The sequence below is a fragment of the Salmo salar genome, chromosome ssa18 (assembly GCF_905237065.1).
Source record: "Salmo salar chromosome ssa18, Ssal_v3.1, whole genome shotgun sequence".
Taxonomy (NCBI): domain Eukaryota; kingdom Metazoa; phylum Chordata; class Actinopteri; order Salmoniformes; family Salmonidae; genus Salmo; species Salmo salar.
The window spans coordinates 13,113,835-13,180,166 of NC_059459.1; the positions used below are offsets into that span (position 1 = coordinate 13,113,835).

At 42.6% G+C, this 66,332-nt stretch overlaps 1 protein-coding gene across 1 annotated transcript; it reads left to right on the top strand.

The window, feature by feature from the left end:
* The first annotated feature begins 335 nt into the window (after positions 1–335).
* Positions 336–52,043, top strand: LOC106576724 (synapse differentiation-inducing gene protein 1). The gene is made up of 4 exons (XM_014154069.2): positions 336–1,141; positions 15,921–16,578; positions 18,513–18,650; positions 50,247–52,043. The coding sequence occupies exons 2-4, from the start codon at positions 16,027–16,029 to the stop codon at positions 50,403–50,405; spliced, it is 849 nt and encodes a 282-aa protein (XP_014009544.1). The 5' UTR covers positions 336–1,141; positions 15,921–16,026; the 3' UTR covers positions 50,406–52,043.
* The last annotated feature ends 14,289 nt before the right edge of the window (positions 52,044–66,332 follow it).

Below are 66,332 nucleotides of genomic sequence, written 5' to 3' on the forward strand. Positions count from 1 at the left end.
TGACCAATAAAATTTGATTTGATGTGCACAAATAGAGCAAGCGAAAGCACTGTCCTCATAGTCCTGAATAACTTGCGTACACAAAATGTTCTTCATGTTTTCAGTGGTTATGTGGTGGTACTTCGTGCCTACAGATTTCTTCTCCCTCACTATGCTGCTGCACACACAGGGCTCCAGGCTGTGCTCGGCTGGGCTCCAGTGCTAGTGCACATGTATTCATGGCTCCTGAAACCGGAAATAGCAAGATGTCAGCCCCCACAAATTGGTGTATGCAACCATGAGTAGATTCAATTGATAACAATGGTCGGCCATCTTGGAGGCTGTCTCTAGTTCTTATTAAAGCTCAATATTCCAAACCTAGGACTTGCAGTACATCAACCCTTATTATTTGTTTGACGTGTAGCCTACACCTGGGGGCAGCATTGGATTATTTGATAAGACAAACAACAGCGAGGTAGAGACCGAGGTCAATAATTCTTCAACATTCACAACATTAAATTGTCATATTTGTGAGTCAATATACAATTCAGTATAGGATTTACCTATTGTACCAGATGGGTTACTAAACCATAGTTTATTGTAAACCTTTGATATTGTAATCCCTTTGAAATATGGCATAAAATCCCTATTTCAGCACAAACATATGTTGAAATAACCGCATTCTTTAGGACCATGGGGTGAACTGTTCCATTTGATTGGTACCTTCACACTCACCCAGCACTAGATTGATAGCTAGTAAGGTCTGAAATGCTGCTATTTGACACTTTTACATACAAAGCACAGTGCAGCTGCCTTCACTTCACAAGTAAGAACTGTGGTAGCTATAGCCGGTGGTGTGTTCCCCGCTGTATTCATCCCATCTGAGCAGAAGACAAACTGCAACACCCCCATTGCAGGCACACAAAATACAAATGTCATTGATGTTTTTCTTCAGGGTGGACATCGGACTATTGAGGCTTTGGTTTAACACTTTTTGTTAGATTAGGTGGAGACGGAGTCCTGGATAGATTTATATGGGATAGCCTGAAGAGAATTCCTACTGGAAGGGAAGGAGGGCTGACGGATTGTTAACTCTTCGGTCCACTTATGTTTCCGACGGGATCTCGTCTACTCGCCGCAGAACGCGCTTTCACGTTGGAAGGTAAGTTTGTGTGATCACGAACTTGCAGGTTACAGCAACAATTGATTGCACCAAGATGACACCAGCGCATAACCGAATAACACTGTCGTCGTAAATTATTCGCCATGCAAATAGGATATCGTACATTTGTCAAGTTTTATAGAAGAGACTGCGGAGAACACAAGCAAGCTAATAAATGTTATTTTCGTTGATTCGTTTTGGGTGATGCTGGTGAATTCTAAAACGATAAAGGGTATGCATGTAGACTACTAGTTTAAAAAAAAGTGTATATATATATATATATATATATGTGTGTCAATGTTTCACTAACAAACATTGCCGCATCTCCGCGTGGGCCATTGGGCCATAGCCTATAAGGCAATTTTTTTTTCCTTTTTCTAGAGTGAGCTGTTTGGGAACCGTTCCGTGCTCATTACTAACACGGTAAATAAAGGACCTTGAATGACAGCTCCATGGACAACTCCTCCGTTCACCAGACTTCGTGCAACTATTTTGATCCGCCGCTGACCACGTTTTAGCCTACTCTTTTTACATTGTCATAGCCTACACTTGGGCTCTTCGACCCTGTTCTTGGAGAGTTACCACCCTGTAGGTTTTTGCTCAAACCCGAATCTAGCACACTTGAATCAGGTTAGTTCAGCGTTTTCCAAACTCTGTGCTGGAGACCCCAAGGGGTGTACGTTTGGGGTTTTGCCCAAGTACTACAGTTGATTCAAAAAATAAAAGCTTGATGATTATTTGAATCAGCTTAGTAGTGCTACGGCAAAACAAAATGCGCACCAAGTTTGGGTAACGTTGGGTTAATTAAGTCTGGGATTGGATTGAAAACCTACAGGAGGGTAACTCTTCAGGAACAGGGTTGAAGAGCCCTGCCCTACACTGTAATTCATTAAACTGAACTGGATTCCTTTACTTTACCAGAATTGCAATCCAGTGCATGCACGATTCATTGAATTCAAATTCTAGGAAATTGGGCTACCCGTAGGGGTGTTATCAGGGGCGAAAATCTGATATCAACTTTGGAGGGGACAATTACATGACATTTTCTCAAGAGCAATTCCTGAGGGGGACACCAAAAGTAGTGCTGTAACACATAGCCTACATTGTAATATGGTAAATGTATATTGAGGAACCAAAGAAATAAGGTGTTTGCCGTACTCCTAACTACCGGTACCCAAAACTACACAACTAATCACAACAGCAATACCATTGCCTTTAACAAATCTTAGTTCAGTCACCAGTTTAAGTTGAGAGTGGGGGTATCCATGGCATTTTCCAATTATGTTCCTATTTTACAAGTCAAAAAAATTGAGAACCTTTCATAATGTTGCCAAACAAAGACTCAACAAACTTACCTGAGACTCCCTGTCTCTGCCAGTCTGTCCCTGCATATCTGTCCCCAACTCTGCTGTCTGTGTGCCATCTGTTGCCTGCTCTGCCTAATGACATCATTGTGAAACATTTCCATTAGAATTCCATTTCTTTCTTATGAACATTTTATCAACTAGTCTTTGAGATATTAGGCTACTAGGGTTCTTACTATGCGTTTTGGTGTATTGAAAAATACTCTGATGTCCGTCTTATTTTTCTGCCATTTTTCTACCTGGCTGGCTGGCTGGCTACACACACAGTGTGTAGGTTATTTACAGTAGGAGATGGGCTTCTATCATCTTCTATCATTCTATTTGGGCTTCGATCTAAAAGGTAGCTAGCAAATGTGAAACAGATTAAAATGACAAGAGTTGACAGCTGTATGAGTTCACCATTTACACAACATATGCTGCAACCTTTTGTAATTTTAATAGTTTGTTTCATATTGGCTGGCTTCCAACAATAGCTGAATTTGCAAAGCTAGCGAGCACCAATTCCGTTTCAGTTTGCTATAATCTTTGCTACCCGGGTTAAATAAAGGTGAAATAAAATAAATAAATAAAAGTTCCCTTGCGACAATTTAGCTTTTGCAACGAGACCATTAAATATATTTAAGACAATGGTAGAAGAGAGTGTAGTTCTGTTCAGTTTGGATTTCAGTTTATCGCTAACCTTATCACAGGGACTTTGAAGCACTAACTTACATCATCTGCATGCTGATCTTGGAATAAATTGACGATAGAAAAGATTCCATCTTTGACGACGCCACATAAATGGAATAGGTGCTAGCTTAATAGTTAATATTTGCGCACTAGCTCTGCATATTCAGCTAGTGTGTGCGCGATTGACTGGATTAACCTCACGTCAGTTACGTGCATTGAGTGCCTTTCAGACAGTAGATACGACCTCTCTGTTACATAGCAAGCTAAGGAACTGGCAGTGGATCAAACCATTGTGAGGCAAAGGGTGGGGGAGTCGCAATCTTTTGAAACTTAAAAACGCGCTATTGAAAGTGTCTATAATCAGCACAATTGCTTTCATTGCGTATTATTAATATTATTTAAATTACATAGTTATGTTTCAGTGATATATTGGGGGGGACAAATCATATTTTTCCCAGGATGGGGGGGTCGTGTCCCCCCCCGTCCCCCCCGGGATTTCCGCCCCTGGGTGTTATGTTACCCGTTGCACACAACCCACAAACTTAGAGTGCATTCGGAAAGTGTTCAGACTGCTTTCCTTTTTCCTTTTTTTTAACATTACAGCCTTATTCTAAATGGATTCAATTATTTTCTTCCCTCAATCTACTACACACAGTACCCCATAACGACAGCGAAAACAGGTTTTTATAAATTTTAGCGAATGTATTTCAGTTTTAATTTTGAATACCTTATTTACGTAAGTATTCAGACCCATTGCAATGAGACTCGAAATTGAGCTCAGGTGCATCCTGTTTACACTGATAATCCTTTAGACGTGTCTACAACTTGATTGGAGTCCACCTGTGGTAATTTCAATTGATTGGACATGATTTAGAAAGGCACACACCTATCTATATAAGGTCCCACTGTTGACAGTGCATGTCAGAGCAAAAACCAAATCATGGAGTTGAAAGAATTGTCCGTAGAGCTCCAAGACAGGATTGTGTCGAGGTACAGATCAGGGGAAGGGTACCAAAACATTTCTGCAGCATTGAAAGTCCCCAAGAACACAGTATCCCCCATAATTCTTAAATGGAAGAAGTTTGGAACCGCCAAGACTCTTCCTAGAGTTGGCCGCTGGGCCAAACTGAGCAATCGAGGGAGAAGGGCCTTAGTCAGGGAGGTGACCAAGAACCCAATGGTCACTCATACAGAGCTCCAGAGTTTCTCTGTGGAGATGAGAACTTTCCAGAAGGACAACCATCTCTGCAGCACTCCAACAATCAGGCCTTTATGGTAGAGTGGCCAGCCCGCTTGGCGTTTGCCACGAGGCACCTAATTCTCTGGTCTGATGAAACCAAGATTAAGCTATTTGGCCTGAATGTCAGGTGTCACGTCTGGAGGAAACCTGGCACCATCCCTACAGTGAAGTGTGGTGGTGGCAGCGTCATGCTGTGGGGAGGTTTTTCAGTCGCAGGGACAGGGAGACTAGTAAGGATCGAGGGAAAGATGAATGGAGCAAACTACAGAGAGATCCTTGATGGAAAACCTGCTCAGGAACTCTGACTGGGGTGAAGGTTCACCATCCAACATGACAACGACCCTAAGAATACAGCCAAGACAACGCAGGAGTGACTTTGGGACAAGTCTCTGAATGTCCTTGAGTGGCCCAGCCAGAGCCCGGACTTGAACCTGATCGAACATCTCTGGAGAGACCTGAAAATAGCTGTGCAGCAACGCTCCCCATCCAACCTGACAGAGCTTGAGTGGATCTGCAGAGAAGAATGGGAGAGACTTCCCAAATATGGGTGTGCAAAGCTTGTAGTGTCATATCAAAGAAGACAGTTCTGAGTAAAGGGTCTGAATACTTACACAACAGTTCAAAAGTTTGGGGTCACTTAGATATTTCCTTGTTTTTGAAAGAAAAGCCATTTTTTTTGTCCATTTAAAATAACATCAAATTGATAAGAAATACAGTGTAGACATTGTTAATAATGTAAATGATTATTGTGGCTGGACACTGCAGATCTTTTATGGAATATCTACATAGGCGTACAGAGGACCATTATCAGCAACCATCACTCCTGTGTTCCAATGGCACGTTGTGTTAGCTGATCCAAGTTTATCATTTTAAAAGGCTAATTGATCATTAGAAAATCCTTTTGCAATTATGTTAGCACAGATAAAAACTGTTGTGCTCATTAAAGAAGAAATAAAACTGGCCTTTAGACTAGTTGAGTATCTGGAGCATCAGTGTTTGTGGGTTCGATTACAGTCTCAAAATGGCCAGAAACGAAGACCTTTCTTCTGAAACTCGTCAGTCTATTCTTGTTCTGAGAAATGAAGGCTTTTCCATGTGAGAAATTGCCAAGAAACTGAAGATCTTGTACAACGCTGTACTACTCGCTTCACAGAACAGCGCAAACTGGCCCTAACCAGAATAGAAAAAAAGAGTGGGAGGCCCCAGTGCACAACTGAGCAAGAGGACAAGTACATTAGTGTCTATTTTGATAAACAGACGCCTCAAGTCCTCAACTGGCAGCTTCATTATATCGTGCCTGCAATTCCCATCCAACCTGACAGCTTGGGAGGATCAGCAAATACAGGTGTGCCAAGCTTGTAGGGTCGTAACCCAAGAAGACTCAATGCTGTAATCGCTGCCAAACGGGCTTCAACAAAGTACTGAGTAAAGGGTCTGAATACTTATGTAAATGTGCTATTTCATTTTTTAAATGTTTTATAATTTAGCAAACATTTCTAAACCTGTTATTGTGTGTAGATTGATTGGGGGGGACAATTTAATCAATTTTAGAATAAGGCTGTAACGTAACAAAATGTGGAAAAAGTCAAGTGGTCTGAATACTTTCCCGAATGCACTGTGTATTGCTTTCATGGGAAGTTAGGATAGCCTACCAGTCGACAACATAAGTTTACGTTTTAAATTGAGTGTTATCTGGCCTGATTGATTACTTCCGTCCCATTGTCATCGCTTGTAACCAATATGTGATACCGTTGTGTTAGGTGACGTTGTAACCGTTCAGATTTACGGGCTATAGCCCCCAATTCCCACTGCATTTTTCTTCCATTGTTCCCCTCTAATCAGGGACTGAAAAGTGCAGTAAGAGCTGGCAGACACAACACCTGCGAAAAAGCCATGCGAAAATGTGATTAACATGACATGGCAGGACTATAGCCTAACAACTGACAATAATGATTTCTATTAAACAACTTCATCTTCTTTACATGGAATCTGACCTCCAACAAAACTGTCATTGGACTTTAGGGGAAATAATATTTTAAAAGAAATAACTGTTTACATTGTATTTTAGTGTTGAGAGGTGGGACTGATTGTCACTTTACATTCTCACTTCATTGATTTAGCTTCTTGTCAAGATGGAGCTATAGTCCCTTTCAAAGTGGCCCATCTACACCGAACAAAAATATAACACAAATAAATAAATGATGCCCTAATCTATGGATTTCGCCTGACTGGGAATACATGTATGCATCTGTTGGTCACAGATGCCTTTAAAAAACAGAGAGGTGTGGATCAGAAAACCAGTCCGTATCTGGTATGATATGACCACCATTTGCCTCATGCAGCGCGATACATCTCCATTGCATAGAGTTGATTGTGGAATGTTGTCCCACTCTTCTTCAATGGCTGTGCGAAGTTGCTAGATATTGGCGGAAACTGGAACACGCTGTCGTACACGTCAGTCAAGAGCATCCCATATATGCTCAATGGGTGACATGTCTGGTGAGTATGCAGGCCATGGAAGAACTGGGACATTTTCAGCTTCCAGGAGTTGTGTACAAATCCTTTCGGGAATGAGGGGCTGTGCATTATCATGCCGAAACATGAGGTGATGGAGGCGGATAAATTGCACAACAATGGGCCTCAGGATCTTGTCACGGTATCTCCGTGCATTCAAATTGTGACCACCCTCCCACTCTGTCCGCTGTATTCTTTCTCTTTGCTCTTGTTTTCCTTATTAGGATGTTTCTGTGGGCGGCGCTGGGTGGGTTGTCAGTGACATGGGGACACACCTGGGCCCGGGTGTGTCCCGGGATAAATACACCTCTTCCCCATTCATTGAGGAGACTCTCTCCATGCAGACAGACACACTGTTAGATTTTGGTTATGGCATTTTTGTGGCTGTTTTGTTTGTTTACTTTGGCACCTTTCAACACCTATCATAATCACATTTTATGTACGGAACCACCCACTTACACTACTGATTACAGACTACACACACCATTGTTAATTGTTTTTGTTATTCCTAATCTCCATATTGTCTCCCTTTTTGTTACGGACTTCGATCCGGTTCGTGACAAGTGGGGGCTCATCCGGGATCTTGAAGGTATTGTGTTTGGGAGAAAACGTGGAGTTTATGTTTGAAATCCCTGTAGGTGCTTTGTTTGCATCTTTTGTTACAGCTTTTTTGAGTTGTAATGTTTGGTGCCCAGTATTGGTTGCCTTTGTTTGTTTGGTAAACTTGCCATTGTGGTGGATAGTTGGTTGTGTGTTGCATTGGAGAGAGTACATTGGTTAGTTTCCAGGCCCCTGCCCAGGCTGGAGACTCTTACTCTACTCGCTGTTGGGACATCAGTCTGAGGAAGTGAGTACAATCAGCTGTGTACCTCAGTGGGAGATTTGGGTAGGGTAGTGACACTTACTACCTTGGAGCTATAGTCTTTCTTTTTCCCCTGTTAGGCTTAGCGGCGTGTTTCACTTTGGAATACGTTGGGCATGGTTATTTTGTTTGTTATTTTTGTGTGGTGTCCGTGGACTGAGCAGTTGTCTCAGGGGCACATCCGTGGCTTGGAGGGAATCTGCCAGCGTGCTGGGTGTTTTTTTTTTTTAACCTTGCCAGCGGGCTACAGTGCGTAATTACCCACCGCAAATCCGCACGAAGACTAGGGTTGAGTTATTGTGGGGTTTGGGAAATTTCCATATATATCTCAACTCTCTTCTGTGGTGCCCAGTGTGATTGTCATTTCTCTTGTTGTGGTCCGGTCTGGTGTGCTCAGCAGAGGGGAAGAGCGAGAATTATTATTGTTTGTTGTTGTATTTACTTGTGACTATGGCGTCTAATGTGGACAAGTTCATTCGCTTTCCACCAGTGGAACTGTTAGAATTATGTACTAAAGAACAGCTCTTGAAGATCGCTGAACACTACAAGATTGAATTTAGTGATAAATGTAAAAAAAAAAATTATGTTGATATTGAAAGCCAATCTGATTGAGAGTGGTATTCTAGAAGTTAACACTGGGGCAGCCTCTGCCGAGGACTCGCCACCTCCCCAGCCGTCTCCCCGTTTCATTACAATGGCCGCCCCCATCTGTTAGATCTAGTGGTCTGCCTTTTGAACAACAGAAGTAACTGCTTCTGTTAAAACTAGAGCATGATCGTGTAATGTATGAAAAGGAATCGGCATTTACACAGGATTTGGAGCATGCAAAAATCAAGTTGCAACAAGAGCGGCTACAGTTGGTTAGGGAAGGAAAGCTCTCAGGGGAGAGTTTCCTCTTGGAAGGTGACCCAGATTTACCTAGAGGTCGCTCCTCTCGGTCATTCCCTGACTCATTTGATATTGTTGGAAACTTAAGGTTGTTGCCAAAATTTAATGAGAAGGACCCTGAGACGTTCTTTTCCTTGGATCTTGTTGCTGACGCTCTCTCTCGTGCGCCCTGTTCCTGAATGTCTACGTGACTGACCATAGTTTATTTTGTTTGGTATTGTCCTGTTCTGTCGCTCTTGTCTGTCCTCTTCTGGTCTCATTTTCTTCTTTCCTCTTAAAGGTTCCTTCCTGTGCGCAAAGGTTGCTGAGGTCTGGGGAGGACGAGGTTGGCTGGGGCAAGTGGAAGTGTGAACACATGGATTTGGGACGCTGGCTGGGTCAATTTTGGATGCAGGCTGGGTCTTCTGCTAGTATACAGGGCAGTATTTTGTTTGTGTGACGACCCCCCCCCGCTCTGTCTGCCGTATTCTTTCTCTTTGCTCTTGTTTTCCTTATTAGGATGTTCGGCGGGAGGAGCTGGGAGGGTTGTCAGCGACATGGGACACACCTGGGCCCGGGTGTGTCTCGGGATAAATACGAATCTTCCCCATTCCTTGAGGAGACTCTCTCCATGCAGACACACTTAGATTTTGGTTATGGCATTTTTGTTTGCTATTGCACCTTTCAACACCCATCATTATCACATTTATGCATGCAACCACTCAATTACACTACTGATTACTGACTACACACACCATTGTTAGTTGTATTTACGTTACCTCAGTTAATAAATATATTTTTGTTATTCCTAATCTCCACGTTGTCTCCCTTTTTGTTACGGACTTTGAGCCGGTTCGTGACAAAATTGGCATATATAAAATGCAATTGTGCTCGTTGTCCATAGCTGATGCCTGCCCATACCATAACCCCACCGCCACCATTGGGCACTCTGTTCTCAACGTTGACGTCAGTAAACCGCTCGCCTGACACAATGCCATACACGCTGTCTACCAGCTGCCCGGTGAAGTCGAAACCGGGATTCATCCGTGAAGGCCTCCTCCCTATAGGCTGTCTCATCGTTGTCAGTGATCAGGACCGAGCAGGCCAGTGGCCGTCGAATTTGAGCATTTGTCCACTGAAGTCGGCTACGACGCCAAACTGCAGTCAGGTCAAGACCCTGGTGAGGACGACGAGCACGCAGAGGAGCTTTCCTGAGACTGTTTCTGACAGTTTGTGTTGAAATTCTTCTGTTGTGCAAACCCACAGTTTCATCAGCTGTCCGGATGGCTGGTCTCAGACGGTCCCGCAGGTGAAGAAGACTGATGTGGAGGTCCTAGGCTGGCGTGGTTACTTGTGGTTAGGGCTGGGCGACATGACGATATACAGTTGAAGTCGGCAGTTTACATACACTTATGTTGGAGTCATTAAAATTAGTTTTTCAACACCTCCACAAATTTCTTGTTAACAAACTATAGTTTTGGCAAGTCGGTTAGGACATCTACTTTGTGCATGACACAAGTAATTTTTCCAACAATTGTTTACAGATTATTTCACTTATAATTCACTGTATCACAATTCCAGTGGGTCAGAAGTTTACATACACTAAGTTGACTGTGCCTTTAAACAGCTCGGAAAATTCCAGAAAATGATGTCATGGCTTTAGAAGCTTCTGATAGGCTAATTGACATAATTTGAGTCAATTGGAGGTGTACCTGTGGATGTATTTCAAGGCCTACCTTCCAACTCAGAGCCTCTTGGGAAAATCAAAAGAAATCGGCCAAGACTTCAGAAAGATAATTGTAGACCTCCACAAGTCTGGTCCATCCTTGGGAGCAATTTCCAAATGCCTGAAGGTACGACATTCATCTGTACAAACAATAGTACGCAAGTATAAACACCATGGGACCACGCAGCCGTCATACCACTCAGGAAGGAGACGCATTCTGTCTCCTAGAGTTGAACGTACTTTGGTGCGAAAAGTGCAAATCGATCCCAGAACAACAGCAAAGGACCTTGTGAAGATGCTGGAGGAAACGGGTACAAAAGTATCTATATCCACAGTAAAACGAGTCCTTTATCACCTTAATAAATCAAATCAAATTTATTTATATAGCCCTTCGTACATCAGCTGATATCTCAAAGTGCTGTACAGAAACCCAGCCTAAAACCCCAAACAGCAAGTAATGCATGTGAAAGAAGCACGGTGGCTAGGAAAAACTCCCTAGGAAAAACTCCCTAGAAAGGCCAAAAACCTAGGAAGAAACCTAGAGAGGAACCAGGCTATGAGGGGTGGCCAGTCCTCTTCTGGCTGTGCAGGGTGGATATTATAACAGAACATGGTCAAGATGTTAAAATGTTCATAAATGACCAGCATGGTCAAATAATAATAATCATAGTAGTTGTCGAGGGTGCAACAAGCACGTCCGGTGAACAGGTCAGGGTTCCATAGCCGCAGGCAGAACAGTTGAAACTGGAGCAGCAGCACGGCCAGGTGGACTGGGGACAGCAAGGACTCATCATACCAGGTAGTCCTGAGGCATGGTCCTAGGGCTCAGGTCCTCCGAGAGAAAGACAGAAAGAGAGAATTAGAGAGAGCATATTTAAATTCACACAGGACACCGGATAAGACAAGAGAAATACTCCAGATGTAACAGACTGACCCTAGCCCCCCGACACATAAACTACTGCAGCATAAATACTGGAGGCTGAGACAGGAGGGATCAGAAGACACTGTGGCCCCATCCGATGATACCCCGGACAGGGCCAAACAGGCAGGATAACCTAAAAGGCCGCTCAGCAAGGAAGAAGCCACTGCTCCAAAACCGCCATAAAAAAGCCAGGTGACAGTTTGCAACTGCACATGGGGACAAAGACCGTACTTTTTGGAGAAATGTCCTCTGGTCTGATGAAACAAAAACAACTGTTTGGCCATAATGACCATTGTTATGTTTGGAAGAAAAAGGGGGAGTCTTGCAAGCTGAAGAACACCATCCCAACCGTGAAGCACGGGGGTGGCAGCATCATGTTGTGGGGGTGCTTTGCTGCAGGAGGGACTGGTGCACTTCACAAATAGATGGCATCACGAGGAAGGAAAATGATGTGGATATATTGAAGCAACATCTCAAGACATCAGTCAGGAAGTTAAAGCTTGGTCGCAAATGGGTCTTCCAAATGGACAATGACCCCAAGCCTACTTCCAAAGTTGTGGCAAAATGGCTTCAGGACAACAAAGTCAAGGTATTGGAGTGTACATCACAAAGCCCTGACCTCCATCCTATAGAAAATTTGTGGGCAGAACTGAAAAAGCGTGTGCGAGCAAGGAGACCTACGAACCTGACTCAGTTACACCAGCTCTGTCAGGAGGAATGGGCCAAAATTCACCCAACTTATTATGGGAAGCTTGTGGAAGGCTACCCAAAATGTTTGACTCAAGTTAAACAATTTTTAAAGGCAATGCTACCAAATACTAATTGAGTGTATGTAAACTTCTGACCCACTGAGAATGCGATGAAAGAAATAAAAGCTTAAATAAATAAATCATTCTCTCTTATTATTCTGACATTTCACATTCTTAAAATAAAGTGGTGATCTTAACTGACCTAAAGGAATTTTTACTAGGATTAAATGTCAGGAATTGTGAAACTGAGTTTAAATGTATTTGGCTAAGGTGTATGTAAACTTCCGACTTCAACTGTGTATGTATGTATGTATGTATGTATGTATGTATGTATGTATGTGTATGTATGTACTAAATTAAATGAGAGGTTGACTGTGTGATATTAGGTTGCTTCTTGTGTAAATATTTTCTGTCTGGACTATAATGATTTAAAGATTTAACACTTTTTTAAAGGGAGTGTTCCTAATCTCAGTTTGTTACCTGTATAAAAGACACCTGCCCACAGAAGCAATCAATCAATCAGATTCCGAACTCTCCACCATGGCCAAGACCAAAGAGCTGCCCAAGGATGTCAGGAACAAGATTGTAGACCTACACAAGGCTGGAATGGGCTACAAGACCATCGCCAAGCAGCTTGGTGAGAAGGTGACAACAAGAAACACAAAAGAACTGTCAATCTCCTTCAGCCTGGGGCTCCATGCAAGATCTCACCTCGTGGAGTTGCAATGATGATAAGAACGGTGAGGAATCAGCCCAGAACTACACGGGAGGATCTTGTCAATGATCTCAAGGCAGCTGGGACCATAGTCACCAAGAAAACAATTGGTAACACACTACGCCGTGATGGACTGAAATCCTGCAGCGCCCGCAAGGTGCCCCTGCTCAAGAAAGCACATATACATGCCCGTCTGAAGTTTGCCAATGAACATCTGAATGATTCAGAGGACAACTGGGTGAAAGTGTTGTGGTCAGATGAGACCAAAATGGAGCTCTTTGCCATCAACACAACTCGCCGTGTTTGGAGGAGGAGGAATGCTGCCTATGACCCCAAGAACACCATCCACACTGTCAAACATGGAGGTGAAAACATTATGCTTTGGGGGTGTTTTTCTGCTAAGGGAACAGGACAACTTCACCGCATCAAAGGGACGATGGACGGGGCCATGTACCGTCAAATCTTGGGTGAGAACCTCCTTCCCTCAGCCAAGGCATTGAAAATGGGTTGTGGATGGGTATTCCAGCATGACAATGACCCAAAACACACGGCCAAGGCAACAAAGGAGTGGCTCAAGAAGAAGCACATTAAGGTCCTGGAGTGGCCTAGCCAGTCTCCAGACCTTAATCCCATAGAAAATCTGTGGAGGGAGCTGAAGGTTCGAGTTGCCAAACGTCAGCCTCGAAACCTTAATGACTTGGAGAAGATCTGCAAAGAGGAGTGGGACAAAATCCCTCCTGAGATGTGTGCAAACCTGGTGGCCAACTACAAGAAACGTCTGACGTCTGTGATTGCCAACAAGGGTTTTGCCACCAAGTACTAAGTCATGTTTTGCAGAGGGGTCAAATACTTATTTCCCTCATTAAAATGCAAATCCATTTATAAAATTTTTGACATGTGTTTTTCTGGATTGTTTTGTTGTTATTCTGTCTCTCACTGTTCAAATAAACCTACCATTAAAATTATATACTGATCATTTCTTTGTCAGTGGGCAAACGTACAAAATCAGCAGGGGATCAAATACTTTTTCCCCTCACTGTATGTATATATTAGGCCTATATTTATTTTGTTTGCTACTGTAGTTGAAGTGTTTTCTATTTACCTTTTTAGATTTTTTTACATTCATATTTTATATTGTTACATGCTTAATTGAAAATGTGCACAGGTTCTAAATAAAAGGAAATTAAATATGAGTAAGTACCTTTTATTTGTTGAGTATAATTCAAAATGTAATAAGAAATAGGCCTTTACATGTGGTCATTTTATATAAACTATTTATTGAATTTACAGAAAATGTGCTATATCGTGATATGTATCGTTATCGGGATATTAGATTTTGGCCATATCGCCCAGCCCTACTTGTGGTCTGCGGTTGTTAGGCCGGTTGGACGTACTGACGAATTCTCTAAAATGACTTAGGAGGTAGCTTGTGGTATGAAATATTAACATTCAGTTCTCTGGCAACAGCTCTGGTGGACATTCCGACGTCAGCATACCATTTGCACGCTCCCTCAACTTGAGACATCTGTGGCATTGTGTTGTGTGACAAACATTTTAGTGGCCTTCTATTGTCCCCAGCACAAGGTGCACCTGTAATGATCATGTTGTTTAATCAGCTTGTTGCTATGCCACACCTTTCAGGTGGATGAATTATCTAGGGAAATGAGAAATGCTCACTAACAGGGGTGTAAACAAATTTGTGCACAAAATTTGAGTGAAGCTTTTTGTGCGTATGGAACATTTCTGGGATCTTTTATTTCGGCTCATTAATAACATGTGACCAACAGTTTACATGTTGCGTTTTTAATATTTTTGTTCAGTGTAATATATCTTCAGGAAAAGGACTGCCATTATTGTCCTTATTGCAATTAGGCTCAGTTGTGAGTTAAGCCTGTGAAAGCTTGTTCTTGTAATGGCCACTTATGTTCATATGCTCAGAGATAGCACTATGTCATTGAGCCAAAACGTGACCAGCTAGATATTCTCATAATGTAAATAGAGATTTTGTAATGTTGAACAGTTGTCCCTTCTATAGGCTTTAGCTTTGACCTTAGCTTTGATCTTTGAAGGGGATAGAAATGGAATAGTGGCAGTCCATTTTAATTCCACTGGAGCTTTTAATTTGCTAATGAACCATTCATTTGCTAATGTTTTGATATGAGCTTAAAGGCTGTCGGTCTACTGTCCCTGAGGCCATGAATACAAAGCAGCATGTTGAACTCTTTTGCAAAATACAAAATAGCTAACAAATAAAGGGTTTAACTCGAGCCAAGGGAGTCCCAATACCTCCTACATTCAGCGAGGTGTCTAATTAGTCACAGGATGCTGCACAAGAAGCTGCTCTCACTCACTGTGGCAGTACACATAAAAGCTGACTTGGACATGGCATCCGTTAGAGCCTCATCCTGCACACACAGTTTACTGCTGAACCTAGCAAAAAGGGCCTTTCCGTTCCAGGCCTTGGCAAGGTATAGTATGCAGATAGATAATGCAATGGTGGAATCTATGGCTTTGACATGCAACGTTACTGCTTACGCAGGGGCTATATTTGCATGGTTGAGAACCAAAAGCTTGCAGGGCTGAGAGAGGGAATGAGGGGGGTGAGGTGTGTGCACATGCAGTCATGTATGTGTTTGCCAACAAAATGCATTTGTTGGTACACACCACACCAGATGAAATGCAAAGTAATGTAGGCCGGGAGTTAAAGTGCCTTAAGCAGCACCGAACCTCTCAGGATTTAATGCTTGGCAGGGTTGATGTTTTGTAACTGGCAGCTGTGCAATTAAATCGTCATAGAGATAGTGGATGTTAATTGACAAAACACTCTTCACTTTTTGATAACCCCTTTACCTGACCATATTTCTGTCTGTGCTGGATTTACCAAAATAATTCCGCACAATTAAATACATTTACAACTGAGTGCAAGATTACATGAAAATAGGCAGAAAGCCAATCGCTGATAAAACCCCCTCAAAAAACTGTTTTTCTCATCTGAATTACCAATTCAGTAACATGAATAGAGGAAGCATGTACAGGGTTAAAGCTCTGTCTGTGTTTTATACTGCTTTTGATGGAGGAAAAAACAACAATGTAAATCGAATACAAAAGCCCTTTTTTATCTGATAAGCCATTTTAATCTGACCTCCCACAGGAGAGTGCAGCCTACCATCCCATGCCTTCCCCAACCCAAGGCCCCTATGAGAGAGGCCTTTAAAGAGGAGGGGATTTGACCAAACAATCCAGCTCTGTAAGCCGGGATGGAGGGTGGACAGGGAGCAGGGTCGTGCTCCAGCCAGGCTGTGGAGGCTGAGTACCCCACCCAGGGGACAACTTCTCCAGCCAGGGGAGGAGGGGATGCAGGGCTGGGCTCTTGCAAGCACAACGGACTGATCAATACCCACAGCTTGATGGTGGAGACTAAGGAAGGGCTGGTGTCAGTGTACTCGGCCCCCAAATACCAGGGTCACATGGTGGTCAACCTATCCCCCCAGCAGGAGCAGAACGGCCAGGGAGTGGGCGGAGGAGGGGGACACCCACAGCTGCTCAACCCCAGCGCTCTACCCCAGGGCATGGACCCATGCTTCAGGCCCGACCTGATCCTGTACTCTGAGAACACGCTCCGGGCCTGGGGGGATGGAGTGGTCGGGGATTGCTGTGAGACCACCTTCATAGAGGACTTAGCATCCGGTTCCTCTGCCGCCTCCAAGGATACGCTGATGTTTGCCGATGGCAAGTTCCTGGACATGTCTGTGGAGGATGCAAAGATCCAGACCCTGTCCTATGACGATGATGAGTTCCAGGACCTGGAGGTAAGGCTTGGGGCTCTGTCTTTTATCATAACACATTACACTGTAAGGTATGTAAGAAACGCATGAATATATTGCTGTATGGGTTAGACGTTTGTGTTATTGCATTTAGAGCCAAATAATAATGGACCAGATGGATTTCTGAGGTTTTTGTTTGAAGGAGAAAGATCTCTTGGGTCCTTTAAGCTGGCTCACCACCTCTGATTCAGCAGGCATTTCCCTGCTCAATAGGCCTCAGGACAGATCAGGCAGGAAAAGACATGTACATTATGTGGGCTCAGGTGGCTGTCTTGTGTATATAATGTTTCCCTATCCCTGGGTCTATGTGACCTTCAAAGACTAGTTATTTTAATACTAAATGTTTGCAGGAAACATTTGAGTCCACACTAAATTGTTGGTTTCTGGAGTTGCCATGGTTTCTGGTGGTTGTCACTGGAGCAGTCAAGGTATGCAACATTTTTATAGCTCGTTCTTAATTAATATGATCTTTGTTACAGTATGTTGTAATATTCTAGAGAAAGCAAAAAATACCTCTCCTGCTTCATTTGGCCTTTTATTCACTACAAAAGTAGCTCCTTGGATTCTCAATGTGGGTTGTTTGAAATACACAGCAATTTAATAATATGTGAGGTTCCCACAGAATATTTGTAGATGACGACCATCCTTAAAATGTATTGCACATACTGTACCTCATCCTTAGAGATTCTCTGGTAGTTTTGTATACTTAGCCAGTAGCCGGCCTTCACAAGCCAAAAGTGGACCCCGAAAATTGCATACTACGTCATGTGTAGATATGTGCACACCGTTATTGCTCTCTCTTTCACTCTGCTGTGTGTGTGCATCTTGCTAGCTGTCACTCAAATAGCAAGGGGCTAAAGCTCATTGGCTGGAACTCAAATTGCTTGGGGGCTGGCCCACTTGGGGGAACATTTTGGGGAAATGGTGCTGCACAGCTTCCAGTAAACAGTCACTTTCGAACTAGGGATTTTGTGGCTAATTGAGGTAAGACAGGAATTCTGCTTATAGATTAAGCATTTATGAACTACATATTAACACATCCAGCCCAAAGCGGGAGGTTTTAAAAAATACTTACCAGTCGACAAAGTTCCAGAGCATGTTTTAACATAATTCCCCAGGGTTTACAGTATTGGACTGCCCTTCACAATGTTCTTACAGTACTTGTGGAGTAAAACATGTCTGAACCTTCCAAATTTACATAGGCTGTCTAGGTTACTATCTAAGTCCTTTCAATATCTTATAATTTACTGTGCCCTCTGACCTTTTTATTACCGTCAGATTTAGGCACTGTGTGTGGAATGAGATTAGTGAATTATACATTTTTGTCTTGTTCAGTACCCATCTGAAATTAGTCAGCTAGTCTGAGGAGATGCAGTGATTTGTAGTGTCTTACTAATCCATCCTTCAGGCAAATGCCCTCATAATTAGGGCCAAGCTTTTTGGCCTTTTTTAGGGGCATTTTGCTTTTACTGGTATTTTAAGCATGATCCACTAGGTTTGCTCAAGCTGATTGTAGCTAAAAACATTTAGGAGCCGTTAAATGGGAGAGTCAATGAAACCAACCATGGAAGTATAATGTTGTGAATTCGGGGGTAACCCAGACCGGTTTGAGAGACCCTGTGTTGGCTTGGCAGTCGCTGGACCCGGGTTTGAGTTTGCCCATCATTGTCCAGTTGGCATGACTGGTCGTGGCCCTGTCTGGTTCAACGTATGTACAGTGCCCTCTTTGTGCAAGCTCAGTGCCTGAACAAATGTGTTGAGGTGAGGAAAACCAGAGCCATCTGAAGTAAAGAGAATGAACATTTATTTCAACAACACATCAGCAAGACCACCATATGCTGCGATATAGTGCAGTCTTCTGTAAACCTCTCACCTTACTTGACCTGCATCTAAAGTAGTCGCTCTTTGTGCTTTCACAGAGCGAGTACTCGAGCGACTCAGAGAGTGAAGACAACTTTCTCATGATGCCACCGAGGGACCACTTGGGCCTGAGCGTCTTCTCCATGCTGTGTTGCTTCTGGCCCTTGGGGATCGCTGCCTTCTACCTGTCCCATGAGGTAAGAACTACCACACTGTCAATGACACTACACACACCACGGTTGCGTCACCACTAGTAGTTACAGTAAATATCAAGGCAGTCATAGGAGAATGTGTATACCCTCACACAATAAATAACCTAAAGAAGTAAATCATTTATAGATTTAGGTCATCATAGTATTAGGTGCAAGGCTCAAAAGTACAGTGCCTAGTGGAAGTCTACACACCTCTTGCACACATCTTCACATTTTGCTGCCTTAAAATTTAATCTACAAAGGATTACATTTTATTTTTTTATCTACACATTTTCAAAGTGTCCTAATTAATAAATGTCTTGATTGTGTATGTCCTCACACCCCTGAGTTAATACTTGGTGGATGCACCTTTTGGCAGCCATTACAACAGACAGTGCCTGCAGAAAGTATTCATACATTTTGTTGTTACAGCCTGAATATATATTAAAAAAAAGATGTTTACAGATTTATTGAAAATAAAATCAAAGAAATATCTAATTTACATAAGTATTAACGCCATTGAGTTATTACTTTGTAGAAGCACGGTGATTAGAGCTTTGAGTCGTCTTGGGTATGTCTATATCAGCTTTGCACCTTTGGATTTGGGGATTTTCTTCCTTGCAGATATTCTCAACTCATCAGCAATCAGCTTCCATTCAGTCAGCGCATAAAACCTCCTCGCCAGGACAAATATATACAATATTAACAGCCTTTATATCTATTGTAGACATAGGCCTTCAGTTTGTGACAGGTTTGTGATTCTGAAAGGACAGCAACCGTAATACCAGCGCACTCATGTAGGAGAGTGCACTTTCTGTTAAACACAAAGGGCCAATGGTGTAGTGGAGGGAATACGCAGGTATAAACCGTATACCCACTTTTTCAGTGGGCATTGCTTATACTCACTTCTTAATCCCTACTCATGTTTATCAAAATCGTGTAGTGGAGGTATACGACTTATCAATTATGTAGAAGAACAGAGAAATCATGCACAAAGTAACCTACACAATCGCGAAGCACGTGAAATATATTCACATAGCCTAGTTTCAGTGGAATATCATCTGCAGGCAGCAAGAGTGTGCATCTCTCAACTGGTTTTGGCATGGAGCAGCTCACTGAAGAATGACATCGGTAGCCGGTACGGTAGCTAAGACGTTTGAATTTGTATCTACCAGTAAATGCTGACTAAGGCAACAATGGGTATGCAAACCAGGTATGGAAAAAGTTAAGTCCGAAGTGTTGGTTAGTAGGCTATTTGTGATGCGCAACTGTCATGTGCTGTTTGCTTCAGGGTCGTAGTTATGCATCGGCCTGGGTGGACAGGGGAGCCAGGCCCTGACAGGCACACCCAATCAGATTGATGTGGTTTAATCATTGTTGTGGACAGACCATTCCATGCGTTTGTTTTTATTTTATTTAAAAAAGTGTGATTTTGAGAGGGGGGAAAAAAACTCCTTTGGGAATTTTTGGCCAAAATTAGAGTATACCCACTTCTCCAGGCACCACTGCATAGGGCCGATGGAAAGACAGCAGTCACACACAGCATGATGTTAAAGGATAAGCAGTCCATAAACTTGGACATAATAAGCCAGTAGGTCCCAATCAAAAGAATACAAAAACACAACTTAACCAGCTCTGCTACAGTGAGTATAATGGTCAGACTGAGGTGTTCTCCCATTTGTGTCTGGAAGTAGCTAGCTAGCAAACATTAGCCAGTTAGCTTGAGTGATTTGGTTGGGACAAGCATGCATTGGCTGACAAGCTGCAGAAGGACGAGTAGGCTATAATTCCCCATCGTTTATCAGTGCAATTGTGACGGCTAATTAGCTGAAAGTTTCAGAGGGTTTGTCTAATGTTCCTTTGTTAGATTTGAGCTCATCTTGCTCTGGCTAGCATTAGTTGTTGATATGCATAACTGAGGGAGAGCGAGAGCCTACCTTTTCATGGTTGTTTGAGCAATAGAATTGTAAAGTTCCCAAATTTAAGAGGACTCCCATGGTGTTTACATATTTGTAGAAATCCATTCAGGTGTATTTTGTGACTTTTGGCAAATGCGTTCTAATGATCTGAAGTCGTGCTGTTGCAACTGCCTGTAAACACAGTCTAGGTCAAAGTGAATGATGGCAGGCCTGTGTTGCAAATTACTTATTTGTATTAAGGTCTATTGTAGTTCTCATTGGCTATAGCACACCGGTCTGTGTAGACTCCGGTACTGGACGAGACAGATGTTTTTATTTTATTTCTGAGGTTGTATATGAACATATTTCAATAAGATTTAATGTTGATAAAATGCTGTCAGTTCCACTTTAAATGCAACAGTGTTTCACACACAAGTTATTTTCAAAGAAATGGCTAACAGCAAGTGCGTTGCAATAAAACAAAGTTCCACTCACCAGGTGATGATCATTTGAAACTTAACTTCTTGTTGAAAGTTGAAAAGAGAGAAGCTAACAAATTAGCAACAACATCCTCTTTGATAACGCCTGCTACAGCCGCTGCAAACTAGCCGACAACAAAAGCTAGCTAGCTAGACCATGGGAAAACTACTGCTAGCTTTTGCGCAGTAACCTGTTGCCCTTCAAGAAGGCAGAAGTTTCCATACGTTTTAGTAAAAACTCGAGATTAAATCAGAACAACATTGAAAATAATATAATTAACATTATTATAATCATTATTTTATAAATCCATAGCCCTTCTCTGAAGGCATAGAAGGCCCATTGTTCCCCACTGTGTTTGGGGTTAGCAATAATTTGTAGAGTGGCTCTATTTTCTCTCAGCATGCATTTTTTTCACTATTCCGAATGTCTAAAGAATCCATATGTTCTGAAAAATGAATATAGAAATACTGGACATTTTCAACTCTTATGGTGGTGATTTGACAAAATTACAATCATGGTCTTGAATTGGGCTCGCATTTTTCTGGTCTCAGTCTCGCCCCTCCTCCGGTCTTGGTCTTGACTTGGATTCGATTTGCTCTGGCCTTGGTCTTGAATCTGTCTCACTTTAGGTGGTCTCGAACACAACACTGCTTCATGGTAGCGATGGTGTTGGATGGTTGATGAACTGTGATTGGTTTTCTCCAGACATAGCGCTTTGCATTCAGGCAAAATAATCATATTTTCGTCTCATCAGACCACAGAATCTTTTGCCTTATGCGCTCAGTCTTTCACATGTCTTTTTTGTAAACTTCAGGTTTGCTGTCGTGCTTTTTTTCTCAGGTGTGGTTTCTGCCTGGCCGCTCTCCCATAAAGCCCAAATTGGTGAAGTGCTGTAGTGACTGTTGTCCTTCTGGCAGGTTCTCCCATCTCAAACAAGGAACTCTGTAGTTCTGTCAGAGTGGTCATTGGGTTCTTAGTCACCTCCCTGACCAAGGTCCTTCCTGCCCTGTTGCTCAGTTTGGGCGGATGGCCAGCTTTAGGCAGTCTGGGTAGTTCCGTATTTTTTTCAATTTCCACTTTGATAAAGACCACTGTGCTCTTGGAAACTTTCAATACTTTTAGAAATTGTTTTATATCTTTCCCCAGATGTATGCCTCATCACAATTAAATCTATGAGATCTACAGACAGTTCCTTGGACTTTATGGTATAGTTTCTGCTTTGACATGCGCTGTCAACTGTGGGACTTTTTATAGAGAGTGTTTCCAAACAATCATGTCCAAACAATTGAATTGGCCACAGGTGGACTCCAATCAAGTTGTAGTGCCGTCTCAAGGATGATCAAAGGAAATTGGATGCACCTGAGCTCAATTTAAAGTGTCATAGCAAATGAGATATTTCTGTATTTAATTTAATCAATTTGTAAATATTTCTAAAAACATGTTTTCACTTTGTCATTATGGGGTATTGTGTGTGTAGATGGGTGATAAAATGATAATATTTTAAAAATAAATAATTTGGCTATAACACAACGAAATGTGGAATAAGTCAAGGGGTATGAATACTTTCTGAAGGCACAGTGCCTTGCTCAAGCTCAGTAAATTTGGTTGCGAAGCAATGTTCAAACATTTCAGATTTTATAGGAAATTTAATTCAGGACTGAAACTGAACACTCAACCCCTTGTAGAAAGCCTTGCTGGTGTGTCTTTGGCATGAAAATTTGTGTAATTTTCACAATGAAAAATGTAACTATCTGGGGGTAGAGTGGGAGGGTTTTCCTCTAACCTTTTACCTGGGCTTTGCTCCCTATTTCTTTTTATCCTGACAAACTCCCCAGTCCTTGCCGGTTACAAGCATTCCCTTAACATGATGCTGCCACCACAATACTTGAAAATACAGAGGGTTTCACTCTGTGTTGTATTAGATTTGACCCAAACGTGTGTGTGTGTGTGTGTGTGTGTGTGTGTGTGTGTGTGTGTGTGTGTGTGTGTGTGTGTGTGTGTGTGTTTTTGAATTTTGGGCAAAAAGTACATTTCTTTGCCATGTTGTAGGGCTGGGCGGTATAGCGTATTTGACGAAATACTGGTATTGAGGAACGGACCAGTTTGAGTTTTTATGTTACCTTCTATAAGTGTTTGAATATTTGGTTTGTTAAATGTGTTACGCCGTGTGTAACGTCCATTTTTTTCCCCCAAGCGTTCTATAATTACACTTAGTTTGTGTTTCTTACATCTGCAAACAGCTAGTTTGTCTTAGCAAGTTGTGCCTAAATCGTGTTAGCCGCTAATGCTAATCGCTAGTTAACTGGCTAGCTAGCTAATAAATGTACTGAGACAGAACAATCGTAACTGGCTATACAGCCTGATAATACCAGTGATGGGATAGACCTAAATCAGTATGTTGTTTGTGAGACAGTATCTTCTAAATCAAAGAGGAATATGTGAAGCATGAAAATGTTAGCTACATGAAGTAGCTAAGAGAACATTCAATGTAGCCAAATATTATAGGGTCCCTTAGGAAACACTTATTAACACTTTGCTTCTTACCCTGTCACAATAACTCCCCCTGACATTTTCATTCGTTGTCATGTCAAACAACACTGTATTCAGAGTGCCCGCTATTATATTCCAACTATAGAATTGGAACAATCATTCTATTTTCATTATTCCAACAGTTCACCAAATTGTTTTGCTCTAAATCACAAGTCAAATCGCAATTGCAACTTTTGGTTAAAAAATAAGGCCTAGATTGTTTGCCATTGTGCAGCCCTATGAGGCTGTGTGGAAATTACCTCAAATGAGTGTAGTAAATGCAGAAAATTATTTTTGGTTGAATTGAACAGTAAAAAAAACAAAGAATGGAGAAGGACACATTCTATGTGATTTCAATGGATGATTTGCCACCCTAGGGTCACTCACTACTCATAAAGCAAATGTAGAACTTTTGTTATTCAGAAATATAAAATACAGTCAGTCATACCGTGATATAAACTCAGCAAAAAAAGAAACGTCCCTTTTTCAGGACCCTGTCTTTCAAAGATAATTCGTAAAAATCCAAATAACTTCACAGATCTTCATTGTAAAGGGTTTAAACACTGTTTCCCATGCTTGTTCAATGAACCATAAACAATGAATGAACATGCACCTGTGGAACGGTCGTTAAGACACTAACAGCTTACAGATGGTAGGCAATTTTTTAAATTTGACCTTTTATTTAACTAGGGAAGTCAGTTAAGAACAAATTCTTATTTACAATGACGGCCTAGGAACAGTGGGTTAACTGCCTTGTTCAGGGGCCGGACGACAGATTTTTACCTTGTCAGCTCGGGGATTCGATCTAGCAACCTTTCAATTACTAGTCCAACGCTCTAACCACTAGGCTACCTGCCGCAGTTAAGGTCACAGTTATGAAAACTTAGGACACTAAAAAGGCCTTTCTACTGACTCTGAAAACACAAAAAGAAAGATGCCCAGGGTTCCTGCTCATCTGCGTGAACGTGCCTTAGACATGCTGCAAGGATGCATGAGGATTGCAGATGTGTCCAGGGCAATAAATTGCAATGTCCGTACTGTGAGACGCCTAAGACAGCACTACAGGGAGACAGGACGGACAGTTGATCGTCCTCGCAGTGGCAGACCACGTGTAACAACACCTGCATAGGATCGGTACATCCGAACATCACACCTGCGGGACAGGTACAGGATGGCAACAACAACTGCCCGAGTTACACCAGGAATGCACAATCCCTCCATCAGTGCTCAGACTGTCCGCAATAGGCTGAGAGAGGCTGGACTGAGTGCTTGTAGGCCTGTTGTAAGGCAGGTCCTCACCAGACACCACCGGTAACAATGTCGCCTATGGGCACAAACCTACCGTCACTGTACCAGACAGGATTGGCAAAAAGTGCTCTTCACTGATGAGTCGCGGTTTTGTCTCACCAGGGGTGATGGTCGGATTCGCGTTTATCGTTGAAGGAATGAGCATTACACCGAGGCCTGTACTCTTGAGTAGAGGTCGACCGATTTAATCTGCATGGCCGATTTAATTAGGGCCGATTTCAAGTTTTCATAACAATCGGTAATCAGCCTGTTTTGATGCCAATTATTGCCGATTTACATTGCAATCAACGAGGAAACTGCGTGGCGGGCTGACCACCTTTTACGCGAGTGCAGTGTCAAAAGGACCTTGTGGCTGCAAGGAGCCATGGTAAGTTGCTAGCTAGCATTAAACTTATCTTTGATTTTTTTTTTATAATCTTCACATAATCACTAGTTAACTACACATGGTTGATGACATTATTAGGTCAACTAGTTTGTCCTGCGTTGCATATAATCAATGCGGTGCCTGTTAATTTATCATCAAATCACAGCCTACTTGAACTTTGCCAAACAGGTGAGGATTTAACAACAGCGCATTCGCGAAAAAAGCACAATCTTTGCAGAAATGTACCTAACCATAAACATCAATGCCTCTCTTAAAATCAATACACAGAAGTATATATTTTTTAATCCTGCATATTTAGTTAAAATAAAATCATGTTAGCAAGCAATATTAATTAGGGAAATTGTCACTTCTCTTGCGTTCAGTGTAAGCAGAGTCAGGGTATATGCAACAGTTTGGGCCGGCTGGCTCGTTGCGAACTAATTTGCCAGAATTTCACATAATTATGACAACATTGAAGGTTGTGCAATGTAACAGCAATATTTAGACTTATGGTTGCCACCCGTTTGATAAAATACGGAACGGTTCCGTATTTCACTGAAAGAATAAACGTTTTGTTTTCAAAATGATCGTTTCCGGATTTGACCATATTAATGACCAAAGGCTCCTATTTCTGTGTTTATTATATTATAGTTAAGTCTATGGTTTGATAGAGCAGTCTGACTGAGTGGTGATAGGCAGCAGGAGGGTCGTAAGCATTTATGGAAATAGCACTTTTCTGCGTTTGTAAGCAGCTCTTAGGAATGGTTGATTCACAGCGCTGTTTATGAGTTACAGCCCTACACCCCCCAAAATTAGGCTGGCAATACTAAAGTGCCTATAAGAACATCCAATAGTCAAATTTATATGAAATACAAATGGTATAGAGAGAAATAGTCGACGCGTCATAATTTCTATAATAACTACGACCTAAAACTTCTTAACCGTGAATAATTAACCTCCAGCTTTCATATGTTCTCATGTTCTGAGCAAGGAACTTAAACATTAGCTTTTTTACATGGCACATATTGCACTTTTACTTTCTTCTCCAACACTGTGTTTTTGCATTATTTAAACCAAATTGAACATGTTTCATTATTTATTTGAGACTAAATAGATTTGATGTATTATATTAAGTTAAAATAAAAGTGTTCATTGTTGTAATCGGCCGATTAATCAGTATCGGCTTTTTTTGGCCCTCCAATAATCGGTATCAGCGTTGACAAATCAGTATCGGTCGACCTCTACTCTGGAGCGGGATCGATTTGGAGGGTCCGTCATGGTCTGGGACAGTGTCACAGCATCATCGGACTGAGTTTGTTGTCATTGCAGGCAATCTCAAAGCTGTGCGTTACAGGGAAGACATCCTCCTCCCTCATGTGGTACCTTTCCTGCAGGCTCATCCTGACATGACCCTCCAGCATGACAATGCCACCAGCCATACTGCTCGTTTTGTGCGTGATTTCCTGCAAGACAGGAATGTCAGTGTTCTGCCATGGCCAGCGAAGAGCCTGGATCTCAATCCCATTGAGCACATCTGGGAGGGTGAGGGCTAGGGCCATTTCCACCAGAAATGTCCGGGAACTTGCAGGTGCCTTGGTGGAAGAGTGGGGTAACATCTCACAGCAAGAACTGGCAAATCTGGTGCTGCAGTACTTAATGCAGCTGGTGGCCACACCAGATACTGACTTACTTTTGATTTTGACCCCCCCAGGGACACATTATTCAATTTCTTTTAGTCACATGTCTGTGGAACTTGTTCAGTTTATGTCTCAGTTGTTGAATCTTATGTTCATGCAAATATTTACACATGTTAAGTTTGCTGAAAATAAATGAGAGGACGTTTTCTTTTTTGCTGAGTTTATTTGGCCATATTGCCCTACCATGTTTATTACCCTAAGAGTAGTGTAAAGGTGATAGAATCTTTATTCAAAATGATTCACAGCTGTAATGGCTGCCAAAGGTGCTTCCACCAAGTATTAACCCAGGGGTGTGAAGACATACACAATCAAGAAATCTTTATTTTTTTTAATTGAAGGTGCAATATGCAGAAAACGCTCCGCCATTTCCTGGTTTCAAAAATGTTAATTGTTCACCTAATTTCAGTTTGTGACAAAACAAGCAATGCGTAGTGTAGAGAATCATTAAAATTGTACAAACAGCTGTGAAATACCTTTTCAATAACCACAAATATTGTATTTTCAGTTGTTTGAAGCTGGTGTACAAAACTGAAAGTAAAAGATGCAAAAACAAAACTGAAAAACACAAGCATACAAATAGTGCACATAGAACAGATCTAACGCTTCTTGGACTTGCTTTCAATAAAACTGATAAAAACTCTACATTTTATGTGAATTTGGTTGGGTTGCCCAAAAAATGACATATTGCTACTTTAATTTGGAACATTCAAAAAATCTTTCACTTTGAAAATGTGGAGTTTGATGTGTAGATCAGTAGGGGGAAAAAAATCATTTTCATATTTTTTTACATTTTATTTTAAAGCAGCAGAATGTGATGACTGCAGGGTGTGTGTAGACATTCACTTGGCACTTTTTGTCAAGATCTACTGGCAGGAAGGTATTCATTGTTAAAATGGAAATAAAGTCTCCCAATATTCTTTATTCCTTTTCAATGTGCCAGACAGTGGATCTGTTGCCTGTGAGCCTGTTTTTTAGTTAGCTGCATCATGTATTCAATATCAGTATTCAATATTCCTGTGTGTTTCAGTATTTAACATTTTGTAACATAGGACAGCAGAGCTACGGTCCCATGGGGCTGCCTAGTAGGTAGAGAACGGGATGAAATCTCTGCATTAGCTGTTGCTTTTTCTCAGCTCACAGGTCACCAATGGCAGTTAGGAGAAAAAAGGAAGATGCTTTATTTTCATATAAAATAAATCGGGGACCTGATTAAACTTTTTTTCGTTCCATCTAATGTTTTAAAAATAGGACAATTTGTTTACAGCCAAAGCATGCGCCTAGACAATGTTATTTTCTCTGTAATGTAAAACCATGGGTTTGTTATGGCACCATGGGGACCACTAAGGACACCATGAGATTGAATCCTTGCTATTTGCAGGAAGGGCTTAGCTTTAATAACAGTATAACACAAAAATAACATGCCTTTAGAGAAAAGTCCCTGTTGTTTCAGACCATGTACAACATAAATCCCCTATAAAAACATGTAACCTTGTACTTTGTATAGTTTTACCATCTTGATTGCATCTTAGAACCAGGAAAATAAGCAAAAGGACATTGATAGATAAGAGTGGGCTTGATGAAGATGTTAGACAGTTGTTTTCCGTGTGTGTGTAATGATCTCATATCTCTGTGAGCTGCTCGAAGCCTCTGGCAGCAGCCTGCTACCCACACTGAATCACTCTGGTCTGACTGCACGTCACGACTCACACACCTACATCTCTCTCTTTGCTCCAGGTTTTTAGAAAGTCTGCTCGGTTGGCATGGGCAACACAGCCCACGCTAAAATCAATTTCCTAAAATCCAACTACAAAGCCTTGTAGCCACAGGATATAAAATGTTGCAGGCTGAAATTAAAACAGAAAGCCACTTCGCCATGGTGGTAGGTTTTGAAGAGCTTTAGGGCACGTTTCGAACTCAATCCACGGAGGGATTGTCTGCTGGCTTTTTCTCCTCACTTGTACTTGATTGATTAATTAAGGTCACTAATTAGTAAAGAACTCTCCTCACCTGGTTGTCTTAATTGACAGGAAAAAAAACAAAAAACCCACAGACACTAGGCCTTCCCTGGAATGAAATGTACACCCCTGCTTTAGGATATAATCAAAGATAAGCTATTCAAAGCAACCATTATAAGTTCCTGAAAGGAACAGGAAAATGTTTTGAGTCTCAGTGAATAGACAAGCTCCAGAACTTTGGCAACTAGTGTAACCGATGTGAAATGGCTAGTTAGCGGTGGTGCGCGCTAATAGCGTTTCAATCAGTGACGTCACTCGCTCTGAGACTTGAAGTAGGGTTTCCCCTTGCGTTGCAAGGGCCGTGGCTTTTGTGGCGCGATGGGTAACGATGGGTGTCAGTTGTTGATGTGTGCAAGGGTCCCTGGTTCGAGCCCAGGTTGGGGCGAAGAGAGGGACGGAACCTACACTGTTACACTAGCAAGTTTAAAAAAAAAAATGTTTTACCTCCCACTTTGGGCTGGATGTGTCGATTCTGTAGTTCATATTTTATTTATTTAACTAGGCAAGTCAGTTAAGAACAAATTGTTATTGACAATGACAGCCTAGGAACAGTGGGTTAACTGCCTTGTTCAGGGGCAGAAAGACAGATTTTTACCTTGTCAGTTCAGGGATTCGATCTAGCAACCTTTCGGTTACTAGCCCAACTAGGCTACCTGCTGCCCCGTATCTGCATAATCTATGAGCAGAATTACTATCTTACCTCAATTAGCCACGAAGTGACTGTTTTCTGGAAGCTGTGCAGCGCCATTTTCCCTAAATCTTCCCACACTTGGGCCAGCCCCCCCAGAAATTCGAGTTTCAGCCAATGAGCTTCAGTCCCTCGCCATTTGAGTTCCAGTTAGCAAGATGCACACAGAGCAGAGGGAAAGAGAGAGCAATGCACATATGTGACGTAGTACGTCATTTTCTGGGTCCATTTTCAGAACTACTGTCTAAAAAGTATACAAAATTACCAGAGAATCTCTTGGATTAAATATCTGCTGATCCTCCTCCTCCTATGAGTTGTCCACGTTGACTTTTTAGGAAAATTGAAGGTGGTCTGCAAAACATAATGAAAATCAAGGAAAATGCAGCCTTGAGAAAGCCACCTACGTACACACACAAAAGCTGTTGAAATCATGTCTTCAGAAAATGCTATAGACACAACTTCTTGTTTGTGCAGAATGGATCGGCACTGACATGTGTTTATTGGATCAAGAGGTAGAAGCCAGAACATAATTAAGAACATTATTGGTATTTACATTTATGGAAATTGGGTAATGTGATAATTGGATGAAAAACCGTGCATAGATTGACAAAGGAACTGCTTCAGTAATGCTCAACAATTTTCTGCTCCAGCCTGTATTTGTGTAATATAAAGATAATCCATGTTGTCTACAGCTCACACATACAGAGTGTGTTCCATAGCATAGGTTTCCTTTCAACACCTCCCTCGGGAGTTTGTTTCAAATATCAATCACCTTGAGTGCACTTTAATCAAGATCAGGTTATTGCTTATGGGCTCTCTCTGTGAAGATGTACCTCAGTCTCACGCTCAAAGCAGAGCAGAAAGCAGCTTCTGTGTAGAACGTTAATAAGAGCTGTGTTTTGAGTGGTGCACTTGGTTTCTGCATCTCGAGAGCAACTAAAGGCCGTTGCCCCCATTTTAATTGGTTCCCGTTACCTTTTGTACTGCTCAACACTCCAATTAATTTCCTCCTTTTGAGGAGGAACGAAGCAATCAATACACAGCTCTTTGGGGCGACATGGTGTAGGGGGGAAAAGCTTTAATCACAACCAATCTAGATTTCATGGGTGAGATTGCAGGGGACCCCCTCCCCCACCCTTTCTATTAGATAAACAACCCAGTAGCTATACAGTTGCCTGTTAAAAGGTAAACTAATCTGTCAGAATGACTTGGATTTCTGCACAGTATTAGCTGCAGTTTTTGCTCATTTGTCTTTTTCTTCCTCCTGTTCTGTTGTGACGACGTATCAATGTGAAGAACTGATTGGCTTTCCAAAAAGTCATCAACGTAAGAGAATTTTGTCTTTTGTTCACCCAACTTTGAACATAAATGAAATATTATATTTTTTTATTTCAAGTTAATTGACAACTCAAAAATAGACATGAACTGACGTCTGTGCCCAGGGGGATCCTTACTCCTTACTGTTACTGTCTCAAACTCAAAGGAGAAGCATGAATTGGCTTTTATCGAAGCGAAACTCCCAGACTGACTCGGACAGAATTGATGGCAATTAGGCTTAAATGTAAGCCTTTTTTGTATAATAATAATACATTTTAATTTGTATAGCGCTTTATATTAGTTATCTCAAAGCTCTACTGAGGATTTTTATATATAATAGATTTAGAATCAAGGCAGGTAAAATGGCAATAGTGTGCTAGGTGCTAAATGCATTTTAGATTGGGACTAGGACTCAGAAATATAGTCTGTAGTAGTGAGTTTTAAGGCCAGTTTTAAAAGTTCAGAGTGATGGAGTGGCTCTCAGATGGTCAGGGAGACCATTTCATGGGCAAGGGAGCAGAAGGCTCGGTCCCCCATAGACGTGTCTTGGGGACATGAAGCAGTAGGGAGTGGCTGGAGCGGAGAATGCGAGGTGGCTCGCTGATTGAGATGAGGTCGCTGATGTAGGTGGGATCCATTCAAGGCTTTAAATACAAGCATGAGACTTTTGAAGTTGATCCGGTAGTTGACCGGTAGCCAGTGGGGATTGGGCCAGTATTGGGGGGATGCGGTCTGACTTCTTGGTCCTGGTCAGGACACTGACAGCACTGTTCTGGATTGGTTGGAGCCTCTGGGGGTCTCCCAGCCAAATCACTACAAACAGTGCTTTGTCGTAGTCGATCCGAGAGAAGATGAAGGCGTGGATGAGTTTCTCCGCATATGTCCTATCAATAAATACTCAGATCATTGCAGACACAGTGCCCGTTTTTCTTTTCCTGGAAGTGTCCTGGGGTAAGGAATGTTTTGGGGATTTTCAAGTCCCTCAATTGCCTGATTCCCTTTTTTTGTTCAAGCTGGGCTGAAAAGTGTTTGGGTACAGTTTCTTTCCAGTTTCATTACTGTTACCAGCAGTGACACAGTTGAGGATGACTATGTCCCTCTGACTCATCTGGCAGAGTGGAGAGCTCCGTTGATCATGCATATTGCAACCACCACCACGCTACTTCCCATCTCTTCTGGGACTTAGAGGGAACTATCAGAGCGAGTAAATTGTGAAATACATATTCAAGCAGGGGTTGATCTCATCTCTAGTTAGGCACCAACCCAAGGGAAACCTGGAGGAGAACGGGCCAGTTTGGAATGAAATCCTTCCGTTTATCTCTGGGGATGCTATTTGGGGAACATGGATAACTCTTTCAACATTTTAAAGTGCATTTATTTCTATGGGGGTATTTTCCTGGTTTGAATATGCCATTTAGTATTTCATTTTAGAGCTGGGCTGTATACCGAATTAATTTGAGTTTATGTTTTAGCGCGATATTCCAAATGCCTGTATTGTAAGAATCAAGTTTACTTATGTTTTCTTTTAGTTTTTATGAACGCTTATGTCCGCTTGTTCTTATGTCCGCATTGATTCTGGAAACGAATGAATGCAGTTTCTATCGCGCGTGTGTACTGCTGGCAGCATTTTAGCCACAGACTATTATACTGTCTAGTTTGGTTTTAATAAATGTGCATAAGCATAAAATACTATTATATAAGGAATTGGGAACTCGTTCTCATAGTGAAAAACAAGGTAGGCCATATGATTTCAACATCCTGAACAAAGTGGACAGGCTAGCATGCTGTTCAAACAGTTGGAGACGGACAGAAGGGTGTGTTCAGGGTTGCCAGGTCTAGCTAAAATTGAGCGCAAGGACTACTCAAGGACTACTCAACCTGGCCAAGAGAGGAGTTGACATGTTTATATAATAAATCGTTTTTTCCATAACGTTATCGAGCCAATTAAGAAGGAATATCGTAGTAACTTGTAACGTAATTAAAAGAGTAAAAAGTATTATGGTCTGATATACCAGGGCTTCCAACCAATTAGCATTCAGGACTCGATCCAGGTTTATAATTGTAAATAAATCCCCTTTGCACATGTGCATAACTATAGAGAAATCGGCCAGGAGAGTTTGAGTGATGAAAGTTGGACAGACGATCTGAAAATCTCTGAGCAAGAAATAGAGGAAGAACATAAAAAACGGTGGCTATTTTCTGGCAGTTGGGCTGTTATTATGTGTCAGATGTTAAGACTATACACTGTTATAAATGGCCTATTTGCCAGATTGACATTTCAATAGGCACAGACTACAGACTAAAATCTGGGTTTATGATTGTAATTCAACGTTGCCATGGTTTGTTTAGATAAAGGCAGGTAGCCTATAGCCCCTGATAGGCCTACATCTCATTTCAGATAGTCTACAGTAGCCTAGACAAGATGTAGGTAGGCAAGATGTGAACGATTTAGCAGCTTGCTTAGTTCAAATTAACAGACGAATTTATCCAACATGAATAGATTTCGAGGTAAGAAGTGCTTGTGTTTCCCAATAGTCTGCTGGAATAGGCTACTGAGGATGGGGTCATAATTTCAATCACTGAATTAAATATGAATAATATGTATATGAACTGAATATGCTGGTAAACAACAGATTTTATTTTTTAATACCTGTAGTCTAATCTGACTGTTACCATCAATCTAATGCGTTCTAACAACTGATCTGCAATTGCGATAGTTTGATAACTTCCAATTGAATGAACGAAACATGTCCATTAATAATTGCATAACATTATTATTGCATAATAACATAAGGCTACAACAACAATAAACTGAAGTTATAGGCGATTTATTAAATTGGTTTGCCAGCTCCAGGTAGGCTACACAAGTGGCACAAATTGATTTGAAATGACTCCAGTGATATCGTCATTTCAACATTTATTGTATCAAATGGTAGCCTAGAATGGCATATACATTAATAGGCTACTTGATGGCCAACAGAGGCAAATGTATCATTCTCCACATGTAATGTCAGTTTCATTGAGGACCCCCCCCCATAAAAAGAACCAAGCAAGGGAGTTCCATAAATTCCATTTCAAATTTCCACTCGGGCAGCCTAGAGACCCAAGAACTGAGCAAAAAAAGGGTCCGATCTTTAAGAGGTTTTGGAATGCAGTTTAGACTCCCTCCGAGCGAATGTATGTAATGCGCTCTAGTGTGCCCGAAGTCATTATTTCCATTATTTCATGATGTGCATCAGTTCTTGCTAATTAATATGTTTTACGGGAAAAGGGTTGGAAATAGGTGACTCCGTAATAACAATCTAAATAGCTGCCACCACGTTTGCGCATGCTACCCCCGCTCTTCTCACTCACGTGACTAAATAGCTGTAGTGCTCTCTCAACACAGGCACGCACCCCTCCGGCCCTCTCCACCACTCACTCACTCACTCACTCAGCAACAGCCTGACTCACTGCCTAACAGTCAGCAGCAGATCACAGTGAAATATATATGTTTTTAAGAGAGATGCCATAGCGACTGCTTTGCAACTTAGAAATAGCCCAAAAACCCGCCACATGTGACCAATACATTTTCACCCGCGGCATAGTTTTTAAAGTAGCCCAATAGTGGGAAAACAGCGGACATGGCAACACTAGGTGTGTTCATAACAATTTAACTGTTCTATCTTGTTAGCTGGCAAATAGATCCAAGTTAGCTAGACTTGAAATATAAACATTTGCTGGCTACTCACTAGCAGGTGGGCTTGTGCTTGAGAGATTGTTTATGAGACCTATAATACCTGCTACAGGAAGTTTATTACTAGTTAATGTGCATTATGCATGGTTCTGGTTAAATCTGTAACAAAAAGGGCATTTTCATAGACAGTGATTATTGAAACAACAACAAAAAGCCGTTTAAACTTTTGATAAAATAATAAAATGATTAGTGGGTCTTATGGTTATGGAGGGCTTATAGTTAACCTAGGTATACTTTTACAAGTCCTGAATTCATTAGATTATTGCAGACTTTTTGAAATGCAGTGTATTTTACTGTTAATTGTACAACAAAGCTTACTCAGACTTTTTTGGGATATACAGTGACGCCGTAATTATTGGGACAGTGAAGCATTTTGTATTCTTTTGGCTCTATGCTTCACAAGTTTGGATTTGAAATCAAACAATGACTGAGGTTAAAGTGCAGACTGTCAGCTTTAATTTGAGTGTGGTTTGACCTACACTACCGTTCAAAAGTTTGGGGTCACTTAGAAATGTCCTTGTTTTTGAAAGAAAATCACTTTTTTTGTAAATTCAAATTACATCAAATTGATCAGAAATACAGTGTAGACATTGTTCATGTTGTAAATGACTATTGTAGCTGGAAACAGCAGATTTTTTTATGGAATATCCTCATAGGCATACAGAGGCACATTATCAGCAACCATCACTCCTGTGTTCCAATGGCACGTTGTGTTAGCTAATCCAAGAAAAAGTAATATCTCAGAATGGCCAACTAAAAGAAAAGATTAAGATGGGCAAAATAATCAAATCAAATCAAATGTATTTATATAGCCCTTCGTACATCAGCTGATATCTCAAAGTGCTGTACAGAAACCCAGCCTAAAACCCCAAACAGCAAGCAAAGCATGTGAAAGAAGCACGGTGGCTAGGAAAAACTCCCTAGGAAAAACTCCCTAGAAAGGCCAAAAACCTAGGAAGAAACCTAGAGAGGAACCAGGCTATGAGGGGTGGCCAGTCCTCTTCTGGCTGTGCAGGGTGGATATTATAACAGAACATGGTCAAGATGTTAAAATGTTCATAAATGACCAGCATGGTCAAATAATAATAATCATAGTAGTTGTCGAGGGTGCAACAAGCACGTCCGGTGAACAGGTCAGGGTTCCATAGCCGCAGGCAGAACAGTTGACACTGGACAGAGATATGGCTTTTTCTTTGCAACTCTGCCTAGAAGGCCAGCATCCCGGAGTCGCCTCTTCACTGTTGACGTTGAGACTGGTGTTTTACGGGTACTATCTAATGAAGCTACCAGTTGAGGACTTGTGAGGTGCCTGTTTCTCAAACGAGACACTCTAATGTACTTCTCCTCTTGCTCAGTTGTGCACCGGGGCCTCCCTCTCCTTCTATTCTGGTTAGAGCCAGTTTGCGCTGTTCTGTGAAGGGAGTAGTACACAGCGTTGTACAGAAGATCTTCAGTTTCTTGGCAATTTCTCACATGGAATAGCTTTCATTTCTCAGAACAAGAATAGACTGACAAGTTTCAGAAGAAATGTCTTTGTTTCTGGCCATTTTGAGCCTGTAATTGAACCCAAAAATGCTGATGCTCCAGATACTCAACTAGTCGTAAGAAGGCCAGTTGTATTGCTTCGTTAATCATAACAACAGTTTTCAGCTGCGCTAACATAATTGCAAAAGGGTTTTCTAATGATCAATTAGCCTTTTAAAATTATTAAACTTGGATTAGCTAACACAACGTGCCATTGGAACACAGGAGTGATGGTTGCTGATAATGGTCCTCTGTACGCCTATGTAGATATTCCATTAAATAGCAGCAGTTTCCAGCTACAATAGTCATTTACAACATTAACAATGTCTACACTGTATTTATGATAAATTTGATGTTTTAATGGACAAAAAATGTACTTTTCTTTCAAAAACAAGGACATTTCTAAGTGACCCCAAACTTTTGAACTGTAGTGTATATTGGGTTTACTGTTTAGAAATTATAGCACTTTTTGTACGTAGTTCCCCTATTATAGGGGACCAAAACTATTGGGACAAATAACAATAGCATATGCTTCTGAACACTTCTACATTAACGTGGAGGCTACCGTGATCACGGATAATCTTTAATTAATCGTGAATAATGATGAGTGAGAAAGTTAGACGCGCAAATACCATACCCCCAAGACATGCTAACCTCTCACCATTTTTTTTTTAGGGGGAATATGTGTTTCTAAATTTCAAAACCATTATTCACGATTCATTCAGGATTATCCGTAGTCATGGTAGCATCCACATTAATGTAGAAGTGCAGAAGTGTATGGGTCCATTTACTGGCCCACAGATTGATTAAGTTGGGAGCGCACCGTCCAAACAGATTGAGTGGCTAAAACACGAGATCTGCTGGAGATTAAACACCCTGACTGGTCATTTAGCTGCTGTTGTAAGAATAAAGTAAGTAACACCTAATTTAGTTTAGGTTGAGACCAGTATAGTGTGTCTCCACAGGGTTACCATTATCAAAGCCACAGATGCATGGATAAACAAGAATAGTCTTCTAGGATTCAGATTCACTATTTAATAGTCACATGTACAGGGTTGCAGGTGTGATTTGCAGGGTACAGTGAACATCATAGGCTTTGAGCTCCAACATGCAGAACCAGGTAAAATAAAGAAAATGGTCATAAAAAACAACAATAGAACTATATACACAATAACATCTGTAGCAGTGATGACTAAATAAATGTCCCTTGGGGTGGAAGCAGAGTAAAGACTGTTTAGGGGGTGTGGGGGAATGACCATAAGGGGAGAAGCCTGACCATTGAGGGGGTGTGGGGATCAAGTGAAAAAAATCTATAACATTTTTAATAAAAAAGGTTATAATATACATATTAACAAATGCAACAGTGACTAATGTCGTTGGGGTGGGGGCAGAGTAAAAGTCTGTGGGGGTGGACTGTCCGTAGGGGACACATATGTAGCAGGGGGAAGAGCTGCATGAGAAAGACTGCCCATAGGTGGAGCAGCAGGTAAGTGACCGTTGAGGGTGTGAGAGGAAAATGTCCATAGGGGGGAGGTTGGAGCAGGTGGTACCCCTGTACAACACTGTGCAGGCCCTCTGGGACAGGCCACATTTATTCAGCCTCCTGAGGTTGGAGAGTCGCTGTCGTGCCTTCACTACGTTGTCTGTGTGGTTAGATCATTTCATCTTCTCTGAGATGTGTACGGCGGCACTGTTGATGGGGGCGTGTCCAGCCTGGTTCCTCCTGAAGTCCACAATCGGCTCCTTTGCTTTGCTGTTAATGTTGAGGGAGAGGTTGTTTACCTGGCATGTTTACTATCACCTGTAACACTCAACCATTTCTTCTGTCATTGGCTGATTTTGTGGATTCATTGGTGTCATGAAGGAGGATTGTATTGGCATTGTTATAACTACTCTCCTGAGCATGCTTTTTACCAGGTAGTTGTTATTCTTTAAATAAGGTGGTGGTGTATACAAATGGTGAGATGGAAAAACACAGGATTATATGTGCAACTTAATAATGACCTTTTTTTTTTGTCACAAGATATTATTACTGTAGATCTTATTTAAATCAAGCTCCGTCATATCACATGGGCAAAGCTGAATGGGTCCCGACACCCTAAAGAGAGGTCTCAATGTTACGATACCAAACTGCAACAATCTGTTTTTGCCACGCCGGTGTGTTTAATCTGATTCACTGCTTTTAGAACATGCCCCACACAAATTGGGTAAGCTTTTTACATAATATTTTGGCGCGATTGTGTGAGAGTGGGCCTTGTATGGAATAAGCTAGGAACAAAAATCCTCCTTGAGCGATGGTGGACCTATTCCACAAAGCAAAGGTTTTTACCATGTATAAAAATGTTTCACTCGTCGATACAGTGGCAAGAAAAAGTATGTGAACCCTTTGGAATTACCTGGATTTCTGCATAAATTGGTCATCAAATTTGATTTGATCTTCATCTAAGTCACAACAATAGACAAATATAGTGTGCTTAAACTAATAACACACAACTTATTGTATTTTTCTTGTCTATATTGAATACATCATTTAAACATTCACAGTGTAGGTCGGAAAAAGTATGTGAACCCCTAGGCTAATGATTTCTCCAAATGCTAATTGGAGTCAGGAGTCAACTAACCTGGAGTTCAATCAATGAAACGAGATTGGAGATGTTGGTTAGAGCTGCCTTGCCCTATAAAAAACACTCACAAAAATGTTCTTTGCTATTCACAAGAAGCATTGCCTGATGTGAACCATGCCTCGGACAAAAGAGATCTCAGAAGACCTAAGACTAAGAATTGTTGACTTACATAAAGCTGGAAAAGGTTACAAAAGTATCTCTAAAAGCCTTGATGTTCATCAGTCCATGCTAAGACAAATTGTCTATAAATGGAGAAAGTTCAGCACTGTTACTACTCTCCCTAGGAGTGGCCATCCTGCAAAGATGACTGCAAGGGCATAGCGCAGAATGCTCAATGAGGTTAAGAAGAATCCTAGAGTGTCAGCTAAAGACGTACAGAAATCTCTGGAACATGCTGTTGACGAGTCTACAATACTTAAAACACTAAACAAGAATGGTGTTCATGGGAGGACACCACGGAAGAAGCCACTGCTGTCCAAAAAAACCTATTTCTGCACGTCTGAAGTTTGCAAAAGTGCACGTGGATGTTCCACAGTGCTGCTGGCAAAATATTCTGTGGACAGATGAAACTACAGTTGTGTGGAAGGAACACACAACACTATGTGTGGAGAAAAAAAAGCACAGCACACCAACATCAAAACCTCATACCAACTGTAAAGTATGGTGGAGGGAGCAACATGGTTTGGGGCTGCTTTGCTTCCTCAGGGCCTGGACAGCTTGCTATCATTGACGGAAAAATGAATTCCCAGGTTTATCAAGACATTTTGCAGAAGAATGTTAGGCCATCTGTCCGCCAATTGAAGCTCAACAGAAGTTGGGTGATGCAACAGGACAACGACCCAAAACATAGAAGTAAATCAACAACCAAATGGCTTCAACAGAAGAAAATACGCCTTCTGGAGTAGCCCAGTCAGAGTCCTGACCTCAACCCGATTGAGATGCTGTGACATGACCTCGACAGCAGTTCACACCAGACATCCCAAGAATATTGCTGAACTGAAACAGTTTTGTAAAGAGGAATGGCCCAAAATTCCCCCTGATCGTTGTGCAGGTCTAAACTACAGAAAACGTTTGGTTGAGGTTATTGCTGCCAAAGAAGGGTCAACCAGTTATTAAATCCAAGGGTTCACATACTTTTTCCATCCTGCACTGTGAAGGTTTACGCGGTGTGTTCAATAAAGACATGAAAACATATAATCGTTTGTGTGTTATTAGTTTAAGCAGACTGTGTTTGTCTATTGTTGTGAACTAGATGACGTTCAGATCACATTTTATGGTATTTCCAAAGGGTTCACATACATACTTTTTCTTGCCACTGTATATCCACAATGATCTATACTTTCATGTAGTGTATACAGTACATTTATGTCCCTGTGGATGTTTGTGTAGTAGGAGCACTAAGTGTTTTGTTGAAATGTGAAAGGTTATTTTCAGGCAACAACCTCGGATCTCAAGGGTAGAAGATAATTGTCTAATGTGTTTGTAAAACACGTTTTTCATTCTGGAAATTGTGCTTTTCTCTTTCTCCTTACTGCATCTGAGGAACTGCGGTTGCTCCGTGGTTAATTCGTTTTGGTTTTGATTTGATTGTAATTAATTAAGCCAACTTAAATTGAACCAGTAATTGCAAAGAACTGTTTCTCGCCTGTGCAGAACAATAGGGTTGTTAATCATATTTACATACTTAGTATGCTCATTAACTGCTGGGGAGGGCTGGGTGGAAAATGGTAGTGTCTGTAAGACTCAACAACACCCTATGTGGCATCCTCTAGTTAAAACAGAGGATAGTTAGAATAATGAGACAGACTGGGAGCAATGTGGCATTTTGTTACGTTTGTCAGTCATCTGAAACAAACAGTCTGTGTTAATGAATGGCTCATGAGTTACTAATAAATCTTGATCTCAGTATGCTAGCCTCCTCTTATCCTTTAAACAATAACATCGAAGCCATTCTATAGAGATATCTCTCATACGCTGAGTGCACAAAACATTAGGAACACCTGCTCTTTCCATGACAGACTGACCAGGTGAATCCTTTTTGATATCACTTGCCACTTGTTAAATCCACTACAATCAGTGTCGATGAAGGGGAGGAGACAGGTTAAAGAAGGATTTTTAAGCCTTGAGACAATTGAGACGTGGATTGTGTTTACCATTCAGAGGCTGAATAGGCAAGACAAAAGATTTAAGGGTTCCCAAGTGGCGCAGCGGTCTAAGGCACTGCACCTCAGTGCAAGAGGCGTCACTACAGTCCCTGGTTCGAATCTAGGCTGTATCACATCCGGCTGTGGGAGTCACACAAGCCCGGCGCACAATTGGCCCAGCGTCGTCCGGGTTTAGCCGGGGTAGGCCGTCATTGTAAATTAGTATTTGTTCTTAACTGACTTGCCTAGTTAAATAAAGGTTAAATAAATAATAAGTACCTTTTTCAATGGGGTATGGTAGTAGGTGCCAGGCGCACCAGTTTGAGTGTGTCAAGAACTGCAACACTGCTGGGTTTTTCACACTCAACAGTTTCCTGTGTGTGTCAAGAATGGTCCACCACCCAAAGGACATCCAGCCAACTTGACACAACTGTGGGGAGCAGTGGAGTCAACAGTGGCCAGCATTCCTGTGGAATGCTTTTGACACCTTGTAGAGTCCATGCCCCAAGAAATTGAGGCTGTTTGAGGGCAAAATATTAGGAAGGTGTTCCTAATGTTTTGTACACATTCATCAACAGTCATTTTCATGCCCACCTGCATGTTTCATTGTCCTCATTTACAATTCTGCTGGCAGCCTAAACAACTGTGTCCTGCTGACCTTTCCAAGTATGCAGAAATGACTCATATTTTGTTTCGTACACTGTATGTAATGTGATAGACATAACACAGATCTATTATGGTTCATTGTCATGTTAGCAAAGGCCTATATTACCTTCACATAACTCTGTGAATGATTATACTGTGCATGTGTACTCACAACTTGGAGATAGTGAAGGTCATTGTTTGTGTCATGCCCGACTCCCCCTCCCCCCTGCGTAAATGTGTGTTACATCAAACACAGAGACTAGAGGAATAAAAAAAGCTTCAGATTTGAGTTCTTTACTTCAGTTTTCTGCGTTCGACAGCGTTCAACAACAACAAACATACGTCGTGCTCCGGTGACGTAGTGAAATCTTTGACTTCCACTATAACTGTTGTTTTTCGGTTTGGTTTATTTTTTGGTTTATTTTTTGGTTTATTGGTTTATTAGAATCCCCATTTAGCTTTTGCCGAAGCAGCAGCTATTCTTCCTGGGGACCACAAAAAAAAACGAAACATGACAAGTAACAAAACTCTGATACGGTGATAGACAAGGAAAGTCACACAGATGTAAAATACAACGATATACAAAAATAATGGTACAAATAATACAACTAAAACGTGTGTTTGTGTGTCCCCACAGTCCCAGCCGTTCCATAAAATGTTGTTTCATCTTTTTTTAAAGGTAATTTTGCTGTTTGCTTGAGTAATTGGAGATGGGAGTTCCATGCAATCATGGCTCTGTATGTTGGAGGCAGTGGGTGGGAGTTTGATCTCTTCAAATGAAATAATACCATCAAGCCCAGATTAACCATGGATCAGGGATCCCCACGCAGGGGATGATAATCAGCCTTTGGTCCTCATGGTAGCATTGTTTGGAGTTGGACAGAGACTGTGTGCGGATTTGTGTGTGTGTGTTAGGGGTGGGTTGTCCACCCAAACACAGTAAATTTAATCTATTATATACGTAAGAGAGTATATTTGACCTCAATGCGAAGCAGCAGCAAAAACTGAAATTAATTATTTGAATTACCTTGATTACCTTGGTTTCCAAGAATTAAGCTTTTTGGTTGGAGAAATCATTATTCTTCCTTTTTTAAAGATGATGACCTTGTTTTGTACATATCCTTCTCTCTAATGAGTACTAGGTTTAAGTTTATATTACCAATTTTCAAGTAGGATGATTTTTAGTCGATCCGAAAATGAAGGGATTATTGCGTAATATATTATTAGTCTTCTTCTTCTCTCTTGTAAGTGCGTCTTTAGTATATTTGTCATTGAGGGGTGTAGGCAAGAGGGTGAAATCACATCTTCAATACAGTTCGGAGTACCATTAAGTTCTTCAGAGCTAGGGTTAGTCTTGTTGACATAGTAAGTCATTAGGTAATGTCCTCATTGATTCAAGCACATTTTCTCCACGGTGAGTCAAATGAAAAACAAGATAATAGCCTTCCATGAAAGCTTCTAACTGAGGCTGCAGCCAGGGCTGAATCCAAAAACCGAATTCTCTGTTCCTGAGGCCTAGACATACGCCAGTAATATAAATAGAACACAGAACTGCCTGTGCTCAAGGACTGAAATGTATGTCCTGACAGAAACCATTACATACATCTATTTGACTTGAGTTTACATTGCAGGGCCACAGGGGAAAGTGTTCAGAGGAACCTTATGTAGACTAAGGAGGCATCGGCACACACTGTGGACGTGTTTGCTTTATTAACAATGGCACTCCACAATCATGTGTCAGTGGAAAGATATTTGATCACATTGACTGAATTCGATTTTTCTGTATTAAAGAATGACAGCTGTTTCTCTCCTCCAGACTACATTAAAACTGTTATTATATTGATCATTGTAATGGTAAACATTTGTCCTCTTGACAATATTATGTTTTGGCATGGCATGTGCATATTTAATCATTCTAGGCATCATGAGAACTGTATGAGAGAAAATGCATGTTCACTTAACCTATTAGGTTTATCTAGTTTATATGATAGAGAAGAATCCTGGTACTTTTGAACATAAAAAGCCTGGAATTTATGAACGATCCCACAACTTGGGTCACCAGTTACACAGATCCTAACACAGAGGTGGTGTTATCCATCCCTGTGATTCCACATGATTGGTTATGGTCTTTTCACACACTGGTAACACATTTGAATTGAACCATGTGTCAATTATTCCAACACCTCCGTTCTTTGGCACTGTTTGGTGTGAAAATGAAATTGTCATGACAGGACGGACCGGTTCCACCGAATGACATCTCCGCTGCCAGCCTGGTGTTCACAATTTTCAATTAGCCCCAACTCTGTAACCTTGAACAGCATAGGCTGTTACACAGGCAGCCCAATTCTGATCTTTTTACCAATTATTGACGAAAGAGCTGATATGATATGGTACCAATTAGTGAAAAAAAGATCCGAATTGGGCTGACTTGAAAAACACAGCCTTAAATCAAATCAAATTCTATTTGTCACATGCGCCGAATACATGCGCCTTACCATGAAATGCTTACTTACAAGCCCTTAGCCAACAATGCAATTCAAGAAATAGAGTTAAGAAAATATTTACTAAATAAAATAAAAAGTAACACAATAAAATAACAACACCGAGGCTATATACAGGGGGTACCGGTACCGAGTCAATGTGGTAGGGGTAAAGTGGTAGGGGTAAAGTGACTATGCAGTGAGTTGCAGCAGTGTAAAAACAAAAAGGGGGGGTTGTCAATGTAAATAGTCAGGGTGGCCTTTGATTAATTGTTCAGCAGTCTTATGGCTTCGGGGTAGAATCTGTTACCTCTTAAGGATTAGCCCCTTTTTTTCAATTTTCCACAAAAATGACATACCCAAATCTAAATGCATGTAGCTCAGGCCCTGAAGCAAGGATATGCATATTCTTGATACCATTTGAAAGGAAACACTTTGAAGTTTGTGGAAATGTGAAAGGAATGTAGTAGAATATAACACAATAGATCTGGTGAAATATGATACAAAGAAAAAACCAAGTGTACAAAAAAAAATACAAAAGTACAATCTTTGAAATGCAAGAGGAAGGCCATAATGTATTATTCCAGCCCAGGTGCAATTTAGATTTTGACCACTAGATGGCACCGGTGTATGTGCAAAGTTTTAGACTTATCCAATGAACAATTACATTTCTGTTAATTTTGTATCAAGACTGCCCAAATGTGCCTAATTTGTTTATTAATAACTTTTCATGTTCAAAATTGTGCGCACTCAAACAATAGCATGGTATTATTTCACTGTAATAGCTACTGTAAATTGGACAGTGCGGTTGGATTAACAAGAATTTAAGCTTTCTGCCCATATCCGATATGTCTATGTCCTGGGAAATGTTCTTGTTACTTACAATCTCATGCTAATCGCATTAGCTTACGTTAGCTCAACCGTCCCGTGGAAGGGATACCGATCCCAAAGAAGTTTTTTAAGGAGCCTTTTGGCGCTCCGGTACTGCTTGCCTTGTGGTAGCATAGAGAACCATCTATGACTTGAGTGAGTGGAGTCTTTGACAGTTTTTTGGGGCCTTCCTCTGACACCGCCTAGTTTATAGGTCCTGGATGGCAGGAAGCTTGGCCCCAGTGATGTACTGGGTTGTACGCACTACCCTCTGTAGCGCCTTACGGTCGGATGCTGAGAAGTTGCCATACCAGGCAGTGATGCAACCGGTCAGGATGCTCTTGATGTTGCAGCTTTAGAACTTTTTGAGGATCTGGGGACCCATGCCAAATCTTTTCAGTCTCCTGAGGAGGAAAAGGTGTTGTCTTGCCCTCTTCACGACTCTCTTGGTGTGTTTGGACCATGTTAGTTTGTTTGTGATGTGGACACCAAGGAACTTGAAATTCTCGACCCGCTCCACTACAGCCTCGTCGATGTGAATGGGGGTTGTTTGGCCCTTTTTTTCCCCTGTAGTCCACGATCAGCTCCTTTGTCTTGCTCACATTGAGAGAGAGATTGTTGTCCTGGCACCACACTGCCAGGTCTCTGACCTCCTCCCTATAGGCTGTCTCATCATTGTCGGTGATCAAGCCTACCACTGTTGTGTCGTCAGCGAACTTAATGATGGTGCTGGAGTCGTGGTTGGCCACGCAGTCGTGGGTAAACAAGGAATACAAGAAGGGCCTAAGCACGCACCCCTGAGGGCCCCCCATTTTGAGGATCAGCGTGGCAGATGTGTTGTTGCCTATCGTTACCACCTGGGGCGGCCCGTCAGCAAGTCCAGGATGCAGTTGCAGAGGGAGGTGTTTAGTCCCAGGGTCCTTAACTTAGGGATGAGCTTTGTGGGCACTATGGTAAATGAACGCTGAGCTGTAGTCAATTAACCACATTCATTCATTCATTCATTCATTTTGTCCAGGTGGAGAAGGACAGTGTGGAGTGCGATTTGAAATTGCGTCATCAGTGCAGCTCGTGGCTGGGTTTCCCTTTGTAGTCCGTAATAGTTTGCAAGCGCTTCCACATCCGATGAGCATCAGAGCCGATGTGGTAGGATTCAATCTTTGTCCTGTATTGACGCTTGGCCTGTTTTGATGGTTCGTCTGAGGGGCATAGCGGGATTTCTTATAAGCGTCCAGATTAGTGTCCCGCTCTTTGAAAGCGGCAGCTCTAGCCTTTAGCTCAGTGCGGATGTTGCCTGTAATCCATGGCTTCTGGTTGGGATATGTACGTACGGTCACTGGTACTTCCAGCTTTAGTTTTTGCTTGTAAGCAGGAATAAGGAGGATTGAATTATGGCCAGATTTGCCAAATGGAGGGCGAGGGAGAGCTTTATATGTGTCTCTGTGTTTGGAGTAAAGGTGGTCTAGAGTTTTTTTCTCTCTGGTTGCACATGTGACATGCTGGTAGAAATGAGGTAAAATGGATTTACGTTTGCCTGCATTAAAGTCCCCGGCCACTAGGAGCCCCGCTTCTGGATGAGCATTTTCTTCTTTACTTATGGCCTTATACAGATCATTGAGTGCGGTCTTAGTGCCAGCATTGGTTAGTGCTGGTAAATAGATGGCCACACAAAATATATCGATGAAAACTCTCTTGGTAGATAGTGTGGTCTACAGCTTATCATGAGGTACTCTACCTCAGGCTAGCAATACCATGAGACTTCCTTAATATTAGACATTGTGCACCAGCTGTTATTGACAAATGGACACATACCACCACCCCTCATCTTACCATACATAGCTGTTCTATCCTGCCGATGCACGGAAAACCCCAGCCAACTGTATATTATCTGTGTATTCATTCAAAAGTAATCATCCCTCTTGGCGTTTTTCCTATTTAGTTGCATTACAATCTGTAATTTAAAATAGATTTTTATTTGGATTTCATGTAATGGACATACACAAAATAGTCCAAATTGGTGAAGTGAAATGTTTCAAAAAATAAAAAAATATGGAAAAGTGGTGTGTGCATATGTATTCACCCCCTTTGCTATGAAGCCCTTAAATAAGATCTGGTGCAACCAATTACTTTCAGAAGTCACATCATTTGTTAAATAAAGTCCACCTGTGTGTCACATGATCTCAGTATACATACACCTGTTCTGAAAGGCCCCAGAGTCTGCAACACCACTAAGCAAGGGGCACCACAAAGCAAGCGACACCATGAAGACCAAGGAGCTCTCCAAACAGGTCAGGGATACATTTGTGAAGAAGTACAGATCAGGCTTGGGTTATAAAAAAATATCTGAAACTTTGAACATCCCACAAAGCACCATTAAATCCATTATTAAAAAATTGAAAGTATATGGCACCACAACAAACCTGCCAAGAGATGGCCGCCCACCAAAAATCACGGACATGGCAAGGATGGCATTAATCAGAGAGGCATCAAAGTGACCAAAGATAACCCTGAAGGAGCTGCATAGCTCCACAGCGGAGATTGGAGTATCTGTTCAAAGGACCACTTTAAGCCGTATACTCCACAGAACTGGGCTTTGAAGAGTGGCCAGAAAAAAAGCCATTTGCGTAAAGAAAGAAATAAGCAAACACGTTTGGTGTTTGCCAAAAGGCATGTGGGAGACTCCCCAAACATATGGAAGAAGGTACACTGGTCAGATGAGACTAAAATTGAGCTTTTTGTCCATCAAGGAAAACTCTGTCTGGCGCAAACCCAACACCTCTTATCACCCCGAGAACAGCATCCCCACTGTGAAGCATGGTGGTGACAGCATCATGCTGTGGGGATGTTTTTCATCGGCAGGGTCTGGGAAACTGGTCAGAATTGAAGGAATGATGGATGGCGCTAAATACAGGGAAATTCTTGAGGGAAACCTGTTTGTCTTCCAGAGATTTGAGACTGGGACGGAGGTTCACCTTCCAGCAGGACAATGACCCTAAGCTTACTGCTAAAGCAACATGTGAGTGGTTTAAGGGGAAACGTTTAAATGTCTTGAAATGGTTTAGTCAAAGCCCAGACCTCAATCCAATTGAGAATCTGTGGTATGACTTAAAGATTGCTGTACACCAGCAGAACCCATCCAACTTGAAGGAGCTGGAGCAGTTTTGCCTTGAAGAATGGGCAAAAATCCCAGTGGCTAATTGTGCCAAGCTTATAGAGACATACCCCAAGAGACTTGCAGCTGTAATTGCTGCAAAAGGTGGCTCTACAAAGTATTGACTTTGGGGGGGCTGAGTAATTATGCACACTCAAGTTTTCTTTTTTTTTCTTATTTCTTGTTTGTTTCACAATTAAAAAAAATTGCATCTTCAAAGTGGTAGGCATGTTGTGTAAATCAAATGATACAAACCACCCAAAAATCTATTTTAATTCCAGGGTGTAAGGCAACAAAATTGGAAAAATGCCAAGGGGGATGAATATTTTCGCAAGCCACTGTACTCGTGATACATAAGATATTACAGTTGTTAATGTCCCGTTGGTAGGATAGTCTCGAACGGTGCTCATCCATTTTATTCTCCAGTGATTACACGTTGGCCAATAGAACGGATGGTAGAGGCAGGTTACCCACTCGCTGCCGAATTTTCACAAGGCACCCCGATCTCCGCCCCCTGTTTCTCCACCTTTTTCTTCACGTGAATGATGGGGATTTGGGCCTGGTCCCCGGAGAAACAGGATATCCTTCGCGTCGGACTCATTAAAGAAAATAATCTTTGCCCAGTTTGAGGTGAGTAATCACTGTTCTGATATCCAGAATCTCTTTTCGGTCATAAGAGACGGTAGCAGCAACATTACGTACAAAATAAGTTACAAACAATGCGAGGAAACACAGGAGCCCGTAAAATGGCAGCCATCCCCTCCAGCGCCATTCTTGGTCATACGGTTACAACTCTATTATGTGTGGCCTGCAGGAGTACTGCATGGCTGTGAGGCATAACCTTCACAATTGCAATTTGCGTATTAAGTAATCATAGGTTCCTCTAAATGAAAACACATTCGTAGCTACCTTGAGAAGAACGTGAGCTAAGACTGGCAGACGAAGAGTACCTCTTGTATGCTGTAAGTACTATGGTTTAATTGACTACCACAGCACCGCTCTAGTCATTCCTTGTTACGACTACCCTTTCCTTACTCTCCCTCTTTCTTTGTCCTCTCTATCGCTGACGTACTGTGTCTGAGTGATGGTGTAAAGTTGACGTCTCAGCAGGGCTCCCGTGGGACTCTGGGGTCGGCTACATGCATTAATATTTCAGCTACCCTGTCACTGGCCACATTCACACAGGAAAAAAAAACATGGCATCAAATTCCAGTCATTTTAAAAGAAAAAAATCATAATGGAGCTTTCAATAGCCCGCAGGACTCCATCTCCTCTGACGCCCTTCCTCCCTCTGCATCAGTTATTTCGCTGTTACATTGTGTTCACTCTACATTCAAATGTGAAATAGTTTTTTGCGCCAGGGAGCCCTCACATGAGTCCATGTTATGCTCCTGTCTGAACATAGAAAATAACAAGATAAAAACATCACAATCCCTTAATCTCCTGTCTTCACCCTCCATTTACCCAAAGAACAGTTTTTTTTCAACCTTGGGTCAAGCACCAGTAGGGTTATCAACTTTCAGCCGCTACCCACCTCGTGATGAGCTTTGTCTGGAATCTTTAAATGAGGATTGGGTTCATTAATAAATGTTTTGGAATTCAATCTTGCACAATTAACAATGTTAGAGGCGGCCTTTTGATTGCTACCCATAATGCTGAAGATAAAATAACTGCTTGCTAACAAACCAAGAATGGTCCTCAGCAAGGTAATAGGGGAGGTCAGGGGCAGTATGCAGATGACATAATAAGGAATACTTCTAGGGTATTGAGCTATATTAATCAGAATATCCCTCTTTAGTCTTGATAATGTCTCGTGGACTTCAGAAGGATACAGGCCCAGTTGGAGAGTTGAGTCACAAAGGATTTCATTACTTATCCGCTGTGGGTTGCCATGTTTTGCTGAGCGCCTCCACAACATTTCACTGGAAAGGGCCAATTTACTGTTTAATTTCCTCCTATGAATTGGGTAATTTTGTCTCTCTCTCCCCTTTGCCCTCGGTCTTAATTTCTTTCTTTCTTTCTCTTTTTTTCTTTTTTCTTTCTTTCTTTCTTTCTTTCTTTCTTTCTTTCTTTCTTTCTTTCTTTCTTTCTTTCTTTCTTTCTTTCTTTCTTTCTTTCTTTCTTTCTTTCAGACGAACAAGGCGGTGTCTAAGGGGGACTTACACTTGGCCAGCTCCAGCTCCAGACGTGCCCTCTTCCTGGCTGTGCTGTCAATCACCATCGGCACAGGCATATATGTGGGCGTGGCTGTAGCGCTCATCGCATACCTCTCCAAGAACCACCACTTGTAGCCTTGCCCTGCCCCCACTGCACTGTACTGACTGCGCTGGGGGTATGGTTGACTTGGGGGCAATTGAACAATGGAATATGGGCATGATAACTATGGGACTATCAGGATGGACAGAACCTGGCCATATGGTTGACACAATTTGTGAGCTCTAACATGAGGTTCATGATATGGATAATGGTATTGTAACGGTCAAGTTATTCTCTCATTTTGACCAAGAAAAACCGGAGACTGTTAGTCGTTCCATACACGACTGATTTTCTTTTTTAAATGTTTAAAATTGGTTTGAGTTTTACCAAGGCAAAACACAGCCTGTGAGAGGTCAAACCAACATGCATTAAATATTACCTGTACCAAGAGCATATTGTACGTTTACGGGGCATGTTCAATGCTCAGTTAACGGTGAGTTGTAAATGTCCAGCTACATTTACCACACTATCAGTCACATTTGGCTGCTAAAGATGTCACTCATCCATACATTCAACCTGTATACATGTATTCTATGTCACATTGAATTGGTCCGTGGATGTCACATAGTGCAGCTCAACTGGATCGTTTCTCGGTTGAATACTACAAGTCCTATAAAGTAATGTGATGGTTTATATACAGTGCCTACAGAAAGTATTCACACCGCTTGATTACAGCCTGAATTTAAAATGGATTAAATTGAGGTTTTTATTATCACTGGACTACACAAAATAACCCATAATGTCAAAGTGGAATTATGTTTTTAGAAATGTTAACAAATTCATAAAAAAATTTAAAGCTGAAATGTCTTCAGTCAATAAGCATTCTACCCCTTTTGTTATGGCAAGCCTAAATAAGTTAAGGAGTAAAAATGTGCTCCAAAAATAATTGTCATGGACTCTGTGTGCAATAATAGTGTTTAGCATGATTTTTGAATGACTACCTCATCTCAGTACCCCACACTTCAAATTATCTGTCGGGGGGGCTGCTGCAGACATTGAATATCCCTTTGAGCATGATGAAGTTATTAATTACACTCTGGATGGTGTATCAATACGCCCAGTCACTACAAAGATACAGGCCTCCTTCCCCACGCTTGTGGGGTATTGTGTGTAAATGGGTGAGAAAGAAAATCTATTGAATCCATTTTGATTCCAGGCTGTGTAACAACAAAATGTGGAATACTTTCTGAAGGCACTGTACATTAAAGTGCCACTGCACTCCAATACAGTATCTTGGTGGCCCTATTATCTCGAGGGAGAACTGATGTCTCCTCGCAGCACAATGTTTTTTTAACACATGCTTCACACCTGAAATGTGGAGCTTTTGTTGTAACCCTACGTCGACATGCTTTTGTGTTCCGTCAGGGATAGAAAGTGCACAGGCTGCAGCTCTCCAACAGAACCAGCATACACAGAGATACAGTACCTCAATGTTGATGGGCACAAATAAGGGGGGGAAGCAGGCGAGTCCTTGGAGGCAGAAGCCATGCTGTAAATACCTCTATGCTTTTTGTTTATAAACATACTGGAATAGATGTTATCATTTTTTTGCAATATTTGTTTTCCCCTGCTGTATACTGCTACTATGTCAACTGTCAATGTTTTGGAGACTCATTGGAGAGTCAGTGTTTGACATAAAAGTGCTTGCAAATTAAATGTAGTGTTATATCTGACATGCCTGTGGTTTCACAATCTGACTTTGGTTGGTTCAGCTGCAACTTTCTTACAATAATTTTATTTTTTCTTCATGCACAATAGCTTTGCTTATTACAACATATACAGTATTAGCACATGAACTAATCTGGTCAAAATGTTTTACAGGTTAGGCTATTTTGTTGCATATGCTGTACATTATAAAATATGTTTAAAAAAATAATTATATGAACGTAAAGGCTTCTAAAAAAAGTAATATTACTTGAACACACAAAAAAAATGATTGAGTGTTTATTGAAGTCAGCACAGACCTAAATTATGGACACTGCTCAAGCATCAGGTTTCCCCACTCACTCCCCTAATTCCCTATCCTCACATCCACTGCACATACTAGTACAACTCTATTACATTCAGCCTTTCCCCAAGAATGACTAATGACCTGCACGCACTGCATATTTCATGGCAGCAGAAACCTCTCGCTGCCTGTCAAATATTAGCTTGCCAAGCGCCCAGACGATTCATCCATTTTACATGACGTTGAGGGCGCCGTAGTAGTTAGCGCGGCTCTAAGTGCATGCCAAGACTTCCATGTCAGAGAGGTGGGTTGGGAGAGATTTAGTTGTATCATATCTATATGTGACATGAGAGAGACTCAGTGATAAAGGCCTATTGTACTGTATGTAGGATTTTAAGTGCTGAATGCCTTTCATGTCTTTTCTATGAATCCTCAGTGGGTCTGATCCAGGTGCTTTACACTGTGTGTCCTGGGCTAACCACTGGGAGAATAGACACACCTGCTCAGTGAATCCCGGGGACCAGGCTGATTCAGGGGCTGGAAACCCAGCAGAGGCAATAACAACAGCTAGGCTGTAAATGCAAGGATTTTGATGGTAAAGAAGATATCTACCACCTAACGTTTATGGCTATAGACAGGGTTGGGGAGTAACTGATTACATGTAATCTGATTACAAAAAAAAAACATTTACATTAGCAGCACATTTTTTACAAATCAGATTACAGATACTTTTGAAAAACTACAATAAACATAAATATAAACACATGTAAAGTCCCATGTTTCATGAGCTGAAATAAAAGAACCCAGAAGCACAAAAAGCTTATTTCTCTCAAATTTTATGCACACATTTGTTTACATCCCTGTTAGTGAGCGTTTCTCCTTTGCCAAGATAATCCATCCACCTGACAAGTGTGGCATATCAAGAAGCTGATTAAACAGCATGATCATTACACAAGTGCATCTTGTGATGGGGACAATAAAAGGCCACTCTAAAATGTGCAGTTTTGTCACAACACAATGCCACAGATTTCTCAAGTTTTGAGGGAGCGTGCAATTGGCTGTTCATTTCTCTACCATAAGCCGCCTCCAGCGTTGTTTTAGAGAATTTGGCAGTACGTCGTGTGGGCGAGCCGTTTTCTGATGTCAATGTTGTGAACAGAGTGCCCAGTGGTGGCGGTGGGGTTATGGTACGGGCAGGCATAAATTACGAACAATTAACACAATTGCATTTTATTGATGGCTATTTGAATGCACTGTGACGAGATCCGTGCGATACCTTGACAAGATCCTGAGGCCCATTGTCGTGCCATTCATCTGCCACCATCACCTCATGTTTCAGCATGATAATGCACAGCCCCATGTGGGCAAGGATCTATCTGTACACAATTCCTGGAAATTGAAAATGTCCCAGTTATTCCATGGCCTGCATACTCACCAGACATATCAAACGTCACACGTCAGCATTTTTGGGATGCTCTGGATCGACGTGTACAACAGTGTTCCAGTTCCCGACAATATCCAGCAACTCCGCACAGCCATTGAAGAGGAGTGGGACAACATTTCACAGGCCACATTCAACATTCTGATCAACTCTATGCGAAGGAGATGTCGGGCTGCATGAGGCAAATGGTGGTCTCATCAGATACTGACGGTTTTCTGATCCACACCTCTACCTTTTTTAAAAAGGTATCTGTGACCAACAGACGCATATCTTTATTCCTAGTCATGTGAAATCCATAGATTAGGGTCTAATTACTTTATTTCAATTGACTGATTTCCTTACATGAACCGTATCTCAATAAAATCTTTGAATTTGTTGCATGTTGAATTTATATTTTTGTTCAGTGTAGATGATTACTTCTTGGATTACTTTTAAATTCAGAAAGGATGTTTGCGGGGAAAAAACACATTGACACCTCTCTGTTTTTGCAATGATATTAAATTCAGCATTGAAAAAAGGCACAAGTTTAAGTTTGTTGCACCTAAGCAAGTCTGACCATAAGTCAGAGACCACTATGATGACACACCAAAAGAGTTTGAGGATAATTTTGTCTTCTTCTAATGCCTCCTAAGGGGAAAGTAATTCCAAAGTAACTGAAAGTAATCCGATTACGTTACTGAGTTTGGGTAATTCAAAAGTTACATTACTGATTACCATTTTGGATAGTTAACTAGTAACCAATGGATTACATTTAGAAATGAACATACCCAACCCTGTCTATAGACTGAAATGGTTAAGATACCCTTTTTCAAAAGGCATAGGGAAATTGGATTGCAACAATAGCCATGGAAATAAATAGCCTATTCCAATATCTTCATTGTCCAGACCTCCAACATGTGTTACAATACAATAAAGAAGCAGAGACAGTCTTTTGCATTTGGCCGTTATAAATGTATTGACAGCATGAATTGAAAGCACTGGAACAATGAATTAGAGCTCTTGTTGTCAAGCAGAAGACATCTTATCACCAGAAACCTCAAACTAGCAACTCCCAGGCAAAGAGCTGCCATTAGCGACAAAGCAAACATAGCCTACTGTAAACAGCTGTGTGCTAGGAGCAGGCCAGTGAGCCCACAGCTCTATCTAATAAGGATTTGGAGAGCGGGGACTGAGGGAGTGGGGGAAGATGGGTTATTAGCTTAATGCACGGTGGCTTCCACCATGTTTATGTTAACTGGCAGGACATCTGATCTGAAAAGCAGGGATGATGATAGTGCAGTCTATTCATATGCATTGCTGTTGTCAGTATCCTCCAAAACAAGTTATGGTTGTGTAAGACTGCACTTTAAGGCAGCATCAAGTTCCCCAAATTGTAATGCTGTCATTTGTAGCCAAGTATCACATCATTGTCGTTTAGCTTATCAGTTGGCAGGGTAAGATCTAAAAGGTGATACATTGTAATTCAAATGTCGATTAGCACAACACACCCTTTTGACACTTGACTCTCAATGTCAATCAGTGAGTCAAATAGAGCGTGTTCGGCTCCAGAGTTTTGATAGGTCAGGCAAATGACATAGTACAAGCAAAAATCATTGCTGGTCTCAACCAGCAACACAAAGTGAATGAAATGGGAAGGTGCTACCATTCATCACAGGGTGTGGTTCTTGTGCAGTGGCATAGAGCAGTTAGAGCAGTAAAGCAGTAAATATTAGTTAGAGCATAGAGCAGTAAATATTATTTAGAGCATAGAGCAGTAAATATTAGTTAGAGCATAGAGCAGTAAATATTAGTTAGAGCATAGAGCAGTAAATATTAGTTAGAGCAGTAAAGCAGTAAATATTAATTAGAGCATAGAGCAGTAAAAATTAGTTAGAGCAGTAAAGCAGTAAATATTAGTTAGAGCATAGAGTAGTAAATATTAGTTAGAGCAGTAAATATTAATTAGAGCATAGAGCAGTACATATTAGTTAGAGCATAGAGCAGTAAATATTAGTTAGAGCAGTAAAGCAGTAAATATTAGTTAGAGCATAGAGCAGTAAATATTAGTTAGAGCATAGAGCAGTAAAGCAGTAAATATTAGTTAGAGCATAGAGCAGTAAATATTAGTTAGAGCATAGAGCAGTAAAGCAGTAAATATTAGTTAAAGCATTGAGCAGTAAATATTAGTTAGAGTATAGAGCAGTAAATGTTAGTAAGCATAGAGCAGTAAATATTAGTGAGAGCATAGAGCCGTAAATATTAGTGAGAGCATAGAGCCGTAAATATTAGTTAGAGCAGTAAATATTTGTTAGAGCATAGAGCAGTAAATATTATTTAAAGTCACAGAGGCTATTGCAAAAAAACTACATAAGATAATTTTTCAGTTAATATAAATTATTGACAGTTTTTAGAATGTTTTTTGGAAGAGTTTGAAATTGGGATCTTTTACTACAGACAAAGGCATTTCCAGGCATAGAGCCGGCATGGAAATGAATAATATTGAAAGCTCGTGGGCCCCCCCGCTCAGCGAGGGCTGGGGTGGGTGGGGAGGGGTGCTACGTCAGTGTTCTTGTGGCGAGGAGGAATCTAGTGGATGAATCGCAGCAGCTGTTTTCCCTCCAAGGCCCATTAATCGGAAATTAACAGTGGTTGAGTTTTCTTCCACAGAAACACTGGGCCTGGCTGAACTGGGCTATGTTGAGGAGGAGACACAGAGGGACAGACAAGCTTACGGAGATTTTGCAGCAGTGAGACATTTACACCTGTTATGTTCAAGCGGGAATAAGGCAGGAAAGGATGATAAAGGGAATATATTTTTTTATGTATTATACATTATGATATTTGGTCATTCAAAATGTATGCAAACAAGAAAACCAATTGCTGTGGGTAACTGAAAACCTATAGCGTTTATATCGTTATACACTGCCCTTAATAATGTACATTACTGGAGGTATGAAATCTTCTTTAATGATCTTTTCTATTGATGCACCACTGTGGTTTGGGCTGCAGGTAAATAAGAAGAAACGTCAACCGAGATCTGTAGAGTGTACATCCTCTCCCCTGAGCCAAAAGGTTAATTGTGACGAAATACTGTAGACATCTTGTCCCTAAGATCCATGTTAGAGTCACATCACAGAATATCTGCCACATGAATAAGGTATGAACAATGGCCACGCATGTGTGCACACGCACGCACGCAGGCACGCACACACACACACACATTGTGACATGCTATGCACTACCTGCATAGGACAGCACATAAATCATTTCACAGAAGAAATAGATTGTCTGTATAATACTGAGCCAGGTTTGCATCTCAACCCTCCACTCAGATGTTTCAGCCCAAAATTCATTATGATCATCATATGGGTAAATTGAAGATTGCTGAGATTAAGCCGGTCATAATACAGCACAAACAGGAATGAAAAAGGCCCTGGTCTTACCATATTCGATTAACTCTAAAGGGTTCGCTCTCAGGTTTCCATGAAAGCTGCACATTTTAATTAATGTGCGAGTTAATTAAGAGCCCACCTTCTGTGACACGGAGCAGTGATGACTCAACCCACTCTCATTTCTGAATGATTTATTCATCCCTGCCTTCTCCGAGGCCAACAGCTCTCTCGATGGGCCAGTAGTGGGGGAGAAGTGGTCGGGGAGCAAGGCAGGTCAACAGGAGGTTGTTGCGTACTCTGATACAGAATCGGACTTTTGTGTTCCAACTGAGACATCATGGATAGTGTCATATTATCTAATAAAGAATACGGGGACTGTGGCTAATCAGATGTTAGCCGGTAATGAACAATCAGAGTTGGGCCACCTCACATACACAGAGTGTTACTGTCTCTCCTCCACTGTTGTGTTCGCCCGGCTTATGCCATAGAGAGTTCTTGTGCGATCACACAGACTCCAAGCTGTTCCGTCATACAGTAGAGAAAAATAAAGGAAGAAGGCAATCACGGCCTGTTCTCACAGGATCGGAGCAGCAGACCTAAACGCTTTTGACTGTGAGATGGCGCTCCTATCAAGCCCCGCCTCTGGGGGAGGGGGTCGACTCAAGCGTGTCTGCACATTGAAGATCATGCTTGAGCCACTCAGCATACCGCACCATCGTTGTAGCTACATATTTAGCAAATTCTATCTTGACCCTTCAGTGAGAGTGAGTCTACTTCTGAACAATGCCTGACTGAGAAATTTGACAAATCTTTGGTGGTAATGCAGTTATTTGTGTCTAATGATGTAATAATTTCACTTGGGTGTTTGAATTCAATTATAATGTACTGATTACTAAGTTAATCAGCAATATGAATGCAATTGACCACAGGTTAGAAGGAGACTTCAGAGACAATAATGAGGATTTATTTTCAGTGGCGCAGAAAATGCCACCTGGTTAAGAGGGAGACCACGGCAGCGCTCTGCTAGTCACCCACTGCCATTAGAAACTGGAGCCTGGGGAGAGACCAGACAGGAGCAACGGCAAACCAAAATGGACTTCAGATCGAGAAATGGCGCAGAAAACAGAACGATAGGGGGACAATAGCAAGTTGAGATGGAAAGAGGCGGGATGATGAAGGCTCAATAAAGCAGACAGTACTGTAGAATAAATCAACCTTTAAAAGGACATTTAATGCAGTCAGAAGAAAATCACCTAGAAATTGAGTTTTAATTGCTATCCAAATGCTGGCTACGCCTCCTGAGGCTCCATATGTGGGCCCTGGTACCCACTGCTGCAATCCCACCACAGCAGAGCAGACACCCTCTCCTTCCTTTAAACAACTGTGTACTATTGCTGGTGTCTCAGACACATTAGCTTCATAATTTCCACTGTTCCCGTCATTACCAATCTGTCGCTCCTATCATGGCCACCTAATCATCCCCTGATTAATTGGTATGCATCACTACTCACCTCCCCACTGTGATAGCTAATGTGTGATGATAAACTCTGGCACAAAAATGTCTGCCGTGGCATCACTCTGGTGGGTGCTACACATTGATAGTGGATGATGTGAGTTTCCCTATACAATGTAAAGCCATGGGTTACAGACAAGCAACAGACAAGCAACAAGCAACTCTTACATTGGGGTGGACACATTTTGATACGGGAGTTTTTGTGTGTGTTTTTTTACAGGTTTTAAATGCTAATTTCTAGTGACTTTTGAGAAAAGGATACAGACAAATCTTAACTTATTAATGGGCAAATTTACGAGGTTTAAGGTTAAGGGGGGCCTTGTAAAGGGGCACTTACTCTTGTACAGTCCAATCAGTCTTAGGGCCATGGCCATTCATATTGTACTGAATACCAGTGTGACTGTTCATGTGGATATATTCAATTAAACAAACATTTGTTTTCTTTCTCTGCTACTGTATGATGAATGTCTTAGTATGTTTTCACTTCCCCTATGTTAGGTTGTTACTACTGCTGCTCTACATACCGTATTGCTGTCACGACTTCCGCGGTCCCTCTCCTTGTTCGGGCGGCGTTCGGCGGTCGATGTCACCGGCCTTCTAGCCATCGCCGATCCACTTTTCATTTTCCATTTGTTTTGTCTTTGTCTTACACACCTGGTTTCAATTCCCCAATTACTTGTTCATTATTTAAACCTCTGTTCCCCCATGTTTGTTTGTGAGTAATTGTTTGTATGTAATACGGTCCGTTATTGTGGGCTCGCATTATTGCGTTGTATTTGTTTGTATTTTGAGTAAATATGTTTTTTCTCATATCTGCTGTCCTGCGCCTGACTCCACCACACCAGCTCACACAGACTTTATTACAGAATTACTCACCTGAAATGGAGTCAGCAGGAGCAGACGACCCTCCTTTTGCGGTCGAAGAGTATGTCCAGCAGCAAGCGACCATGTTACAACGTCTGGACACTGCCATGGATCGCGTGCTGAAGACGATGGATAGATGGGAGAGAGAAGGAGGTCCTCCAACGCCTCCACCAGCCCCACTACAGCAGGCTCCACTGTCCACCCCTCCTTCACTCGGTCCCAGCGGGATTCGGCTCGCACTCCCGAGGGAGTATGATGGGACGGCTGCCGCATGCCAGGGGTTCCTACTCCAGCTGGAGCTCTACCTGGCGACCGTCCACCCGGCTCCTTCGGGACGTGAGAACGTGTCCGCCCTCACCTCCTGCCTCTCAGGTAAAGCCCTGGAATGGGCCAACGCTGTATGGAGTGAGGGAGACGCAGCGTTGGACCATTACACAGCGTTGGACCATTACGCAGAGTTCACCCGCCGCTTTCGGGCAGTTTTCGACCACCCGCCTGAGGGTCGAGCGGCAGGTGAACGTCTGTTCCACCTGAGGCAGGGGACGAGGAGCGCGCAGGATTTCGCTTTGGACTTCAGGACCCTGGCTGCCAGCGTGGGATGGAACGACAGGGCCCTGATCGATCACTACCAGTGCAGTCTGCGCGAGGACGTTCGTCGGGAGTTGGCCTGCCGAGACACCACCCTCACGTTGGACCAGCTGGTGGACCTGTCCATCCGGCTGGACAACCTGCTGGCCACCCGCGGACGTCCGGATTGGGTCCCGTCAGTTCCATCCCCCAGCACCTCCGATCCGACACCCATGGAGCTAGGAGGTGCTGTATTTAGGGCGACCGGAGGAGGGGTCATTCCCTGCACCATCTGTGGCCGCAGAGGGCACACTGCTGGTCGGCGCTGGGGGGTTCCTCAGGGAGTCGAGGCAGCAGGCAGGGCACTATCGTGTCATCCCAGGTGAGTTGGCACCAGGCTCACCCAGAGCCCCCTGCTACTCACATGTATGTGTTTATCAAATTTCCTGAGTTTTCCCTGCATTCCCAGCATAAGGCGCTCGTAGATACAGGTGCAGCTGGGAATTTTATTGACCGTTCATTTGCTCATAGTTTAGGGATCCCCCTTGTTCCTGTAGATATGCCCTTCCCTGCGCACACCCTAGATAGTCGACCATTAGGGTCAGGGCTGATTAGGGAGACCACCGCTCCACTAAGCATGGTTACGCAGGAGGGTCAGAAGGAGGGAATCAGTCTCTTCCTTATTGATTCTCTTGCATTTCCCGTGGTGCTGGGCCTACCCTGGTTGGCCTGTCATGACCCCACTATTTCGTGGCAACAGAGGGCTCTCAAGGGGTGGTCACGAGAGTGCTCAGGGAGGTGTGTGGGAGTTTCCATCGGTGCGACTACGGTGGAAAGTCCAGACCAGGTCTCCACCGTGCGCATCCCCTCAGAATATGCCAATTTGGCTCTCGCCTCCTGTAAGAAGAAGGCGACTCAACTACCACCCCATCGACGGGGGGATTGTGAGATAAATCTCCTGGTAGACGCAGCACTTCCCAGGAGTCACGTGTACCCTCTGTCACAGGAGGAGACGGCGGCTATGGAACCATATGTCTCCGAATCCCTGGGGCAGGGATACATTCGGCCCTCCACTTCACCTGCCTCCTCAGTACCACCTCAGGGCACTATGAGTACCTCGTCATGCCGTACGGGTTGATGAATGCTCCATCAGTCTTCCAGGCCTTTGTTGACGAGATTTTCCAGGACCTGCACGGGCAGGGTGTAGTGGTGTATATCGACGACATTCTGATATACTCCGCTACATGCGCCGAGCATGTGTCCCTGGTGTGCAGGGTGCTTGGTCGACCTTTGGAGCATGACCTGTACGTCAAGGCTGAAAAATGTCTGTTCTTCCAACAGTCCGTCACCTTCCTAGGGTACCGCATTTCCACTTCAGGGGTAGAGATGGAGAGTGACCGCATTTCAGCCGTACGTAATTGGCCGACTCCCATCACGGTAAAGGAATTGCAGCGGTTTCTAGGGTTTGCCAACTACTACCGGAGGTTTATCCCGGGGTTTTGGTCAGGTAGCGGCTCCCATTACCTCACTGCTGAAGGGGGGACCGATGCGACTGCAGGGGTCGGCTGAGGCGGACAGGGCTTTTGGTCACCTGAAGGCTCTGTTTACCTCGGCTCCCGTGCTGGTACATCCGGATCCCTCTTTGGCGTTCATAGTGGAGGTGGACGCGTCAGAGGCTGGGATAGGAGCCGTGCTATCTCAGCACTCGGGTAAGCCACCGAAGCTCCGCCCTTTTGCCTTCTTTTCGAAGAAGCTCAGCCCGGCGGAGCAAAACTATGATGTGGAAGATCGGGAGATGTTGGCTGTCGTCAAGGCTCTGAAGGCGTGGAGACATTGGCTTGAGAGGGCGAGACACCCTTTTCTCATCTGGTCTGACCACTGCAATCTGGAGTACATCTGGGCGGCGAAGAGACTGAACCCTCGCCAGGCAAGGTGGGCCATGTTTGTTACCCATTTTGTGTTCACCCTGTCCTACCGACCAGGTTCCCAGAACGCTAAGGCAGACGCACTGTCCCGGATGTATGACACAGAGGAGCGGTCCATGGATCACACTCCCATTCTCCCGGCCTCTTGCTTAGTGGCACCGGTAGTGTGGGAGCTGGACGCTGACATCGAGCGGGCGTTACGTTCAAAGCCCACTCCTCTCCAGTGTCCAGCTGGGCGTCTGTACGTTCCATCTGCTGTCTGCGACCTTTTGATTTATTGAGCACACACGTCACCCTCCTCTGGTCATCCTGGCATTGGTCGGACAGTGTGTTGTCTTAGTGGGAAGTACTGGTGGTCCACCTTGGCCAAGGACGTGAGGTTTTATGTTTCCTCCTGCTCGGTGTGCAAGGCTCCCAGGCACCTGCCCAGAGGGAAGTTACAACCCCTACCCGTTCCACAACGACCGTGATCGCACCTGTCGGTGGACTTCCTGACGGATCTTCCTCCCTCACAGGGCAAGACCCCAATCCTGGTCGTTGTGGATCGGTTTTCTAAGTCCTGCCGTCTCCTCCCTTTGCCCAGTCTCCCTACGGCCCTACAGACTGCGGAGGCCCTGTTCACTCACGTCTTCCGGCACTACGGGGTGCCTGAGGACATAGTCTCTGATCGGGGTCCCCAGTTCACGTCCAGGGTCTGGAGAGCGTTCATGGAACGTCTGGGGGTCTCGGTCAGCCTCACCTCAGGTTTTCACCCCGAGAGTAACGGGCAGGTGGAGAGATTAAACCAGGATGTGGGTAGGTTTCTGCGGTCATATTGCCAGGACCGGCCGGGAGAGTGGGCGGCGTTCATCTCCTGGGCAGAGATGGCCCAAAACTCACTCCGCCACTCCTCCACTAACCTCTCTCCCTTCCAGTGCGTCCTGGGGTATCAGCCGGTTCTGGCACCTTGGCATCAGTGCCAGATCGAAGCTTCTGCGGTGGACAAATTATTTAAGCGCTCGGAGGAGACCTGGGACGCCACCCATGTACACCTGCAACGGGACGTGAGGCGGCAGAAGGCGAGCGCCAACTGCCACCGCAGTGAGGCCCCGGTGTTCGCACCAGGGGACCGGGTCTGGCTCTCGACCCGAAACCTGTCCTTCCGCCTGCCCTCCTGGAAGCTGGGTCCGCGGTTTGTGGGGCCATTCAAAGTCCTGAGGAGACTGAACGAGGTATGCTACAGGTTACAGCTTCCCCCAGATTGCCGTATTAATCCCTCATTCCATGTGTCTCTCCTCAGGCCGGTGGTGGCTGGTCCACTCCAGGAGTCTGAGGTGCGGGAGGTTCCTCCGCCCCCTCTGGACATCGAGGGGGCCCCGGCATATGTTCGAGCCATCCTGGACTCGAGGCGCCGGGCGAGGGGCCTTCAGTACCTCGTGGAGTGGGAGGGGTACGGTCCGGAGGAGAGATGCTGGGTGCCGGTGGAGGACTTCTTGGACTCTTCGTCGCTGCGGGAGTTCCACCGTCTCCATCCGGATCGCCCTGCGCCTCGTCCTCTGGGTCGTCCCCGAGGTCGGTGTCGGCGCGCTGCTGGAGCTGCGCGTCAAGGGGGGGGTACTGTCACGACTTCCTTCGAAGTCGGTCCCTCTCCTTGTTCGGGCGGCGTTCGGCGGTCGACGTCACCGGCCTTCTAGCCATCACCGATCCACTTTTCATTTTCCATTTGTTTTGTCTTTGTCTTACACACCTGGTTTCAATTCCCAAATTACTTGTTCATAATTTAAACCTCTGTTCCCCCATGTTTGTTTGTTAGTAATTGTTTGTATGTAATACGGTCCATTATTGTGGGCTGTATTTGTTTGTATTTTGAGTAAATACGTTTTTTACTCATATCTGCTGTCCTGCGCCTGACTCCTCCACACCAGCTCACACAGACTTTATTACAATTGCAGGGCGGAAAGCGGGCCAAAACCGTACCGTGAGAGATTTTTTTGGGGCCCCCAAAGTATTTTGTTAAATATTTTTGGGTCAATAAAGACTGTAAAATCATCAGTATTTCAGGGAAATTGAGTTGAATTAATTTGAATGGGATCGTGTCTCATTGTAATCAAGGTATAAAATTATTTTTATAATCAAGGTATAAAATTATTGTTATTTTAAATTACAATCTCTTTTTGGGCATAGCTATGGTCAATTTGCAGTGTACAAATTATTATAATTAGGTTCTGGCTCCCGACCAGCCACTTACGGCTGAATCTGTCTGCCTACCCCTGCTGTATGGTTGGAAATTTAACTTAATATTTTCTACTTTTAATACAGTTATTATACTGTAATAATAACCAGCAACATACACAGTTAAAAACTGTTTAAATAAATAAAAGAAGTAGGCATGAAAGGTCAAACTGAAATGAATCACACAATTATCAAAAATAAAATATCATGGCTGCATCTCTCCTGCATGAAGTTAACACATGCAATACACCCTCTAGACTTAAGCTGTTATCATTTCATCAGAGATAATATATGATAATTCAGATTGATTCACACTACCTCTAGACTTAAGCTGCTATCATTTCATCAGAGATCATATATGATAATTCAGATTGATTCACACTAGGTCCGACTCCAGGATGCTGGCCTTCTAGGCAGAGTCCCTCTGTCCAGTGTCTGTGTTCTTTTGCCCATCTTAATCTTTCATTTTTATTGGCCAGTCTGAGATATGGCTTTTTCTTTGCAACTCTGCCTAGAAGGCCAGCATCCCAGAGTCGCCTCTTCACTGTTGACATTGAGACTGGTGATTTGCGGGTACTATTTAATGAAGCTGCCAGTTGAGGACTTGTGAGGCGTCTGTTTCTCAAACTAGACACTCTAATGTACTAGCCCTCTTGCTCAGTTGTGCACCGGTGCTTCCCACTCCTCTTTCTATTCTGGTTAGAGACAGTTTGCGCTGTTCTGTGAAGGGAGTAGTACACAGCGTTGTACGAGATCTTCAGTTACTTGGCAATTTCTCGCATGGAAAAGCCTTCATTTCTCAGAACAAGAATAGGCTGACGAGTTTCAGAAGAAAGGTCTTGTTTCTGGCCATTTTGAGCCTTGGTTGAGAGAGTGCTGCAGCAGAGGCAGCTGAGTCACGGAGACAGAGCAGCACACACTTAGGTCGTCATAACTTTTTACCAGTTGTAAGTAGGCTATTTAGATTGGTCATTATGGAGACACCCTTTTTCCATAAAATATATTAACACGCTAGAACTGATGTAACAGCGATGAAGCATTGGAAAAAGACTTTAGACGCACTAGAGCCCTTTAGAAACTCCTTAGACAACTCCTAGGTGGTTTAAAGTGAACTGCATTCTAACGTCGACTTTTCTTATGGATAACCGTATCAAGCGAAGGGATTTAATCATGCTGATTTCTAGGGTCTGGAGCACTGAGCGAGTGGAAATTTGAAATGGAAGTTATTTAACCCCCTCCCATGCTTCTGACATTCAATGTGGAGAATGAAAGGCTACATGTGCATCTGTTGGCCATCAAGTAGGCTATTAATTTCTAAGCCATTGTAAGTTACTGTAGCCCTACCAGGAACAACAAACGCAATTGCATTTTATCAATGGCATTTTGAATGCACAGAGATACCGTGATGAGATCCTGAGGCCCACTGTCGTGCCATTCATCTGCCGCCATCGCTTCATGTTACAGCATGACAATGCACGGCCCCATGTCACAAGGATCTGTACACAATTCCTGGAAGCTGAAAATGTCTGAGTTCTTCCATGGCTTGCATACTCACCAGACATGTCACCCATTGAGCATGTTTGGGATGCTCTGGTTCGACGTGTATGACAGCGTGTTCCAGTTCCCACCAATATCCAGAAACTTCACACAGCCATTGAAGAGGAGTGGGACAACATTCCACAGGCCACAATCATCAGCCTGATCAACTCTATGTGAAGGAGATGTGTCATGAGGTAAATGGTGGTCACACCAGATACTGACTGGTTTTCTGATCCATGGCCCTACCTTTTATTAAAGGTATCTGTGACCAGCAGATGCTTATTGTTTCCAGTCATGTGAAATCCATAGACTAGAGCCTAATGCATTTATTTCAATTGACTGATTTCCTTATATGAACCGTAACTCAGTAAAATCTTTGAAATTGTTGTGTTGCGTTTCTATTTTTGTTTAGTATAATTACTTGTCAGCCAGCAACGTTTGTCTGTAAAACGAAAAGCAGACAGCCAGCTCTAGCAAACACCATAAAACGAATCCACTAATTGCAGGCAGGAGCCAATATTTAGGGTATTAAGCCCAAGGACAAACACAGACACACAGCACATGGGGATTTGTAATTATATCA

Bases quoted from the DNA above. Each gene is read 5' to 3' on its own strand.
- LOC106576724 (XM_014154069.2), top strand. From the start codon at position 16,027: ATGGAGGGTGGACAGGGAGCAGGGTCGTGCTCCAGCCAGGCTGTGGAG. The intron at 16,579-18,512 runs GTAAGGCTTGGG...GTGCTTTCACAG, and splicing joins ATGAGTTCCAGGACCTGGAG to AGCGAGTACTCGAGCGACTC. The intron at 18,651-50,246 runs GTAAGAACTACC...TCTTTCTTTCAG, and splicing joins CCTTCTACCTGTCCCATGAG to ACGAACAAGGCGGTGTCTAA.